The sequence below is a fragment of the Ursus arctos genome, unplaced genomic scaffold, assembly GCF_023065955.2.
Source record: "Ursus arctos isolate Adak ecotype North America unplaced genomic scaffold, UrsArc2.0 scaffold_28, whole genome shotgun sequence".
Taxonomy (NCBI): Eukaryota; Metazoa; Chordata; class Mammalia; order Carnivora; family Ursidae; genus Ursus; species Ursus arctos.
Genome location: NW_026622963.1, coordinates 34,406,746 through 34,468,313, shown reverse-complemented (window position 1 = coordinate 34,468,313; position 61,568 = coordinate 34,406,746). Strand labels below are relative to the sequence as shown.

Below are 61,568 nucleotides of genomic sequence, written 5' to 3'. Positions count from 1 at the left end.
ACCCGAAAAGTCAAGGGCCATCTCCAGGCTCTAAACCCTCTACCTGTCCGAACTCTCCTGCCTGCCCTCCACAACTTTCTACCCTTTCCTTGCTGTCCCCTCCCCACTGCCCACCTTGTCTGGCACACCCTTTCCCTGTTTGGAAATCACATTCCAGAACCAGCCTAAGGTAGAAATGCGAAGCCCCCATCTCAGGCAAAGAGCTTCTTAGGAAGCAAAATCTACCCGCCTTCTCAGATACAAAAAATATTCAGCCCTGTCTATGCACAATATGTCCTAGGGAGAAATTCCAAGCAAACTGGTCTGAGGACCAGAAGACCCCAGAGAAAAATAGGAATTGTATACAGTGTGCCCTGGCTATCACTGAAAAAGGGAGGCGAGAAACAGTGGATTCTCCCAGTTTAATGAATGAACACCCCATCAGAACGGAGCTTAACCACTCTTTGAACATCAAAGGCACGATCAACTCTCCCCATCTTCACAGAAAGTAGAGGCCAAAGCTGTGGGACTAAGTTGTAGAAGCAAGATCTCGTAGATTTTCGACTGTCACTATGTATGTACAAAGACCACCATGCCCACCCATGAGGCAAGATGGCGCTCCTGGTCCTGTCACTTGAGCGCTCGCTAGGATGGGGGTTTCTCCCAGCTTAGAACTGACTTAAATGGCTTTATCATATCCTTCCGCCCCATTTTCCATACAATCAGTTACATATAAATCGACTTTCTTTTCTAGTATTTATTCACTAAAAACTCAACTTTAATTTGCAATAATAATTACTATTAAAAATGAAAGCATTTGAAAAGGCCAGTGCATGACACAATGAACTAGCTCAAGAATTCATCTGGACCCAGGTCCCTAATGAAAAGATGGATCTGAAGATGCTTTAAATTATCAAGTAAACAGATAGTTCAAACTTGGAAAGGCCTGGCAAAAGCCAAAAGAAATAGGTACTTATCAAAGAGCCAGAACTCCACCAGCAAAAGCCTACACCTGAGGCCGATTACAATATAAATCAATGCAAATGAAAGTGATGCTGCCTTGGGGGGCGTGGGCGAGGGGTCGGTTCTATCTCTATCTATCTCTACGGCTAGACCAAAAGTCAATACATAAAACAAACGGGAGAAGAAATCCCATTAAGAGTTCTTGCTTTTAGGGAGGTCTCCTCTCTTTTGGCATAAACAGGAGGAGCAAGGAGATAAAATCTAGCCGGGCTCAGGATCTCCAGAGATTTAAGCCAACACCCCCACCCTCCACTTGACAGATGGGAGTACGGAGGCCAAGAAAGATCAAACAACTAGTTAACCAAGCTCGGACTGGAACCCAGGGCTTCTGTTTTCTAGTCACTGGCTTCCTTCATTCTATCACACTGCCAGGAAGTTTAGTCAAGAAAAATAGGGATAAGCCCCTGAGGAAATAATTCTGTGGAAGCAAGAAGCCGTATGCCCAGACTCTTCACGGCACTCATGAAGTGGGAAATTTAAACAGGAAATGAGTAAGTAAATGATGTTTATTTGAAAATGACTACAATGATTGAAAATGAGGATTTAGGGGCTTTGTAGAGACATGGAAAATGTCCAGATATAATGTTAAGTAGAAAAAAGCAGGGCACGGGGGCGCCTGGGTGGCTCAGTCGGTGAAGCGCCTGCCTTTGGCTCAGGTCATGATCCTGGGGTCCTGGGATCAAGTTCTGCATCAGGCTCCCAGCTCCTCCTTCTGCCTCTGCCTTTCTCTCTCTCTGTCTTTCATGAATAAATAAATAAAATCTTAAAAAAAAAAAAAAGTACTGTACAAGATCAGAGGCAGGGTAGTGCTAGTCACGCCTGAATGAATCCCAGCTTTGCCCCTTAGGAGCTCTGTGGCCTTAGGGAAATTACTCAACCACTCTGAACCTCCAAAAGAATAGCAGTATCCGCCTCATAGGATTGTTTCACGCCGACATAAGAGAATGAATGTGAGAATCACACCTGTCATGGAGAAATGTTCAATTTCTGTTATTGTCATAATCATATCATAGTTAGCTGTGGACTGAACAAGAGTCCAGTTGGAAAGCAGTTGGAAAGGACTGGAAACTGATAGAAAAAAATAAAAACTACCGCAAAAGTAGGATGGGATTATAAATATGCACATTTTTTATTTTCTCTAATAACGTAATGTCATTTTCCAATGAGAGAAAGGCATTTTAAATGCCTTTAAATAAAAAAAAAAAAATCCTATTCTTGGGATTCTATTCTCTCCTCCAGAGGGGCTCAAGGTTCCCAGCACCTCGTTTCCTAAGACTGCTGTGGCATCTGTTGGTGGAGAAGGTCAAGAACAGCCTGGATACCTTGGAAAAGACGGGGGTGGGGTGGAGGGGTGACGACCCAACACATTCTAGAATCTAGAACATTCTGCTTTGCTCAGAGCAGACCCTGAGAGAACTTTTTAGCTACCAGTTGAATCAGATTCTTTCATTCACGTGTGCATACGTGCATGCATTCACTCACTCATTCCAACACTCTTTGGACCACTACTGTATGCAAGGAACTGTGCTAGAAGTTTTTAAAGAATTAGACTGACCCACTGGATGAATTTGGAACAATCTCCATTACACAAGTGAAAAAAGCAAGCTTCAGAACACTGTGCATAGAATGCTACCATTTGTATTAAAAATAGATATATAAATATACATATTTATAAACTTGTAAATGCATAGAATTGCTCAGAAAGGGTACACAAGATCTAGGTTAACAGTGATTAATTCTGGAGGTGGGCTGGGGAGCTGAAGGCTGACCTCCAGTAGGAAGCTTACTTTGCACTGTATATTCTTTTGTTTGGACGTCTTACCGTAACGTCTATGTATTAATTAAAAAAAAAAAAAAAAACACAGCAACAAAAATCTTTTTAAACAAGTGAAAGAAAGTGCGCCCAGAGCTGAGTATACAGTGGTGACCAGGGCAGCCAGGGGGTTCCTTTGTCTCGGGGAAGGCAAAGTGTGTCGAACTTGCGAAGCCACACTGTGAAGTTTTCAAAACCAGACTGTTTACATAAGTTAAGGGAACAGTTCTTTCTACACCAATTATAGTCATTCAGCACATCGTTTTACAGAGATAAAGCAGTTGGAAAATAAATACTAGTCATTTGTCAAGCCTGAGAGTGTATTAAGTTGTAGTTTTTACAAGGGTGGGGAGCTTCTCTCTTTAACTTGATCAGCGGAGCATTCACTCCCGCCAACGGGTACACAGCACTTGCTACGAGCAAGCATTTGCTGATAACAAAAGCTAGGAGAGCACGCCCATTAAAAACATCTTGAGAAAAGAGCAGAAGATATTGGACCCTGAGGGAACCATGTTTTCTGGGATGGCCCCCCAAAAATGATGGTCTTCCAAGGCAAGATCAACCCCAAGGTAAATGAAAGGTCATGGGAAGCCCGCCTCTGCTTTAGAACGTCCCGCACAGATGTTTTGCATGGGGTCCTCCTTGGGGTGACGAGGCACAGCCGGACTCCAAGGAGAACCCGGCGCTCTGGGGGGCACCCCAACCACTGGGGAGGTAGGAAAGCAGGTGTCTGGATGGCTGCAAAGTGCTGACCCGCTGGGAGCCGGCCAAAGTAGCCGGGCCACGAAGGCAGCACAGGGGTTGCTGTTGTGGACTTTAGAACCAGCCGGGTCTGACTTTGCCCCAGCACGTGCAGGCGGCCCGGCAGGTTCTCTGACCTCTCTGAGCCTCTGTGTTCTTCTCTGTGAGACGGAGGAGGGTTAACTGGGAGATCCCTGTGATTATGAAAATCACGGCCAAGTCTTTAGCAAGATGCGGGGCATGCAAGCAGGCCTGACGTGCTTCGAGCGTCACTGCTGCCGCAGTGTAGACGGGCTCCATAGACAGCCCGGTGGCACCCACGGCTGCCGGCAGGGGAGGTGCACTCCACCCCCCAAGCCCTAAAGGCAAGAATCCCTCACGTGTCGCGCACCTCACAAACTGAAAACAAGCTTCCACGCTCCCCGTCTCACAAAGCCCAGGAAGCGAGCTGGATGGGAATTACCAGGACTATGGGGGGGGGGGGGGGCGTGAAGTGAGGGGGCTTGTTAAAAGCTGGTTAAGGGCAGAATCCAGGTTGTGCCCCAGGTCTCCTGGTGAGTGGCTTGGCATTCTCTCCACGCCGCGCCATTCCCAGGAAGGAGAGGCGGATCCGGGTCAGGCCAGGTGTCGAGCCTGCAAGTTCGCTACCCCCGCCCCCACTCCAGCTACCACCGCTTGTGAGCAGCAAGAGATCCAACAGTCCATTTCAAACCCTTCTCAGAGCTTCCCCAGTAACGTTCCTGTGAACAGACCATGGGGTGCAGGGTGGACACCTGCAGTGGAATTAGGGAAGGGACGAGAGCCAAGATGGGATGAGCTCAGGCCTTGCAGGCGGCATCACTGCCTGCTTGGGAAAGAGGGACACTGTGGCCTTGCCAAGTGTAGCAATCCTTAAACAGCAGACTCTCTCTGACACTGAGGTAAGCACTAACCGTTCCCAGTGCCATGAGCATTTCCACTAAAAATCTGGCATTGGAGAGAAAAACAAAATGTACTTTTTTTTTCTGTTGTGAAAAGGTCAGACGTATTTATCTGACTTAAGGAGTTACAATCGACATTCAATGCCTTCCTTGAAGGAGCACCTCTAAGAACTTGGCCTGCACCCACTTGCCTTTGCTGCACTAGAGCCTGTAGGGCCCAGCTGCACCCCCCCCCACCCCCATCCGGGCAGACCTGCCGCAGCAGCTTGGGTCAGAGGTCAGAGGACACCTCCACACGGCCTGCCCCTTGGGCTTGGTCAGGCCCGAACTCGGCCACCGGTGAAAAGGCAGCCCAGCCTCCCCTGCCTAAGCCCGATTCTGCCACAGCCGAGAGTTCCTAGGGCAGTGGCAACAGCAGGTCCTCTTGAACACTTTGAGATAATTCCTCCCCTCTATCCCTCCCCCCACCCTACCAGTAAAAGGGTCTCTTAGGAGGAAAATCCATTTGTAGGAAAGATGATGGGGGTGCCCAGAACATTTCAATAGGCCCTAAGGCCAATGCTGCTAGCCCCAGAAAGGCCTTGCAGGGGACCCTCGACCAGTATTAAGACCCTCCCCTCACACCCTTAGAAGTCTCTAGAGGACAAAGTACCGAGCTCCTGGTTTCCTAACCACAGCTCCAGAATCTAGAGCGGGCCTTCCTCAGACAGTAGGCACGCTGCTCTCCCTCAGAGATGGGACAGTGAGGGAAGTCTGGGAGAGACTGTGAAGTGGAGCAGGGTAGGGCCAGGCTCCCTTGAAGAGGAATACAAGAGCCTACCTGCATGGTAAGAAGATTTTTTATTTGCAATAGAGTCTGAGCAACATGAGTGTAGCCGAGAGGAGGAGGGGCTGGCCTGCCTGGGGCAGCAGCCTCTCTAATGGCACAGGAGCAAGAGTACAAATATTCCAATGTCTGTGTGCCCCCAACCCCATGTATCAGGAAGGCAGAACAGCAGCAGAACAAGGACGCACAGCTCCTTCTGAAGGGGGTCTGCCTCTCACGGCCTGCCTGCCTTGCTGCGTTTCCTGCTCTCCCGGTTCCAAACAGAGGTGTGCTGCAGAACTTTCTCCCACCCACACAGACAGGAGGCGCCAGTGTGACAATTCATTCTCCAGGACTATTTTTGGAGGGAAAAGAATCAGAGAAGACAGGAAGGAAGGGCAAGGTGATCAAGGGCCCTCACCAAGCCAGCCTGGGCAGGGCTCTCCAAGAGGGGGTGCGCCAGCACCCTCATCCCCCTGCCCCGGCTCTGCTGGCCGGACAGAGGGCTCCGAGGAGAGCCCTGGCTGAAGGCAGCACGCGGGAACCTCCCAGAAGAGCACAGCGCTGAGGGGTTTCAAGCTGAGTTGACAGCGTTGGGGCTGGGCCACTTAAGCAGCCTGGGGTTGGAAGGACACAGACAAGAGCTGGGGTACCAAGAAGCAGCACAAAGCCATAAATAACAGAAGCAGATTCAGAGCTGTGAGGGTCCTGGGTGACCGCACATTTCCCGGGGCTGGGGGACACCCAGCACCCCGCAGCTCAGGGCAGACACCGCTCCAGGGCACAGCCGGCCACACTCACACCGGGGCAGAGCCTTTTCTCTCCCACTGTCCACACGGCAGACGGGGGAGGCCGCGGCACGGCCCCAACCGCACGCACTGCAGAGCCTCCAGTCACACCTGAGGGGACGGTGCGTGGCTGTCCTGGTCCCGAGAGGCCTGTGGTTGACTCTGAGCTTCCTGGGCACCGTCCTCCTCAGAAGCCGGACCTAGAGATCTCGCCTCTGGGTCGCCCAACAAAGGCTCTCCGGCACATTCTTCCAGTCCGTTCTCCCTGGTCTCCATGGACACCTCCTCCCCGGAGCCCTCCTCTGGCTCTGCCGCCTCCACAGCCGCCTCGGCCGCCTCCTCCTCCTCCTGGTCTCTCACCTTGTGGACGATGAAGAGGTGACGGCTGAGGGAGCCGGCCGAGGTGTAGCACAGGCCGCAGAGCAGACACTGAGCCGTAGAGCTGTCCGCCTGGTGCTGAGGTATGTGGCTCTGAAACTCGAGCCCCGAGTCCGTGGCAAAGCTACATTTCGCACACTGGAACAGGGACTTGTGCCTTTTGGTGGAAGAGACGGCTGCGCCATTGCTGGTGCCCGGAGCGTCCCCGGCTCCGCTGCCTGGTCTTTTCAGATGGCTCACCTGCAAGGGGAGACGCTGTGAGCAGAGTCTGGCCGAGCCCCACACCTGACCGGGGCCGCCCACGGATTCGCAGAACCACCCAGGCCAGGCTCGCCCCGGCCCGGAACCGCGGGTTAGATTTGGTTGCTTTCAGGGTTTTCGGTTTGCTTTTGTTTTGTCTAATGGAACGTACGCACGTGGTGCCACATTCCAAAGATATGGGAAGGGCAGAAGGAAGATGAAGTCCTTCCCACCCCCCTCCCCAGGTCTGCTCTCCAGAGAAGGCCATGCCACGTAGGTTCGCACGCACAAAGAGACAAGTGTTGTCTTCTACAAAACAAGAGCATTACATTCACACTTTTCTTCGCCCTGCTTTTTCTACTTAACGACAGGTGCTGGCCGTTGTCTCCGTGAGGGCACATACGAGGCTTCGTTCCCCTAACGCGGCACCAACGCATCAAGTGAACAGTCCCCTCTGGCCGACATTAGTTGTGTTCCCTCATTGTTTACTGCACAGAGCCCTGCAGTGCTGTGCACCGACCGCTTCAGGCCCGAGGCCAAAGATACAGGACAGATAAATCCTCGGGACAGAACTGCTAGATCAAAGGGCATGTGCATTTGGAGGGTGGGGGTGTGCCTCTCAATCACAGATGTTGCCAAAATGTCAACAGACACCCCACCTGCTGTGTGAAAGGGCTTCTGCCGACCAACACCCTTTTCCGAGTAGCCAAGAACGAACGCCTTGGAACTCCCCGCTTGCACCCCTCCCCTCCCCCACCCAGGACTAGAGGGGCAGCAGCAGGATGGCATGCGTGGATCCACTCCAGTGTCCACACAGCAGGACACACACAGCGAAGGAAGGGATCACAGTGACAGGGAAGGCATGGGAACAAAAGGCTAATGGGCGGCCTCCCAGGTCTCTGCCCGTCCTTTACCTGTGTGCGGTCCCCAGGTGGGCTGTGCAGGCCTAGAGAACGAACACAGTGAGGGAAGCACCACCGCTGGTTGCTCTGTGGCCGCCGTTACAGACGGGCTCCCTGCAGCCCTCCCGCAGCCGCTCCAGGGCCTCACTGAGAGAGCCGCTCCAGGGGCAGGGGCCCCACACTCACCTGAGGGGAATGTCCACCCGGAGGTCTGACTTTGGACGTCTGGCTCAAATCAGGGTTTCTGATACCATGCATAAGGCTGATGTGGCTCTCCAGGAGGGAGGGCCGAGGGAAGCTCGGGCCGTCCTCTGTGCAGTACCTGCAGGAGTACAGCCCGAAGACGGGGTCTAAGACGACAGGCCCCAGGAAGCCCAGCGCGGCCGCACATGCCCGGCAGGGAGGGGAGGTGGATGCTGCTTCTGGCTCCGGGGGAGAGAGCCTGGAGCAGGCAGCGAGCTGGCTGGGTGTTCATCAGGCTGGCCGGTTAGTGCTGGGCACTCCCCAGAGAAACGGAGTTGGCAAGCCAGCCAAGGTGGCAGACAAGAGCAAGTCAGAATATCTGTCCTGGCCCTGAGCCATGATCTCACTCTCCACTCCCCGACGTCACTGCCCAGAGGCCCAAGTGCTGGGCTAGTGGTCAGCAAGGAAGAGGCCAGCATACGTCTGAGCACAGACACCATGTCAAAGCCTCTTGGCCAGACAGGGCGCACGGTGCCATCACCATCCCTCCTCCTAAACCTCAGGGCCGGTCGCACTGACCGGCAGTGCGGCTCAGGGCGAGGGAGGTAGGAAGAGGAGGCTCAGGAGCCACCAGGTGCTAGAAGCTGGTTCCCGACCGGCCCCGCCTTCTGACAGCCATGGCATCTTCCCACGAGAAACTCGCTTCTCTCTTGCTTCTGACCCCTGACCTCACAGAAGACAAAAGCCCCAGTGGTGCCAGCGACAGTCTTTTTTTGAATTTCAGGCCTCCTGGCTCCCAGCTCTGGGGACTCACCCACAGGTATAGACTTTCTTCACTGTGTCGTGGTTGTTGCGGATGTGTTTGCGCAGGCTGTTCGGGGTGTGGAAGGACTGCTCACACTGCCGACATGGGTACCGCTTCAACGTCTACGGGAGGCGACAGGACACAAAGCATCAGAACTATAAGACCGTCCCGGGTGGCTCTTTCTACTCGGGTGATGTAGGCAGAATGACCTCAAGATCGGTGGAACCCACCCTGCCCAAAGCACTGGGAACCCCAAGGGGTCAGCCACATAAGGGGCTCTGACCCCACAGGACAGAAGTCCAGAGACTCTGGCACTTCCCTGTGACCACGGGAGGACACTTACCCGACCGTGACTCTTTTTCATGTGGGACACATAGTTCTCCCGATCAGGAACCCACTCCTGGCACTCCTGGCAAGTCCAGCCAGTGTTCCTCAGCCGGGGCCTGGCCTCGGCCCTGCGATGGGCCTCAGGCCTGCCCCAGCGGCTAGAGGGCAGGGAGCTGCCCCGTGAAGCCACACTCGTGGCTGGGGGCTCAGTGGGAACTCGAGAGCCAGGGCGGCTTGAGGACGTGTCCGATGAAGACTGGAGGCTTGACAGCTCATCCACGTTTCGGGGAACACCGTGGGTGCTCTGGGGATGGGGAGAGCGATTACTGACTGGGCAAGGGGAAAGATGCACAGAGTCAGACCCCCGGCCTGAGGCGCGTGCCCTCCTCCCCAGCCTCCTTCCCCAGGGCACCCCACCTTGACATGCTGCATCAACTCCGGCTTCTGCAGGAACAAGAGTGGGCACTCGGGGCACTTGAAGACGCCCACCTGCGTCTTGCTGGCATTCTGGTAAAAATGCTGCTGAATGTGCCTCTTCTTGTTGAAGACCATTTCACAGGAGCACTTATAAATGAGCCTGACGAGACAAGGCCCAGGGAGTGAGGTGGCCAGGCCCTGAGCGCAGAACCCCCACCCCGTCTCCGCTCTCTCTGAACCAGGGTCAGGTCTGGGAAAGCACTACTCTGAGCCGGCGTGGCGACTCCCCTGCCTCGGGATGCCTTCAGTGAACCCCAGGCACCTGCACCCCCCGCCCCAGCTCCCTGGTCCATCCCAACACCCTCCCCATAGCACCCAGGCCACTCCGCTCCACCCCACAGGCCTGCGGCCCTGGAGCTGCACTCACTGGGAGGGTCTGTGAGGCTGGGTGGGGTGCTGAGTGGCGCTGTGGTCCGCAGTGCTGCTGGCAGTCTTGAAGGCCATGGGGCAGAATGCACATTTGTGGAAAACCTGGCAGTGTCGCTCCTGGATGTGGCTTTTCAGCAAGGCCAAGGTCAGGTGGACGACCCCGCAGTGGATGCACCTGGAGGACAGGAGTGGTGGGGTGTGGGAGGTGTGTCAGACCCAGAAGTAGTGCTGGAAAAGGAGGGATGGAGGGCAGGAACAGAGCCATCTCGGGGGCCCTCTCTCCCCTTCCCTTGAGCTCTCCATCCTCCATCCTCCACACGCCCATCCTGAGAGCCTGTCTGCTGCCATCTGGCACAGTGCGGTCACCCAGGGCCCCCCAAGCCCAAGGCTATGCCTTGGAGAGAAGGGGGAAGAAACCCACCCCCCCCCCACCAGCCAGAGAGAAGCTGGCGGGAATGGAGCAGGAGGGGACCAGTTCCAAGATGACATAAACAAAATCCTTTGAAGTGTGACACCACTGCAAGGGTCCAAGAGGAAATTTCAGGAGGAGGCCCGACAGCCCGTGCCTTCCCACAGGCTGGTACTGAGTGGGCAGGGACTGCCACTTCATACAAAGTGCGGTTGGGGCACACTGCGCTCGCCCGAGCCACAAGTACAGTAAAACACGCAGCCCTCAAAGCCCAAGTCCACGGGAACATGCGGTGACAGCGGGAATGTTCCACACTGTACTGGCCACGTGGCAAGCACTCAACAGCCAGACGTGGCCCGTACCGTCCTGGACCACGTAGCTCCTCAGTGTCGGAGCGTCTCCCTCGTGGCGCCGCGGATAACTTTTTACTTCTTTTTCTCCCAGGTGGTATTTCCGAGCTTTGTTTAGCAGATGTATCATTTGTATCATGTATGAACTCTCTTAAATCACTTTTTTCTGAAACCGAGGCATGTTGGACTCTTCTGTCAACTTCACGATCTCCCTCTATAAATCTGGCCTTCCCTTTCCTCGTTCGCATGAGCCCACGTGACCTCCACGCCATCCTCCATCCATTCCAGGACCTAGGCCCTCTCACGCATTCTTTCTTTCCTCCTGCCTACATGGCCCCCCGCCCCGTCTCCCCTCCCATGAGAAAACACCCTCCCTGAGCCCAGCCATTCCCCTCGAGGTAATTCTGAGCTCCCTTCTATTGCTGTATTGCCTGACCCCGTAACCCCGACATCCCAATAGGCATAAGAAGAGAGGCTGTGGCTTCACTGAAAGAAAGGACATGCCATCACTTAAAAATTCTTTGGCTCCCAAATACAGCCTTTCCACTCACTACATGAGCCCGTTTTCACAGTCCACGTACATCATCACAGCATCCTGCCTGGTCCCGTTTTTCCTCCTTCTCCTCCTTCTCTGTGTATTTGGGGGGTGGGGTGGGGGGCAGATGGAATCCTCTCTGCACATTTAATTAGCTATGACGAGCAGCCTGCAGAACCGGAAAGCTGTTTGCAATGACCTCTGATGTTCACTCGTTACCAAATTTGTACATGCTTTAAATTAGACTTTCTATGCAAGCTACTTATATTTTTTTTTCTCTCCCGCTAAACAAAATAGTGACCAACTTCTAGCTCACAGAAGTACTTCCATACCACAAGGTATTGTGAGGAGAAAATAAAATCCACGTATTTCCAAATTCATCCAAAGTGGCCAAGTACATCTGATATGTGTAAAGAACCTTAAGTGGCCTTACTTGTGCAGTTTGACCAAAACTCAGCGGGGTACTCCTCAAAAATGCAGCTAAAAATCCACTCTATGTACCGAAGAGACATTCTTCAAAGAAACCTCACGGAAGGAAGAACATAAAGGGGCAAAAGAACACACACACCGAGTCCGTGAAAGACTGAGTCAAGTATGGTTTACAAGTTGATGAAGAAGCACGCAGAGGAGAAATCTGACCCCATGACACAACTCTTCACCAATGTTTTAAAGAGAAAATATATAATTATAGACTCATATGCTGTGGAATGTGTAAAGTTTTAGAAAAGACAAAGAGTAGTAAAATACTTAATTGTCCTAATAATCACAAATAATAAAAAAATGACATATTAAGAACAGTCTACACTTGCTCCTTTATGACATCATTGGCCACTCTCCAAATTTTCAACAAAGAGCAGAATAATTTAAACAATTCTAAAATTTATATATAATGTATATACACATTTTACATGAAATACATATACATAAAACATATATAAGATGTACTTTGACAATGTCTTCAAAAAAAGCAAAAATAAAACGAGACTGTAAGCCTGTAGTAGAACTCCATGAGATGGAGCATAGGTACAATTTGAGAATTCACTAAAAAATATAATGCCCACAGAATGGGAGGAAATATTTGCACATCACCTATCTGACAAGGGACTTATATCCAGACTATATAAAGAACTCTTATAACTCAATAGTAAGACAATAAATAACCCAACTTAAAACTGGGCAAATAGACATTTCTCCAAAGAAGATACAGAAATACCCAACAGAAAAGATGCTCAACACCGTGAGCCGTTGGGAAAATGCAAATCAAAACCGGAACGAGACGCAGCTCCACACCCATAGGGACGGCCACCAGCAGAAGTCAGACAACAACCATGCCGGCAAGGATGGAGAGAAACCAAAAATCTCCTAGGTCTGCTGGTAGGAATGCAGAAATGCAGAAATACAACCACTTTTAAAACAGTCCGGCAGTTCCTCAAAAAGTTAAACAGAGTTACCAGTTGATCCAGCTCGTCTACTCCCAAGTGTCTACCCAAAAGAACGGAAAATACATGTCCACACAACTGACACCTGATGTTCATCAGGGGCATTATTCATAACGGCCAAAGGGTGGAACCCCAAGTGTCCGTCAACTGGTAAATGGGTGGACAAACTGCTGTCTACAGACAGTGGACTATCGTTCAGCCGTAAAAAAGGAGTGAAAGGCGACATATCACAGTACAGACAAATCCTGGCTAAGACTACAGATTCTATGATTCCATTTCTGTGAAATGTGCAAAAGCAGCAGATATACGAGGCAGAAACCAAATTCGTTACTGTATGGTGACTAACATAATGTAATAAAAAAACATTAAAATAAAAAAAATAAATTAAAAAAAAAGAAAGAAACCAAATTCGTGGTAGCTGACGGATGGGGGGAACGGAAGGGTTGTGAATACAGAGTGTCTTTTCGAATGATGAAAACATTCTATAATTGGTTGTGGTGACTGAACAACCCAGTAAATACACTAAAAACTGTTGAATTGTATACATTACGTGGGTGAACGTCTGCTGTGTGTCTAAATAAAGCTGATACAAAACCCACGTGAACAGCTGAAGATCTAAGTGCAGCCACTACTGTACTGGGGCGTAGGTCTTCTGAGTTCAACCCCCGCCACTGAAGATCCCGTGTCAAGATCTCCAGCAAGCCCTCGGCTGAATCACATCACACGTGCGACTGACATTCCTCACAGAAAGGCTTGACAGGGGCACCTGGGGGCTCAGTCAGCTACGTGTCTGACTTCAGCTCAGGTCATGATCTCAGGGTCCTGGGATCGAGCCCCGAATCTGGCTCCCCACTTAGGGGCAGTCTGCTTCTCTCCCTCTGCCCCTCCCCCTGCTCACTCACTCTCTCTCTCTCTCAAATAAATAAATCTTTAAAAAAAAAAAAAAGGCTTGACAAACTGAATTGCTTTTGAGACACTATGTTTCTTTTTATTCTTGCAGATGAAAGTAAAATAAAATATTGAATTAAAAGAACCAAAAAATGCTATGAATCTACCTGTGTCATTGGAAATTCCTTGGATTCAAAATTCAAAGATAAAGATTTAAGTTCTGCTTGCATTTTTAGGGGATTGGACTCAATCTTGGAACAAGCAGCACACGCTTAAGTCACAGTTGGAAAGGTATTTTCAAATGTTGCACAATACTGTAGAAACATACGTTCAGGTGTTTGGTTTTAAAAATGTGGCCTGGGGGGGGGGGGGCCAGATGGCTCAGTCGGAGGAGCATTCGACTCTTGATCTCGGGGTTGTGAGTTCGAGCCCCATGTTGGGGGCAGAGGTGACTGATATTAAAAAACAACAAACACAGTGGCCTGGGATGCTGCCAAGCACCGCTCCTCTGCAACACGGCGGCAAGGGCTTTGTGTAACCCACCTCTGGTTTGTTCCACTTCTCCCGCACTTTAGGGTCTCCATTTCCCGTCACACGCAGAAGCAGCCAGTCTACATTTGGAAATGCTTACACCGGGACAAGCCTGGGAGTCCCCACAGCCCCTCCCCACCCCTCCACCGTGTCTGCCAGCTACCATCAAGCTTTAATGCTTCTACTCCCTAAAGCTCTTCCAGGTCTACCTTCTCTCCATCCCCACAGCCCCCAGCCTCTCATGTGGACCACCACACCCGCCTCCCAACTAGTCTCTGGGCTCTCCCCTAACACACATCAGCTTCCCAGAGCGATCTTCCTGAAGCACTGGTCTAGCCAGACCACCCCCTCCTCCAGAACCATCTGAAGCCCCCCACTGTCCACTGGAGAAAGTCTAAGTGTCTGCCAAGGACTACAAGGTCTCGCCTGGTCCTGGCCCTACTCATGCCCTGGTCTCATGTCCCACCACGCCCCCATTCATCTTGCCCCCCACAAGATGTTCACCGTTCCTGTAACCTTTCGTGTGTACTGGCATCCCTGCGCATACCCTTGCCAGACATGCTCTCCCCCTTTCGCGTGCCAGAAAACCTACTAACTCCTCTGTGAGCTTCCCTGACCACTGCCTACTGTGGGCCTTACCGCTCTGCGTTACCATCACTTGTGCAGGTCTGCGACCTACCACACTGAGGCCCCTGACGGCAACTCTGTCTCAACCCCCTTGGTACCCTGAGTGTCTAGCACAGTGCTAACGACCACAATAAGTACTCGAAAAGAAAGTTATTCGATGAACTAAATATTTTTCTTAAATACCAAAGAGAAGGAAACCTTTCTAAATTTGGACAAAATTAATTTTCAGGTGTGCAAGTGATAACGTAAGAACATCAGAAGATGCAGAAAGTCCCGAAGATAGTACATCAGTAAAGGGGCCTCACCAAGAGGCTGTAAAAGCTAGAGATCAACATGTCTGGGAGGGCGTTTTCCTCCCCATTTTGATCTTTTTCCTGAAAATGACTTCTTGCCTACATTTATTTGACACGTGAAGGAGACTCAGTTTCAGGTTGTGCTTGTTTCTCACAAATGGACAGAAGCTCATCAACGTAAACGTCCGAGAGCCCCTCACACCTTGCAGTTCTGGTTGTTGATGCAAATTGAGAACATGTGAAAGTACTGCAATTAGTAAATGTGTTATTGTAACGGTACTTTAATATGCTGAACACAGTAACTCCGTAAGCAAACTGACCTTATATACTTTTAAAAACCAAACTAATCTCCCCAAACCGTCCCTTCAAAGCTCCTTTTTCATGTTTAATTTTTTTTATCTCTTTATTCTTGCCCCCCTGCTTCTTCTTGTTCTCTAAAAATAAAAACACCTATCCAAATACCAGCTAACATTACTGACTTACGAGGGCTGGGGCCCAGGCTCATCCTGAAATGAGTTCCGGCCCAAGAAGAGGACCGGCCCCTGGGCCTCCCCAGGACAGCACGCCAGGCAGCACCCACCTGTAGCCCACCTTGCGGGCATAGTGCAAGCAATTTTCCTTCACGTGGGTCTGGAAGTAGGCAGAGCGACAGAGGGCCCCGCACTCCGGGCAGCAGTAGGGGGACTTGTGGGCGTGGATCCGCTGGTGGGCGCAAAAGCTACACTGGTTGGGCAGCAGCATCTGGCACACCTGGCAAGTCTAGGAACAAACACCAAGAAAACAGGTCATGCAGGTGCCATAGGTGCTTCCAGCTCTCGGCTCCACAACCACAGTGGTCTGGCTCTCCTAGAACAGGGGTCAGAACAGCCATCCCCCGCCCCCCCAAACCACGCTCTCTTCCAACCCTCCCAGGATCCCTGACACCCCCAGGCTGCGTTAAAAGTGTTGATACACCCAAGCAAGCTTTGCCTCTCACCTTATTCATCAGAGACAGAACCGACGCTATGTTTCCAAAGATCAGTCCTGCTTCTAGGACTGTGAGCATTCCTTCCCTCAGGCTTAGCAGACCAGCTTTTCCTTTCCAGAGGCCAAAGGCACTGCTTCAAGTCTCAGACCCCACTACCCTGTCAGACCCACCAGGGCCTCTGCCCTCACGTGGCAGAGATGGTTCCCGCTTGACACCTCTAGTCTGGTGGCTTAGGGACTTCCAGAGCAGAACTGACTGGCCCTCAGAAGACCCCAGGGCAGGCGGACAGCACAGTCTTCCCAGCGTCCGTGCCCTCAGCCCTGTCTGCCCACTCAGGGGTGTCCAGAGCCACAGCTGACCACACAAGCCCACGGAAAAGGGCCGAGTGAGCAAGAGCACCTTCACTCCCAGACTCAGGAGAGAACTGGGGCGGGGAGAAGTCCTGCAGCCCCACTGCTCTAGTGGGCACAGCGCAGACGGCCTGGGGGGAAGCAGCAGACTGCGTGGGCGCCTGCGTCAGCAGAGGCCCTTCTGGGTCAAAAGGGGACCACTGTGCTCGCTCTGCACTGCGGGCCGCTGACCTGGGCCCAGAGGAGTTGCTCAGAGGGACGAGGTGTTAGGGAGGACAGGAAAAGCAAAGTCCAGAACATGGAGCCTCTACAGGACACAAAACCCAGTTTTTTCAACAGATTTCAAGGGAAAAACAGAGAGAAAAAGGAAACTTATACATTAAAAGAAGTTTAAGAGAAATTTTCACATTGCAATATATAGCACTTATTTAGACCCTGATTCAAGCAAGCCAACTGCAAAGAGAAGTGAAACAATCAGAGATATTTGAACACTAACTTGATAATGATATTGGGACATCTGACAAATGGTATTAAGGTTTGATAATAATAAGAAATTATCATTATTACTAGTTTTGAAATGTGATATTATATCCATGTTTTTTTGAAAGGAAAACCTCATATTTTATAGATCACACTGAACTATTACAGATGCGGTGATGTCGGGATTTGTTTAGAAATAATCCATGAGTGGGGAAGGATGGGTGACAAAATACATAAAACGAGATGGGCCAGGAGTTGTAATTGTTAAGGGAAGGTTTGTTATATTCTTCTGTCCACTTTTACACATGTTTGAGACATTCTGTAATAAAAAGCCTTTTTTAAAAAAAATATTACTTTGGGTACACAACAGTAAATAAGAAAGGGGGGAGGATGACCCCCCCCCCCATACACACAGGCACACCCATACATATTTGCAGAACAGGAGCCAGGCAGAGAGAAACCACAAGTGAACAGAAATGGTCACTTATGGGGCAGGAGCAAACAGAGTGAAAGCAACAGGGATTTCCAAGACTTCAGGGAGGACCCTGTCAATGTAGTTTTAAGCTTGGAATCACATAAACGTTTTACACAGGGGTTTTCGTTTTTGTTGTTTTTGCTTTTTAATTCCAACGCCTGTCACCGGGTCCTTTTTTTTTTTTTTAAGGTTTATTTATTTGAGAAGGAGGTGAAGGGGAAAGAAGCGGGGAGGGGAAGAGAGAGAAGGAGAGGGAGAGAGGAAGCAGAAGCCACACTCAGCGTGCAGCCCGATGTGGGGTTCAATCCCATGACCCTGAGGATCTTGACCTGAGCCGAAAACCAAGAGTCAGAGGCTTAACAGACTGAGCCGCCCAGGCACACCCTGGGCCCCACAGTTTTAAAATCATATAAAATTAAGGGTGCTGGGTGGCACAGTCAGTTAAGTGCCCAACTCTTGGTTTCAGCTCAGGTCATGATCTCAGGGTTGTAAGATCAAGCCCCACATCGGGCTCAGAGCTCAGCACAGAGTCTGTTAAAGATTCTCTCTTTCCCTCTCCCTCTCTCCCTCCCCACCAGCACACACGCAGGCACGCACATGCATGCACACTCTTGCTCGCTCGTTCTCTTAAATAAATCTTTATATGTATATAAAAACTAGAAAAACAGCATTCCCTAAAAATTGAAAAACAGAAACTAGATAACTTAACAATGTATCAAGTTGGTGACATAACCATATAGAAAAAAGACTTGTTCTCAGTGACCTTAAAAATGCAGTATTTTGACTTACACATCCTTACTGTGATCTACTCCAAGAGCAGAACAAACTACAAATACACCCTTGATTTTATGTAGTTGTCCTAATGTTAAAAATAATATTGATATTGATATTTCAAAATTTGCATGTATATATGTACGTGTGGTAGGAAAATCTTAGGAACCAAGATTTTCAGTATAAAATCAGTTACATAAAAACTCCATAATTTTACATTTGAATAACAGTATAAACTCATGATTTTTCTTCCCTTTTTTTTTTTAAAGTAGGCTCCATGCCTAATGTGGAGCTCAAACTCACAACCTCAAGATCAAGTGTCATGTGCTCCACCCCCAATTTCTCCTTCTTAAATACGTACACTTCTGGGGTGCCTGGGTGGCTCAGTTGGTTAAGTGTCTGCCTTTGGTTCAGGTCATGATCTCAGGGTCCTGGGATCGAGCCCTGTGTCGTCTCCCTGCTCAGCAAGGGAGTCTGCTTCTCCCTCTCCCCCCCCCCCCCGGCTTGTGCTCTCTCTTGCTCACTCATTTTCTCTCTCAAATAAATAAAATCTTTAAAAAAAATACATATACTTCTTGGGGTGCCTTGGCTGGCTCAGTGAGAAAAGCATGCAACTCTTGATCTCAGGGTCACAAGTCTGAGCCCCACACTGAGTGTAGAGATTAAATAAATAAAACTTTTTCAATAAATAAATAAATACAATAAAAACATCTACTTCTCAGCTCTGGCCACTGCAAAGGCCTAGTAGCAGACACGCCCAGCAAGCATCTCTGGTACCCAGAATGCAACGTCTAAATGCCACTCCTCACTGCAAGAAACCTGGCTCTTGGGAGGATGGCCGATCCCAAGTTAAGCACAAGAAATGTACCCAGGATATCTTGTTGGGACTGAAAGTAAGGAAGCTTCTCAGGCTTCATGAGTTCATGTCCACAGGACGTAGGGGCCAGCCTGACGGGGCTCCACGACCAAAGATGAAACAGCCTGACCGTGGAAAAGCAACTGACCACAACACACCAAACACATGAAAACCAATGAGTTCACTGTAAGGACAACAGAGGAGGCCACCTCACGCCCATTAGAGTGCCTATCATCGAAGGCAAGCAAACAAACAAACAGACAAAACAGAAAATGACAGGTGTTGGCAAGGATGTGGAGAAATTGGAACCCTCGTGCACTGTTGGCAGGAATGTGAAATGGTGCAGCCGCTGTGGAAAACAGCAAGGGGGGGGTTTCCTCAAAAGATTAAAAATAGATTTACCATATGATCTAGCCATTCCACTTCTGTGTACATGCCTGGAAGAATGGAAAGCAGATTCTCCAAAAGATATTCGTACACCATGTTCACAGCAGCACTATTCAAGCAATACCCAAGGGGTGGAAGCAACCCCAGTGTCCATCAATGGATGAGGGGATAAACAAAATGCGGTATAAACATGCAATGGAATACTATTCAGCCTTGAAAAGGAAGGAAATCCAGTCACATGCCACAATATAGGTGAGCCTGAGGACATTACGTCAAGGGCAATAAGCCAGTTCCAAAAAAACAAGCACTGTACGATTCCACTATGTGAGGTACATGGAATGAAATTCATAGACAGAAAGCAGAAGGCTGGTTGCCAGCGGCAGGAGGGAGGGGGGAATGGGGAGCTGTTTAATGGGTGTAGAGTTTCAGTTTTGCAAGATGACAAGAGTTCTGAAAACTGATTGCACAACAGTGTGAATGTACTTAACGCTACCGAACTGTACACTTAAAAATGGTGAAAATGGTAAACTAATGCTATGTGAATTTTACCACAATTTTTTTTTTAAACAATAGAGGACAGACTCTTGATACACTACTTGAGACTATTAGGACATCAACTCACTACTGTAAAAACTGTTAACTAAGGGAAACAAATTAAGTATATATCCCCTTTTCCAACATAAACCATATTTCAAGGTAACCACATTGTCCTCATCAAAGAAGGAAAGATAGTTTGCACAGAATTCCAACTAATAACTGAGAAAGAAATAATAAAATTACAAAACACCCTTCTTCAACTCCTAATAAAATTACTGACTCAAGGAGCAATTATTAATGAGCACTAAAATAATTAGGTGAAAGATAGGGAACTTTACAATGAAGGAACCAGAACATCCCCACCCAAACTCACTGATCATGTTTAGTATCATTAAAACTGAGACAATCAAGGACTCTGTGCCTCCCTGAAGTCATGAAATATGAAGAACATGATACTCCCCTCTGCAAAACTGCCTATTTCTAGTCTTTATTGCGAATTTCTGATCGACAGATAAAATATATGGGGTATTGAAGAATGAATTAATTGTATAAGGAAGCATCAGTCAAACCTATAATCATCCTGAAAAATTCTCAGGACACATGAACCAGTTTCCTCAACCAATCAATGATATGAAAAACAAAGTGGGGGGGGTCTGGCAGGGTAGAGTGGGAAGTGGTATAGTTCTAGACTAAGAAATTTAAAAGACAAGAACAAATGCTAACATGTGGTCCCTGTTTGGATCCTGATTCAAAACAAGCCCAACTACCATATGCACCCCAATGTTCATAGCAGCTCTGTCCACAATAGCTAAATCGTGGAAGGAGCCGAGATGCCCTTCAACAGATGACTGGATTAAGAAGATGTGGTCCATATATACAATGGAATATTACTCAGCTATCAAGAAGAACGATTTCTCAACATTTGCTGCAACATGGACGGCACTGGAGGAGATAATGCTTAGTGAAATAAGTCAAGCAGAGAAAGACAATTATATGGTTTCTCTCATCTATGGAACATAAGAACTAGGAAGATCGGTAGGAGAAGAAAGGGATAAAGAAGGGGGAGTAATCAGACGGGGGAGAGAAGCATGAGAGACTATGGACTCTGAGAAACAAACTGAGGCCTTTGGAGCGGAGGGGGTAGGGGAATGGGATAGGCTGGTGATGGGTAGTAAGGAGGACACGTATTGCATGGTGCACTGGGTGTTATACGCAACTAATGAATCATCGAACTTTACATCAAAAACCAGGGATGTACTGTATGGTGACTAACATAATAAAAAAATATTTAAAAAAACAAACAAGCCCAACTATAAAAAGATCATTTTGACATGAAAGGAAAACTTATATATGGACTTGTATTAGATAACATTAAGGAACTGTTCATTTTGTTGGTTGTGACAATGACATTATAGTTAAATAAAAGCTTAAGACCAAGAAGAAGCAGTCTGTCTATGCTGACATCCCAACAAGGTGGCTGGGAATGCAGGAAGCCCCCCCCGCCGCCCCTGCAGGGGGAGGCGTATCCAGTGCAGGGGAGAAGTCGGAAGGCCTGCGTGTGCTCCCCTACAGTCCCTACACCAACTAGAGTGAAGCCCAGACCCACTCCATCCATGTACCCCCTTCCCTGCATATGGCCTGAAGCCTGGGTACTGTCTCAGGAAACCACCAGCCAGCAAGGTTAGGTTTTGACCCCAGACCTCAAACCTTGCCCTTTCCCTGAGACTCTAAGACCACATTTACTGGCAGGAGATTTTGTGAGGGATCTGCGCTGGGCTGAGAGAAGCCTGACGGCCTTCCTGGGTCCCCTCTCCCTTTCTTGTCTGGGGCCCAGCTCCCACTAGAGGAGAAGATGCAGGATGGGAGGGGTGTCAGCCGGGGATCCTACACCCCAACCTCTGAGGGCTCAGATTTTAGAAGACAGGTAAGGAACAGTGTGGACAAACACCAAGCATCAGACCTCTGCTGACAACGGTTCTGATCACATGACCTAGAAGAAGTGGTCAGCTATGCGGGGACAGCTATGTGGGCACAGCCATGCGGGGAACAGCAAGAAGACCGAAGCCCCAAAGCAAAGGGCCGGGGTCGCCACACTCCATCTGACTCCTCAGAAGCACAATGCAAACTGAGGAGAGAAGGTGAAGATGGGAGGGGACAGAGAGCTTACAGCACCTCGCACAAGGGCCACAGGCCACCAAACTCCACCTCGTGTCTCCTCCCCAGCGCTCCCCAGGCTCCACAACTCTGCTCCTCAAGCACGCTCTGCTCTTTCCCGCACCTCTGTTCCCTAAACCTGGAACACCCTCCCCCCAACTCTTCTTGCAGGTCCAACTCAAATGTCCCGGCCACGCATCACCTGTCCTCTGCCCCGAGTCACCGTGAGCTAATCCGTCCACGGCACCCTGTGCAACCCTGTCTACAAGCCTTTTAGCCCCAGACTTTGTCTGCCTCACACTGCAGCAGGTGGGCGGTGAGCCCTGTCCCTGCTGAGCCATGCGAGCCCCTGGAGGATCAGTGCGACTCACTCCCACCAGCACCCCTGGGCCAGACAAGGGAGCCTCCCTCCACACCGTGCGTGCTCAGAACACCTGCACAAAGCTCCTCGCCCACCAGACAGGTGCACAGGCCCCTGCTGAACCACAGTAAAACGAGCTGCTTTGCTTTCCTCCCAGGCCTCTGCAGCCCTGGCTTCGGGCAGTTCAGGGAGGGGCGGGCTTGGCTGGATTGTGAAGAGTCACCTGGAGGAGGAGAAGGAGGAAGAGAACCTTCTAGAGGCCTACATCCACAGGACCTGGTGAGTACAGACAGCCACCAACATAGACAGTGCCAAAGGGTGTTTGCAGCAGAGACTGTCCTCAAAAAAACAAAAACCAATCTCATCGGCGTAACCAAGAATTGGAACAAGCAGAGAAACGTGGCTGTCTTCCTAGAGTGCCGGGGACGCAAATGAAAGAGGCCCCATAAGCCTCTGCCACAGCCTGCATGCCCAGCTACTCTCCTTCCTCAGCCCCGCCTCGGCCCTACTGCAGTCTCCCCACAGGGAACAACTCCATAAACACCCGGTTCTGAGAGTACAGACTCAGGTGCCGGGTGGTGATGCACCTACCTCGGCCCCCCAAGTTCTCTGGGCACGTGCAAAGCCCGTGCTGACACCTCCCAGAGACCAGGGGGCCGTCCAGCAGAGCCCAGCCCAGGCAGGACCGTGGGCCCCGCCCACCCGCCCAGTAGCGGGAGCTGATCAGAATGTGCGGCGTGCCCACAGACACAGATGGTCAATCTTCCGAGTCTCCCCTGAGTTGGGGGCAGGACCCTTTCCCCAGTAAACACCAAGCACTATGCATTCCGGAGGGTCACTAACCATCAAGCCAGACGTCTTCTTCTAAGACTCCTAGTGCCCCTGCATCAGGGAGCTTTTCTCCATGCCCAATCATGGAGCTCGTGAAAACCAGGGGTCTGACAGCCATCGCAGGAAGGGTCTGCTTACCAGCCCCTCGGTTTCCTCCGTCGTCCTCTGGAAATGTGCAGCCATAGCCATGTAGTCGCGTATCTGCCTGTGACACTCGAGACACTTGATTCCGTGCCGGATGAGCCTCACGGGGTCCGGGTAGAGCGGCAGAGCTGGGAGGGTTGGGCTGGCAGTGCCCGAAGTGAGGCCGGGTTTGGGGGAGGCCGGGGGCGCCGGGGCTGCTGGTGCCGGGGAGTTGGCAGGGGCTGCCACAAACATCTGGTCCACGGAGATGGGCTTCACGAGCAGCTGCGAGCACTGCATGACCAGCCCCTTGCTCTTGTGGTCGCGGGCGTGCCGGAGCAGGCTGCACTTGTTGAAGAAGAGCAGCGTCTGGGAGCACAGAGTGCACAGCACCTCGATGTGGACGCTCCGCCGGCCGTAGTGCTGGCTCAGGCTCTTCTCTAAGGCAAACGCGTCCCCACACTCCAGGCAGCAGTAGCCACTGGCCGGCACATGGATCCTGCTGTCCGCGGGTGGGCTGAGATTTGGCGCGTAGAGGGGCACGGGGTTGGAGCTGTGGAGGACCTTGTTGAAGACCTCCACAACCAGCGGGGCGGCCTTCTTCACCTGGTGGACCAGGGGCACCGACATCTGCGGGAGCTGAGGCTGGCTCCGCCGCTGCGCCGAGGACTTGGCCGTCACGGACGCGGCAACACTGTGGGGGACGAGGTTCAGGTTGGCCAGGTGCACGGCCTTGGGCAGGAGGTTGGCAGGGGCCAGGGCGGAGGCCTGCAGCGCCGCGCTCTGCTGTGGCTTCTTGCCTGTCTGTGAGCCGGGGGCAGCCCCCTTTGGGACCCGGGACCCGGAGCTGCCACAGGGAGATGCAGATTCGCTGGCCTTGGGCATGCTCTCGTCCCCTTTCTTGTCACCCTGGGGGCTCCCGGAATTTGAGCCCACCTCAGGAGAGTGCGCCACTGCCGGCAAGGCAGTGATCTCGTCCTCTGGCGCCTCGCTCGGGGCCTCGGCAACGGCACTCCCTAGGGGTGATCCAACGGGGGACTTACTGGGATCGTCGGGGTCTGGCAGGATCCTCGTGACAGTCCGTTTGATTTCCCCCGATGACGTCTTAATGGTTTTGATTCTAACTTTGGGAATTGCTGGTGGGGAGCTGGCAGCCACTGAAGGGGAGCCTTTGCTGCTGCTGTCACTGCAGATGCTCCGAGGGCTGTCTGATGGCTTGATATTCTTTCTAGTGGCCTCCAGAGGGCTCCGGGGACTCTTTGGTGACTTAGGCATTTTGGGGCTACCTTTGGAGCCCTCTTTAGTGGGCCCTGAGGGATCCTTTGCGTGGCCGGCCTGATCCTCTTTGGTGACACTGGCCACTCTTTTGGCCTGCAGGGCCACCAAGGCTGCAACACAAGAGGAAAGCTTGGAGTGAGCTGGCTTCAGACGCTGCCTAGGGGGGACTGACGAGCAAGTACCAAGTTCCAGGGCAAGCCCCTTCGGCTCTCCAATACTGTTGCTGGGGTGGCTGTTGAATTCCAAAGCTTCCCCAAAGAATCGACTGGCATCCAGCTCCTTGTGAGGCTCCCCCACCTTCTGCCCACCTCGCTCCTGCTCCTGTTGACTCCCCAAGGGCAGAGGTTCCGGCTTGGGCTCCTTCTTACAGAAGTGATCAAACATATGGAGCTCTGGGACTGGAAACTTAGCCAGAGCCTCCAGGACTGGGCCCCCCACAGGCCCACACCCAGGAGGGGGTGGAAAATAACCGTCAGAGTGCTTGGGCTTCATTCCAAACCCATTATCTTTGATGGCATCCTCAGGTTCTGGGCTAGAGATTGGACTGAACTGGTTAAAGGTCGGTAACGGCTCTGACTTGGAAGGTTCTAGCTTGCCAGGGAAACTCCTGGCACTGTCTCCGTTCATGAAAGTGGAATCAAACTTCCCACAGTTGTGACCCAGGTTGTGAGGATCTGGAGGCAGGTCCGAGCCCCGGAATCCATTGTGGAGGAGGCTGGGAGCAATGTGGTCTTTCTCCGCGTCAAACGACTCCTGGCGGCTGGTGTTCTTGACAATGACACTCACGGCCGGCACATCTGAGGATGATCCTGAGTGAGACAAGGACACACTCTCATCCATGCACATGCCTGGAGGTTTGAGGGGACTCTCATTCTCCTCACTGGGTGTCTGGATGGCCTCCTTGGCATCAAGGCTGGTGGGGTCTGGGATGTCAAACGCAGCCAGAAGGTCATCAAAATCTGGAGTTTTCATGTCCCCCATGGCTGGATGCTGGCAAGGGCTACAATAGAAACAGAACAGAATCGGTGATTCCCCAGGATCCCCCTGGACTCCGGCCAGCATCATCTTCATCACACTAACACGCACACAGCCAGGACGCACATACAGGAACCCCCAGACTCTGGGAAGCCACACACCTGACTTTTACCCCAACAGGTTTCCAAAATGCTGGACATCGGGGGAGGGGTGGAAAGAGGTTTATATGCAGTGACAAGCCCGTCAGGCCAGCCCTAAACATCAATACCTGGAAATTCCTGGCTGACTGCACAGCCAAGAAAGAGAGAGCACTCATACCACACTCCCTCAATCCCTCAGAGACTATCGACACTCCCTAATCATGGGCACTAGCAAAAAACCAATCACTGAGACCTTAAAAAACAAAAAAACAAGCATGGCTTAGCACCTCTTTTCTTTGGAAAACTTCTGATTCATAGATGAGATGTAGCTATAACTTCTGCTAATTTAACTCCTAGTATTTAATCATTAATTTTGTAATTTTGGATTTTTGCTGAATGAATCCAATCAAATCCAAGATGATTTGCTATTACCAAGATTTATGCTAACTGTCTCATAAATAAACTCCAGCAAATTATATCATCTTGTAGGCCTTTTTTTTCTCTAGTCAGTGTCTGCTTGAATCCTTCATTTTCACCTAAAACTGTTATTGGCTGGCAAATGGATCATGAAATGTGAGGGGCAGAGGGACTCTCAAAGCCTCACGTGGTTATCAAATGGGCCAGGGAACAGTGTCAGGGAAGTCCCAAATTTTATTTTAACTTAATAGACAAAGAGAAGACAATCCAGCTGTTTCCGTCACGCTCTGGAGCAGAACCACAGCACTGATGTGACAGAGGAAAGCCAAGGCCTAGGAAAGAGGCCTCCCGTCAGGAAATCCCTGTAACGCTCAGCTAGCTGGCTCCAACCTGCTGGAAAGAGGAAGAAAAACCCCACCATCTCCCTTGTTCGGCCACAAATCCTCCATCTGTTTCAACACCTCAGAGCCTTGCTTGTGTATTTCTTGCCCCATGCTTATACTGAAAACCTGTCTGGATGCAGAACGACAAGACTCCTTCAGAAAGCACTACAGTGGCTGCACAGAACCAGACAGGTGGCAAATCCTGAGGTCCAGGAACCCTAAGGCCAATGTTCTTAGCCTAAGAACAAAAATCCCCAAAAGCTATATACAAAAATATACAGCATTATTAAAACAACACAAAAGAGACAAACACACACACAGAATCTAAATGTCCAAGAACAGGGAATGATTAAATAATTGATAGACTATTATGCAGCCATTAAAAATCCTAATTATGACACTTGCACAGCAACATGGAAAATTACTTATAGTGCTAAGGCGCCTGGCTGGCTCTGTCAGTGGAGCGTGCAACTCTTGATCTCAGGGTTGTGGAGTTCTAGCCCCACGCTGGGGGTAGAGTTTACTTAAAAATAAAAAAATCTTTTTTTAATAATTTCTTTTAAGATTTTATTTACTTATTTGAGAAACAGAGAGAAAGCACGGCTGGGGGGAGTGGAAGGCAGAGGGAGAGGGAGAAGCAGACTCCCTGCTGAGCAGGGAGCTTGACATGGGGCTTGATCCCAGGACTCTGGGATCATGACCTGAGCCGAAGGCAGACGTTTAACCTACTGAGCCACCCATGTGTCCCCCAAAATTAAAAATCTTAAAAAAAAATCACTCATAGTGTTCAGTTAAAAAAAAAAAACAAAAACGACTAATACCAAAACACTGTCAGACTAGAACATATGTAAAACTAACTATGCATTTGAGCCAAGATTAAAAGAAAGAGAAAACTAATTATGCAGGGGGGTGGGATTACTGGTGGGTTATTTTTTCAAAACTCTTTTTGTGCTGATAGATTGCTTTTATAATTTAAAAAGGGGTAAATAAAAGGGGAAAAAAACATTTAAAACCACAGGGGAGAGGCACCTGGGTGGCTCAGTCAGTTGAGCATCTGCCTCTTGATTTCGGCTCCGGTCATGATCTTGGGGTCCTGGGATCCAGCCCTGCATGAGGCTCTGCACTCAGCAGAAAGTGCTTGAGGATTCTCTCTCCCTCTCCCTCTGCCCCTCCCCCACTCACAGTTTTTTTTTTTTTCTCTCTCTCTCTCAAATAAATAAATATTTAAAAAAAATTTTTTTAAAAAGAACCACAGGGGAGCAGATGGCATAGCAGAGGTATACCTGTTACCACCCCCTGGGATCAACAGGTTTGCAGGTTTGGTTTCTTGCCCCCCCAACCCCCAACAAAACACATCTGCCTGCTTCAGAGTTCTCACAGAAAATGAAAAATACCCACCTCTGGGAATATATCCAATTATGGTAGACAATAATAAAGTGAAATACCAATTATCTAAACTAAATATGATTGGCAAGATATCTCTTTGAAATGAGGTGTAAAGTTCCTTGACACAAATGACTGCCTCCTGGGAAGAGGAGCCCATAAGCAAGCAGAATATACTGGCTATCAGTGCGAGCACTAACATCCCCAAACCAAGTAAAACATTAGGCAGGTGGATCCTAACTGTACGGAAATGCCTCTGTGATATTTGCTGTGTAAGTTTATTTCTTTCCCTCTCCCCCCCCCTTTTTTTTTTTTACAGTCTAGGGGACAAAAAGATTGAGGGAGAAGGGCAGAGTGGATTGGTCTTTTTAAGGAGCTGAGAAAAGCTGGTGTGAAGTCACAGGAGCTTATAGCAGAGAGAGACGACATCAGAAGAAGTAAGGTTCTCCATACAGGGAAATCTCAGGGATTGGCTGAGAATGGTCAGAGAGAAGGCAAGGTATGTTTGGCTGGGAAAATCAGAGCAGGGAAATGGTCTGGCAGCTCAGCATCAGCAGCAGGAAAAACCTTTCTAACCTTTGGATCTTAAATACCAAAGCTGACATTTTAAAAAGCCAAAGATCAAGTCCTGTTTTCTATTTACTCACAGTAGGGAAAACCGAAAACAGCAGCAATCAATAGCAGTGAATAAGGGACTCATGGTGTACCTACCTATTTGTATTTCTTTAAACCTTGTCCTAAAGGAAGTGTCACATTGCTTATAAGTAGAGAAGAGAAATTAATCAAAATGTACCCTGTTATCAAAGCAAAGGAAGAAACTGTACAGAAAAAGACCACCAATAAAAAGTTCTAGTCATCAAAAATCTGCCAGCACTGGAGTATCTGTAACGTGACAGTAACTCCCATTCTTGTCTTTACTTATAGAGAAGGCCCTTACGAGGCAGTAAGTAAAAGATAAGCAGCCCACTAGGAAAATGAGCAAAAGTGGTGAGCACACAAGTAAAAAAAAGAAACACAAGTGGACAGTGAATACATAAAAAAAAAGCTGCTACCTCACAAGAAATTAGAGAAATACAGATTAAAATAATGAGAAGCCATTTGACCAATGTGGCTTACCAAATTGACCAAAGTTTTCAAAAATTCCTGGGGGCACTTGGGAGGCTCAGTCAGTTAAGCGCCTGCCTTTGGCTCAGGTCATGATCTCAGGGTCCTGGGATGATGCCCGGGTGTCGGGTTCCCTGCTCAGCGGGGAGTCTGTTTCTCCCTCTCCCTGCTGCTCCCTCTGCTTGTGTTCACGTGCTTGCTCTCTCTCTCTTTCTCTCTCTCTCTCGTGCCCTCTCTTAAATAAGTAAATAAAATTTTTAAAAAGTAATAATTCCTGGTATTGGCAGATATGGCAAAGTAAACATTCCATTTCTTTCTCTTTTTTTCTTTAAAGTAGGCTCCATGCCCAGCATGAAGCCCAAGGCAGGGCTCAAACTCACAACCGTGAGATCAAGACCTGAGCTGAGCTCAAGAGTCAGACACTTAACCACCTGAGCCCCCCAGGGACCCCTGCAATGTAAGCATTTTGAAGACAGTATAAACTGATAAACCCTGTCTTAAGGGCAATTTAGCAATGCATACATACGGCTCAATAATCCCACTTACAGAAATTTATCCTAAGGAAATACAGGTGCATGTGACAAAGATAATCACTGCAGAGTTATTTATAACAAAATTACTTCATAACAAAAAATGAGACACAAAGTTCCAACGATAGAAAATTGGCTCAACACGAGAGACTATGGACTCTGGGAAACAAACTGAGGGTGTTAGAGGGAAGGGGTGGGGGATGGGCCAGCCCAGTGACAGGTATTAAGTATTGCATGGAGCACTGGGTGTTCTATGCAAATAATGAATCATGGAACACTACATCAAAAACTGATGTACTGTATGGTGACAAACATACCATAATAATAAAAAAAAAGAAAATTTGTTCAATAAATTATAGTATATTAACACATTAAATACTAGACATCATTAGAGCACAGTAGTTTCAGCTATGAGAAATACTCCTGATACAAAGTAGGGGGAAAGGATACTGTAGTGTATAGACAGTACAATCTCTATTTAAAACAAAAGATTTTTATTATATACAGTGTTTATGAAAAGCGCTAGAGGAACACTAACATCTTAAAAGTATCTCAACAGATGATGAGATTATTTTCTTTCTTTTGTTTATCTGCTTTTTCAAATTATTTATTCCAACTATTTATTTCAAGTTGTACTGCTTATGTAATTTTATTAAATTATATTTTTAATACACACAAAGAAGAAGAAATTAGGAAGGCCAAGACATTTGAGAAGCTTTTTACTGAGGACTCCAAACATCACTAATATAAAATCCTTAAAGCACATCTGGCATGACTCAGCAGGAGAGCACCGGCTAGAAAATCAGTGAACTAAGAACTTAACTGACATGAAAAGTGTAGTCCAAATGGAAAGCCTCAGCATGCCAGTGTCTGCAACCTGCTGCAGGCTGGGAAGCACAAATCTCACGCCGCACTGCCCAGTTTGCCAGGGACAGCATCTGGGACCAGAGCCTGGGTCTGGCCTCCACCTAGAAAGCCTGCTCACCCTGCGGAGCACTCAGCAGGGAGTACCCCCGAAGCATCCGAACAGAGGAGGTCCAGGCATGGTAAGCTCAGCAAGTGATCTAGAGGGGCCCAGCTGCCGGGCACGGCAGGCCCCCCGTTCCTGTGGCCTGGGCTACCCTTGCTACCACGTATGCCGCCCCACGGGTGTGGAGAGCAGCACCAGGGCTGTCAGGAGGCACTGTGCCCTCTCCTGATGAGCTTCTCTGCAGGGAGATCTGGACACTGAAAATACACAGATAGACAGACAGACAGATCCCTATTGTTTATTACAGGATCTACTACTTGCCCAAGAAATGTTATCAAACACTTCCGTAAACATGTCAACAGATGAGGGAGAGGGAACACCTTAATTCTGGAAGGATCTCATCAGGCCTAATTAGTCTGTTAGAAGTCTTTGAGGGGGTAGGAACAATAGGATTATGGCAGAACTAGTAGGCAGAATCTCCACAGACTCAAAATGTCAAAACGTCACCAAAAAACAATTTTAGAACAACTGAATTCCATACAACTTGGGTGAATGTATGTTGCATGCATGTGTGTGTGAGAGAGAGTGTGATTGTCACTTATGGGGAACCACAAACAGTGGAGTTTTAAACTCATGGACCAGTTCTGGACTCGAGCTTAATACTTTCATAAATTACCTGGAATGGTAGTTCCCCCTCCCATAGGTGGACCCAATTGTAGCTACATATGTGGTCCCAATGACCAGCCATTAAATACACCACTATTGGGACACCCGGATGGCTCAGTCAGCTGAGCGTCCCGTTCTTGATTTCAGCTAGGGTCATGACCTCAGGGTTGTGGGATCGAGCCCCACATCGAGCTCTGAGCTGCGGAAGGAGCCTGTTTGGGATTCTCTCTCTCTCTCTCCCTCTGACCCTCGCCCACCTTCTCAAAAAACAAAACAAAACAGAAATAAAACCCATCACTACTGGGGCGCCTGGGTGGCTCGGTGGGTTAATATATACATATATAATACATAATAAATGCACACATACATATGTATCACATACATACCTACCACTACCAAATGAGGGCCTGAGAAAAAATTAATTTAAAAAGGAGGTCTCATATCCAAAATGCTTTGGGAACCAATGATCTAGCAGAATATTAGGCTATAAGCTTCATGAGGGAAGAAGCTTGTCTGTCTCATTCGCCACTGCATTCTCCATTAGGTACTCAATAAATACACCGCCAAGCAATGAAGCGACACCTTCAAGATTGCAAATGGTCTTAAACTGTTGCAGAAATCAAAATGCAAAATTAAAAGACAATGAGTTCTCAGGAGGCTGCATGAAGGGGTGAAATTATGGTAAAGGAGAATCAGCGGAGGCCAATGTGAAGGAACATTTAGGGAAAAGCAATCCTAATGGCACTTTTAGAATAATGGGTTCTCAGCTATGCTGTTCAATAAAGAGGGCTGGCCATCAGCCAACATTGCATGTTTCATCACAAAAGGCCCAGAAAACACTGGGCATTATCAGAAAGAATACTGGAAACAAAATACAACTTGGGATCCGGCCCTTACTCAAAACCACTCAGTGTCCACAGCCGGATACGCTGTTCAGTTTTGGTTCCCTGCACCTTAAGAAAGACATAGCCACGTAGGAAGAGGTCCTAAGAGGTAAGACTGAAGTTATAAAGTAGATGGAAGAGCTTTCTAATAAGAGCTTAAAAATTAGAACTCTTTTATTCTGGAGAGATGAAGGTTTAGAGGAGAGGGAGAGGATGACTGACACGCACATTTATCATACCTCACACCTCAAAATACTAGAGAGGAAAGGGAAGCATCCTGAAGTTTGTAATAAAGATGTAGACAAATAACAAGATAACTTTACCCATTAGTCAGAAAATACACTGAAGGGGCGCCTGGGTGGCTCAGTTGTTAAGCATCTGTCTTCGGCTCGGGTCATGATCTCAGGGTCCTGGGATGGCGTCCTGCATCAGGCTCCCTGCTCAGCGGGGAGTCCACTTCTCCCTCTCACTCTGCCCCTCCCCCCCAGGTCATGCTCTCTCTCTCTCTCTCAAATAAATAAAATCTTGGGAAAAAAAAGAAAAAATACACTGAAGTTGTTACACGTAAAATATATAAATGTAGTAACAGCCACACTTATTTGTATCCAGAAATTTAAAAAAAAAAAAAAAGGCTCTGAGGAACTAAGAACAAGGAATTGTCACAAAACCTATGAGCTTCCTTTCCCTCAGCATCGAAGGCTTTGAATTTCAAATAACATTAAACATGGTCATCTGTTTCCCTTAACAATATTAAGTTCAGTAATGGTAGATTAATAGAAGTTCAGAAACAGGACATCAAGGGGACAGAGGCACTCCAAAAACATAAAGAAAAATCTAATCTCTATTCAGTATATTGTTTAATAAGACAAGGAAGCAAACAACATGTTACAGATTTATACAATGAGAGTTAAAGGCAGGAAGATTCAAGGAACAATGGACTGGGAAACCGAAAAAATCAGTTTCCTTGAATTTGCCATTGCTTATTGGATAAAGGCTAGCAGGATGGATGTGTGTGTATTTTATAACCTGTGGGTACTCTTTACCCTGCTCCCCCACATGACTGAATACGGCTTACGTGCTGAGATAATCTGTTCATTATAATCTATTCATTCAATAACACATGTTCAATTATCGTTGTAACAGTTAAGAGTTTACAAAGGGGTAAGTGGAAGTTACCCTCAGCTTTCTCTTTTAGAAGGAGCATTCCAGGGGAAAACAGAGCAAAGAATAAGCCAAGCTGTATGGTGCACAGACAAAGCAAGCGAGCGAACTCGCATGCTTACTTAGAAGCAGTTGAGAGTGTGAGAAAATGCCTGGGTGGGTGGCCAGATGGGGGAACTTCTGTCCTAGGAATGGAAGCTAGGCAAGGGGAAAGACAGAACAAGCGAGCAAGCGTGAGAGTAAGCTGCTGTGCCGTTACTTGCAGGAGCTTTAGCTGGACTCTGGCTGAACAATGATGACAGCAAGACATCGAGCCCATGGGTGGTAGAGAAGGGAGCTCCGTGAAACCAAATGACATGGGAAAACCAGAATGAAGCCCCAGGCCAGGACCAGTAGAGCAAGAAGAGTAAGGAACGGTAAAGCCCAAGAACAGTTTTCGCCCCAATGCTGTCCACAATTACCTACGAGAAGATCTTGGGCACGCTTCATTTATCATGTACAATCAAACTAACATGAAGGATCTCTAAGTCCGTGAACAGGCCAGGCTACGATGGCCGGGCAAATTAACCTAAAACGATGGATTTCTACACAAAACTTCTGAAGTGGACAAGCAGACTCTTTCCCATAAACCTGGCCCTGCCCCCAAGTACACACCTGAGGCCTGCTTGTGGGTCTCAGGGGCCCCAGGGCACAGGTGTTGAGCTGGTCAGCAGCTGGGGCTTCATTTCCCGAAGCACCCGGTACTCAAATCGTCAGCAAAGGGCAGCCCAAAGAGATGCTCTACAGTACAAGAAAGCAGGTGCCCCAGTGGACAATGGACCCAGGCAAAACAGCAAAGCTTTTCGCTTGCCTTCTCTTCCATCTGGTCTTAGCCCCCTCCAGCACACACTCTGCCACAGAGATGTGCTCCTCAAGATACCTGCCCCTTCAGGAGATAGCTCCACGTCACCAGTCAGAGTGGAGAGCCTGTTCCCATCTGGTCTCTGCCCACCTCTCCAGCCACTTCCCAGGGTGCCTTTCATTCTCTGGTGGTTCTCACAGACTCCTCTGTGTCAGGGCCTGGGCTGTTTCTCCTGACTACAGAATACCTGATACCCCACCCCACTGGCCCCCAACACAGATCTGCCCGAGAACTCCTCCTCCACCTTCTCCATAGGCCTTCTCTGAGTGCTGCGACACCAGTCCCCTGCCCTCCTCCTCCCCCCACTTCCACTATGGCAGCGATTCCCACGGTGGGATGGGATCCTGAGGCTTCTCATCAGCCTATAAGCCTCTCCAAAGTTGGGGTCGTGTCCTTTACCTCTATTTCGGAGACCTAATACATGTGGTTCCCAGGGGGCAGGTAAACTGTCACTACTCATAGGTCCCTCCCAATGGTCCCTTTCAGGACGGTTCTTCAATGCCTCCCCAAACCCCACCTAACACACCTGCCCCTATTTGTCCTGCCCAAGGTGCCCTTCACCCCCAGAGGCAGCTTCTCCTCTCCTCCTCCAGGCCCTTCCACCCCAACCAAAAATCCCACTTTCCAGGAAGAGAATTATATTGCAAACATTCTAACAGGACTCACAGGATGTTAGAGCTGAAGGGGACCTCAGAAATGATCTGGTCCAGTGGCTTCCAAACACACGTCTGCAGACTGCTCCTGGTCTGACTGCAAAAGAACAACATGGGGAGTGACTTTCAAACACAGAACCCCAGGCTCCTACTACGGAATCGAGAGTCCACCAGTCTGGGATGGATCACTGCACTTTTTTTTAAAGCCTCCCCATTGATTCCAGTGCACTGGCCCAGTCCAACCTCTTCATTTTACACATGGAGAACTTGGGCTCAGAAAGGAGAGGGTCAGGAGGACCTGGCTGGCTCAGCTGGTGGAGCATATGATGCTTGATCTCAGTGTTGTGAGTTCGAGCCCACATTGGGTGTAGGGATTACTTAAAAATAAAACCTTAGGTGGGGCGCCTGGGTGGCACAGCGGTTAAGCGTCTGCCTTCAGCTCAGGGCGTGATCCCGGCGTTGTGGGATCGAGCCCCGCATCAGGCTCCTCTGCTATGAGCCTGCTTCTTCCTCTCCCACTCCCCCTGCTTGTGTTCCCTCTCTCGCTGGCTGTCTCTGTCTCTGTCAAATAAATAAAATCTAAATAAATAAATAAATAAATAAGACCTTAGGAAAAAAAAGATAGTGAAGGAAGAAAGAGAAGGAGGGAGAGAGAAAGGAAGACAGGTAGGCAGGTGGGTGGGTGGTTAGCTCAGCCATCAAACATTTACCAGATGCCAAGACATGCCTGGCACTGAGGACGTGAAGGGAAGGCCCAGCCCCTGCTCTCGAGTGCCCCCACACACGACCCACTGCAAACACCTGGCAGCCACACATCTGGGTGCCACAGAAGGCTCCTCGAGGGCACTGGCTTCCTATAGGCAAGGAAGGGAAAGGAACTTTCTGTGACTGGGGACACGTTAGTGTACTCCTTTATGCTCACTTTTGATTCCCTTACTCCTCTCAGAACATAACTTTTACTTTTGCTGTAGTTATTTCAGTAAATATTCTCTCTTCTGCTATTTCATAAGCCCCACTATAGGTACTCCCTAAATTACTGAACTGGTATCCCATCAATTCTAGATTTGGGTTTCTACTTGCATAGGCACCTCAAACTTAGTATGTCCAGAGTCTCTAGATTTCCCCCCTATAGCAGGTGACCACTCTGTCCTTCCAGTCGCTTAGGCCAGACTCGGCATACTTGAGTGCTCTCTTGCCTTCATACCCTGATTCCAATCCAAAGCAAATCCTGTCAAGAGCTCCTTCAAAATATCTCCAGATGCAACGATTTCCCACTGCCTCCAACCATCATCATCTCTCCTGGGTCCCCACAAAAGCCTGTCACCCTTGTCTCTGCTGCTCATTCTCAACACAGCAGCCAGAGTGCTGCTCTTAAAACACCCATCAGATCACACCCTTCCTCTCCTCGAACACAGTTCCATCTCCCGCAGGGTGAACTCCAGCCTTCACGCAGGGCAGCCTCCATGGCCTCTGTCCCCCACACCTCTCTGTCACCCAGTTGCCTCCAGGTGGACACAGGCCTCCACGCTTCCCTCAAGCATGCCCCTGCTCAGAGCCTTTGAGTCTACTGTTCCCTCTGCTTGGAATGTCCTTCCTCTCAGATCTCCAGGGGCTCAATCATCACTGCCACCAGCTCTTTACTCAAATATCCCTTCGTCAGGAGCCTTCCAGACCAGTGTACATAACATGCCAATCCCCACCCTCATCATCAATCTCACTCCTTTGCTTGCTTTCTCTTCAAAGCCCTTGCCACCACCTGACATGTTATATAATTGCTCATTCTCCACTGTCTCTGTATAACCTCCAGTGTGTTTATTGAAAGGTAATCCACCATCAGAAAGGGGGAATGAGTTGACAGGCTCACCTGTCCAGAAATAAGATTGCTTAAGGATAGTCACAGATTCCTGAGCAGGTTTATTACTAGTTAAGCAGTTGGCAGGTTTGCAACATAATTTATGTTTCACTTTTTAAAACTTTTTGTAAGCAGAGAGACCCTGAGTGGTGATGGGGCCTTGCCAGTGGGAAGGGGTCTGCCCAAAGTAGCACTTGTCTGTGAGTCCTGGACTCCTGCAGGGCGAAGTTCTATACGGGACTGGTGGAAAGTGCCTACTGGCCAACGTCCCCACGTCAACCGCCTTGAGGGTGGGATCAGTGTGACACCAGCAAAGAGGGAGGGCTATCTCCGAGAACCACAGGGAAGAGCAATGCAAAGAGGAGTCTTCAGTCTTAAGAAAAGGGGCTATAGGGGCACCTGGGTGGCACAGCGGTTAAGCGTCTGCCTTCGGCTCAGGGCGTGATCCCGGCGTTACGGGATCGAGCCCCACATCAGACTCTTCCGCTATGAGCCTGCTTCTTCCTCTCCCACTCCCCCTGCTTGTGTTCCCTCTCTCGCTGGCTGTCTCTATCTCTGTCGAATAAATAAATAAAATCTTAAAAAAAAAAAAAGAAAAAAAAAAGAAAGAAAGAAAGAAAGAAAGAAAGAAAAGGGGCTATAACTCTGAATATACTAAAAACCACTGAAGTGTGTGCTTAAATAGGTGAATTGCATGCCATATGAATTTTATATCAATAAAGCTGTTATTTTTAAAGATAAAAAGAAGAGGGGATAAAAGGGGAGGGAGTTGGGATTAGGCAGCACTGGTCAGCTGACTGAGATGATACACAGGGAAACTAGGTATAGGCAACAAAGTTTAAACAGAGCTGAGAACTGAGACAAAAACTGATACTCTGTAACCAGCACCCCCTTTCCCTTTCCTTACTTGCAAACAGATCTTTGTACTCACTGGGCACTAGATTTTGTTAGAAAGCAACAGAACCCAGAGGCTAAGAAGAAAGAGGGACAGGACTCCTCTTTGTTCACACAGCATCCTCAAGGAGTCCCTCCCATGGAGTTTTGTAAAAGCATCATCTCCTGGTAGTAGGGACGCCCAAATTTAAGCAAGAAGCTGGTAGCCTCAGACTTGCTGGGAACCAAGCCTCTACTCCCTGAACAAAAGGGCCCCTGAAAAGAAAAAGTAGCCATTCCACAGGATTACTTTTTCCCTCATCTCTGGTACCCATGTGTTTGATGGCTCTGTGTGTGTCACCGGTCTCATCTACCACAGGCAAACTACAGGCCCAAAGATTCCAAAATAGAAAGGTTTTCGGGGGGGGGGGGAGGGTAGGGACATGCTGCTATTACTCTTGGGGTATCTCTGTGGTTCCCTTACATCTCTCTCTCTCTCTCTCTCTCTCTCACACACACACACACACACACACACACACACGTTCTTCCTCATCCCTTCTTCCTCCCTCTTCTCTTTCCCCTCTCCACAGAGACTGGATGGGCTCTTTCACCTGGGCTCTCAGACCTAAAGGCAGTCAGCCTTCTTCAGGAGAGCAAGGCAACAGCCAAGGCAGCTTTTCACCAACCACAGGGTACAGCAACAGATCCCACACCTGGATGTGTCCACAAGTGTGCCCAAGGGAATGACAGGAAACAAGGAATCTAAAGAAACACCCCTGGGGTGCCTGGGAGGCTCAGTAGGTTAAGCGTCAGCCTTCAGCTCAGGTCCTGATCCCAGGGTCCTGGGACTGAGTCCTACATAGGGTTCCCTGCTCAGCAGCTGCTTCTCTCTCTCCCTCTGCCTCTGTTGTTCCCCTGCTTGTGCTCGTGCTTGTGCTCGTCAAATAAATGAACAAAACCTTTAGAAAAAAAAAAAAAAGAACCACCCCTATGTGCCCTACTACCATCAGACAAAATGAAATATTAAAATTCCTTATCTTTTTAAGACACAAGGTGAAATATTTACAGATAAAATGATATCAGGGTGTCTGGGTGGCTCAGTCGGTTAAGTGTCCAACTCTTGGTTTCAGCTCTGGTCAGGATCCCAGGATCATGAGATCGAGTCCAGTGTTGGGCTCCACGGTCAGCATGGAGTCTGCTTGAGATTCTCTCCCTCTCCCTCTGCCCCTCCCCCCACCTGCACTCACTCTCCCTTTCTCAAATAAAATCTTTAAAAATAAATAAATAATAAAAATGATGTGATGTCTGAGATTTGCCTCAAAATGACACAGAGCAGGAGGAAGAGATCAAGGAGGGTGTTCACAAATGAAGATTAGCCATGAATTAATAACTACTGGATGTGGGTAAGGAGCACACGGAGGCTTATCCCATTATTTTCTCTACGTGTGTATACTTTAGCACTGTCAGGACCAGATCCGTGGTTGGTGGACTCTGTGAGTCCAACTAGATAATCACCAAGCTCACACCCATTAGGATAGCTATTAGAAAAAAAAGTAACAGTAAAAAAACCCCAGAAAATAACAAGTGTTGGTGAAGATGTGGAGAAATCAGAATCCTGTGCACGGCTGGTGGGAACATAACAGGGTGCGGCCACTGTGGGAAACAGAGGGCAGTTCCTAATGAAAATTAACCCTACAACCACCACTAGCAGTGCCACCCCCGGGTACATACCCAAACGGACTGAAAGCAGGGTCTCAAAGAGTCCTCTTCATACACGTGTTCATAGTAGCATTATTCACAATACCCAAAAGGTGAAAGCAACCCAAGTGTCCATCAACAGATGAATGGATGAACAAAATGTGATATAAATAAACAATGGAATATTACTCGGCCTTAAAAAGGCACAAAGTTCCAATACACGCTACGGCATGGATAAGCCTTGAGGACATTATGCTGAGTGAAATACGCCAGGTGTCAAAGGACAAACACTGTAGATTCCACCTAGGAATCCAGGTACCTGGGGCGGTCAAATGCATAGAGACAGAAAGCGTTAACAGTGGTTACCGGGGGTTAAGGGGGAGAGAGGACAGGGAGTTAGTGTTTAATGGGTACAGAGTTTCAGTTTGGGGTGGTGAAAAGATTCTGGATGGTGGCGATGGCTGTACAACTGTGCATGTACTTAATGCCACTGAACAGTACACTTAAAAATGGTTAAAATGGTCAATTTTGTTATGTATATTTTGCCACAATTAAAAAAAAGGCATCAAGGAACATAAAGACATCACTTGTGTCTCTCCAAGGCCAGCTCAGGTCAGCCTAGACATCATAGCTCAGAGAGGTTCTCAAAACAAGGGTGTGGTGCAGAGCTACGGAGAAAGGGATAACATCTACCTAGGCCACGGTCTAGTTTCCAAACACCACCGAAGGAAAGAAGAAAAATAAAATGTTTTTTAATAGACCTGAAGGTAAATGTCTAAGTAAGCTGAGGTAATAAGCACAATGATAAAAGTATATGTCAGACCCTGAGAAAAATCTCCAAACATAAATTCAAAGTCCCAGATTCAAGGCCCCAGAACGTCTCCCCCTCCCCGTCATGGTGTGGTGGTTCCAAGCACAGGCTCTACGTGGGTTCAAATACCAGCTCTACTACTCGCTAGCCATTTGACCTTACGGAGGTTTCTTCACCTCTGTTTCCCCATATGTAAAATGGGACTGTTGTAGGGATTCAATGAGTTAGTATTTGTAAAGTCCTTACAACACTGACTTCAACATAGCAAACGCACATGTTAAGCATTAGGCCACCAAACTCGGTGGCCAGCGAGCTTTACCTCATAGCTCTCCAGCGTGCCCCAGCAGACTGCTGGATCCCTAATGTCAGGCTGGTGGGAAGCATGCACAGGGGACAGCTCGGGAGGCCTGCTGAAGCCAAGGAGGCAGAGGGGCAGGTAAGCTGGGGAAAGCCACAGGAGGGGAGATGCAGGAAAGGGACAAGCACTGAGCAGGGACAAGAATGGGAGAAGATACAGAAAAGCCGGCAGAACCCATTTTTTAAAACTAGGTGATCCTCACTGTAGCTGAGCACCAGCATCACCTCAGGAACTGTAGAAAACTACTCACTCTTGGTCACAGCGCCCCAAGATTCGGGTTTAATTGGCCAGCGTGGAGAAACTGGTTAATGGCCCATCAAGGTCTGTGTGCCCACAAATGACAGAATGAAAAGCTGCATTTCAAATTCTGCTCACGCTTAGTCTAATTCTGCATTTCCTCATTTGACTTCATTTTTGTCTTAACTTTGAGAGACCAGCATTTAGTTTGGATTCGAAATACAGATAGAGAATATGAATGGAAAAATTTTAAAGGGAAGGGAAGGAAACTCATTATCCCAATTCTACAGAAGAGAAACAGAAAAACTTTTTTCCCCTAACTTTTTCTTCTTACTGGACCATCACATTTCAAAACACAAAAGAAGCAGACACTATGCTGTCCCAATGAGGACAAAAATGAGAGACCCGGGTACCAGGCACGGGAGTGTTTTATATCTGATGTCCTAAGTGAGTTAGTTCTGAGGTGCTCCAGGACGTGCCTGGTTATTTATTCCAGGTTAACCTTAGTTTGTTCCTATAGCCACCGGATTCCTCAGGTTATTCAAACTGTCTCTTGTCCCCAATAACTCGGCTTGGCTGCAGAAAGGGGCTGGCAAACCTCAGTTCTGGGCTTCGATGACCCAAGCTGCCTGCCTCTCCCTGGCCACCGTACCATGCCTGGATTTATAGAAGCTTTACAGCTTATAAAACACGATTCCCGCTTCACAAGGAACTCACCCCAGTGAGGGGCAGAGCCAAGATGAATGCTCAGGCTCCCACCTGCCTCCAAGGACCAAGCTAGGAGTTCCATCAGGGACTCTGAACCGAGAGGTCCGATGGCACACATTTCAGTTTTCCAACACCCTCCTCTTCCCAGGGTGCTACTGGAGATGGCACACATCTTCCTTCAGTCTGCTATGGAGACATTCACTACAGCCCTTGCCATAATTATGATGCACTTAGGGCGTTCTAAGACCAACATCAGTAAACAGTGCCCTAGAACATTGTTCTGATTTAGAGGTTCTTCCAACATCAGAAAGATTAAGAACTGTCAGAGCCAAAGAGACTCTAGGAAACCATTAAATTTAAGCCACTGACTCCACAAGCAAGGAAACGGAGGCCCAGAGAAGTGAGGTAGTCAAATGAGCTAAAGCACATAAACATTACTGTGAAAGATGCCTGTTATTCCAGGCAAGGTGACCGGCCCTGCCTTAGGCTTCCCAGAGGGGCTGAATGAAGTCCTTTACTCACAGTTACCCATTCAAACGTCCCCATCAAATACCAGGTACGAGGCTTATTTAATCCTTAGATGAGTGATTCTAGTCCTGGATGTACATTAGGAACAGTCCGGGAGCAATGCTAATGCCTAACCCCTCCGCAGGCCAATTAAATCAGAATCTTTAGGGGTGGGCCCAGGCATTTTTTTAAACCATCACAGGTGACATTTAATTTGGGGCTGAGAACCATGGTCTATAGACCAAAGTGTGGTCCAGGGACCACTGGCCTCAAAAATCACCCAAAAACTTGTTAACAATGCAGACTTCTGGGCCTTCCTGGAAAATGACTACTTAGCAGTGGGGTAAACCTGGGCATCCGAAGCTCTGACAGTTACCTGGTGGTTATGGAACAATGGCACTGGCACTGAATGAGTCCCAGAAATGCACCTGTGCTCCAGGTGGCCCCAGAGGCCTGGATGGCCCAAGCAGCTGGCCCAAAAGAAGCTCCCAGATGATTCAGGCTCCCATGCCCCCTCTGACCCAAGAGCCACTGCAGAAGCCCCTTGGCATGGCCAGCCGCCAAGGCAACCCTTCCAGGAAGGAGACGGAGCTACCAGGGGCTTCCCAACTCATTCGGGTCCCCACCAGGGCTTACAAGCCCCATGGGACCACTCAGGCCTCCTCTCCCATACTTCCCCTGTCTCACTCCGGCACTGGCCACACTGACCTCTTTGCTGTTCCCAAAACTCCTCAAGCTTTTTCTGGCTTCAAGGACTTTGGTGCTTTTCTCTCCACCCTGATGCCTCTTCCCTCAGATATCTGCATGGCCCCCTCTCTCCTGCAGATCTCTGCTTAAATGTCTTTTTATCAATGAGACTTCCCTGACTTCCATATTTAAAATAGAAAATCTGTCTCCCCACCAAACCTCCCTATCCTCCATCTCTGCTTTGTTTTTCTCCATCATACTTTATATTTTGGTTGTTATCTCTAAGCCTACACACACCAGAATATGAGTTCCATGAAGGTAAGATTTTTATTTGATTCCTGTTATTTGATTCCAGGAAACTTCCCAGTGCCTAAAATAGTGCCCGGCACACAGCAAGCACTCAAATACTTATTCTAGGAATGAATACATCAGAAACACCAATCTCAACACATAGCTTATACCAAAAGATCACAAGAAAGAAGCTGATTATACCCAAATCATTGCTCCACTGATCTCATCTTGGTAAAAGTCTTTTTAAAAACAGGCCAGAAGCCTAATGAAACAGAAACCACTTAGAAATAAGTATTTCCAGTCAATTAACCCAATCCAAATGGGTTTGTGAGTCAAAGACAATTTGTTCTGAGAAACAGATAAAACTATGGAGACAGAAAATGAAGTTGAGAGAAGGTGATCGAACAAATGGATTTCAGATACTGTCCTGGTATGTGCATAGGTTCAAAAGAAAACCCAAGAGCACTGACAGCTACTCTCAGACAGGAAACAGTTTTCAGCAGACCAGAAAGAAGAGAAAGGCTCCGATCCTGGGTTACAGTCTGTGAGCACAGACCCAGTGCAGGATACGACCACATGCTTACCACCAGACCCACCAACCCAGTAAACCTAAGGAGGGCCCTTCCTTTCCCCCTTTCTCCTACTCACACCCCACCTGCCTCCAAAACTCATGGGAAGCCACAGACAATACTTGAGCTCTACAAAGTTGGGAATGCTAGAAGCCTCTGTCGAGGCAGCCACACGGAATCGGGGAGCATCCTGTCACGACCCGGTATCACCGATGTCATCCGTTCCACATCCTTACCCTTGTTGCCTCTCTCCTCCCCACCTCAGTCTCTCCGGGACCGTCATCCTGCGCGTCTCCTGGAGATCAGTCTTCCCCACACACCACTCCAATCAGGTCACTCACTTTTCTCAAAGCCCTAAGTGGTTTCCTATCACCTACCACAGCTCCTCCCACTCTCTGGCCAGGCTTTTGAGAACCTCTACCCTCTAGACCTAGACCAAGTCCACCGATTTTATATTTCCACAGGTGCTTCCTCACCTGCCTCAAAGGCCCAATCACTGCCTTCTTCAACTCGCCAGTAAGAGGTAAGATTGTAGCGACCGGGGGCGCCTGGGTGGCATAGGGGCGCCTGGGTGACACAGCGGTTAAGCGTCTGCCTTCGGCTCAGGGCGTGATCCCGGCGCTGCGGGATCGAGCCCCACATCAGGCTCCTCCGCTATGAGCCTGCTTCTCCCTCTCCCACTGCCCCTGCTGTGTTCCTGTCTCTCTGGCTGTCTCTATCTCTGTTGAATAAATAAATAAAATCTTTAATTAAAAAAAAAAAAAGATTGTAGCACCGAACACACTGGACCATGTCTCCAATCTCCATTCCTGCCAAGATCGTCCCTGCTCTCCACATCATCCACACCCGTTCTTTCCCCTCCAGCCTTTCCGGCTCCATTGCCACAATACACACACACTGCACTCACACATGCACGTGCGTTCATTCACTCAATGATGGTGAGTGAGCACCTACTATGTGCCAGGTCCCCACCCCCGCAGTGCTGACATTCCACAGGATGGAGAGACACAGTCACAAACAAGCAGATTCAGGACGAGTCACAGAGCTTTCCTCAACAGGAGCTCCTCAACCGAAATCAAAAATGGGAGTGACTATTTTTTTTCAATTCTGATGCAAGTGAGAGCAAGCCATGTGAACATGGGGGAAAAGAGGTTTCAAGCAGAGGGAAGAGCAAGTGAAAAGTGCTCGGTGCACTCAAGGAACACAAACTGGAGTAGAGGCGGTCAGAGGAGATGGGGTAGGAAGCAGATAACAAAGGGCCACCTCAAGACTGACGTTTACTCCTTGACAGAAGGTTTCAGGAGGACTTGAGGAAAGGGCTGACACCCTCTGACTTACACTGTCCAAGAATCACTCCCCTCTGCCTATGCATTCCAGCCCTCTATCATGAAGTATAAAATTAAAAGGAAGTTTTCTTCTTGAATGTTCTAAAATTTTCCAAAGTAAGCATATATTAGCTTTTAAATGAAGGGGGGGAAAAAAGCAATCTTCCCAGCCCTTTAAGACTCAGCCCAAATTCCACCTCTGCCTCAAAGCCCGCTGGGCCAGTGCTAGGACCATGCCCGTGCTGCACCCTAGGCCCCAGCAGCCGGACCACCCGGGCGACCCCACAGTCAGCAGGACGTGCCTGCAACAACTAATGTGCATCAAAGTTTCTTCTGCTGCCCTCACGTCTCTCCTGCCCTGCAGGAGTGTGTCCCTTCGGATACTCTTGCCCCCAAGTGCCTGCCTGGGCCCCAGTCTTTCTCTCAGTTGACTTAATTAATTCCTGGTAATTAAAGCTACTATTTGGTGATGAACCGCTAAGAGTCTGACCTCTCCCAGGGGGGTGTAAATATTTTAAAAGGGGAGTCTAAGTGGAAACACAAAAGCCTTAGACTCAGAGAACCGGAGCTAGAATGGTGGAATGATAGGCACTGGGTTCCTATTTTGTGGGTCGCCGGCTACCTTCTCCTAATGGGTTCAGGGGCTTGGAGAAACAGTGGCGCAGGGAGACAAGTGAAGAAATGAAAGATGAGATTACATCATTGCCACAACCTCCTTCCTCCCAAAGGGCTATTCAATCCATTTTGGGTACCAGAGAATGTTCCCCAGAGGTAACCCCAGCCATCTCAGAGGGGTGATCCGTGTGGAAGTAACCACCACCTCAGCAAGAAAAGCCCCCTTAAGACATGTCTGGTCTGGAAGCAAATCGTTCTTTAATTGCTTTCAGTGGGGGGAACTCCTTGAGGGCAAAGTTCATCTCACATGATTCTTTTATGCTCCACAGAGCACCCAGCTCTGGGCTGGGCCCAGGCTAGGCCTTTCATGAGCAACTGTAGATTCCCGATCAATGATGGCCCAGTTGCAAAAAGGCTCCACGGGATTTTAAATACAAGTAAACATTCTAATTAAGAATAACAGTAGAGGGGCGCCTGGGTGGCACAGCGGTTAAGCGTCTGCCTTCAGCTCAGGGAGTGATTCCAGCGTTATGGGATCGAGCCTCACATCAGGCTCCTCCGCTATGAGCCTGCTTCTTCCTCTCCCACTCTCCCTGCTTGTGTTCCCTCTCTCGCTGGCTGTCTCTCTCTCTGTCAAATAAATAAATAAAATCTTTAAAAAACAGAGTAACGGTAGAATTAGTCACACATCTAATATTTTTAAGGGCCTGATGATTTATAGCCTTAGTGAAGTCTCAGCCAGTTCAGCTCGGGTCTGGAGAGTCTGTCCAACAAGGCAAGGCAGCGAGCAGCCCCTGCCCATACAGACCAGAGCCGCGGCAGAGCCAAGCCCCAGAAGACTCTGAACAGCTGCTTGCTGCCCACCCCTGGGCTCCCCGCTCTTCTGAAAATGCCAAACCTCTGCCTCAGATGTGTTTTCAGGCCCTAGAAGAGCCCTGAAAGGCCTGCAGTTACAATGGACACCTGTCTTCAAAACCTCTCTTTCTGGTCGCACTCTGCCCTTTCTTTGGCTGGCTAAGGAACAACTTCAACTTGAGAAGCTGACTCGGCAGATAGGAGTAGGGTGCTGTATACCGCAGCAGACCAGAGCCCACTCCGCTGGCTCCGGCTCGGCTCCAGCTCGCCAAGGGCAGTGTGGGTAAGCTGTTCCTTTGCCCCAAGACTGGATGAAAATGAGGAAGAAGTAGCCACCCCCCTCCCACCTCACACCCAGAATGAGCTGAACTCCCAGGAGGGAAATCCTAGGAATGCATGTGAGGCTTACACACAGGAACCCCTTTCTTTACAGTCTCATGACTCCCAGGTTGTAACACTAAGGCCTCCAGCATCCCCCATGTGGACGGGCAGATGAAGGCCCAGGGCCACGCCCAGAGGAGTGATTTCTTTAAAAGCACTCCTCAAGAAAACACCCACCAATGAAGCGAGAAGCCAAGTCACACCCTTATCGCCCCTCCCAGATGGCGCAGCCCCGGACCTCTGAATTCAGGGACTCGCCCCGTCAGAGGTCCTAGCCTAATTCACCTCGCATCTAACAAAGGCATCTTCCCCTGAGTAACTAAGGAGGGGTGGCCAGCTCCGACATCATGCCTCTTCCATAAGGCCATTTTTCTGGGCAGTTTGAGATTTTGCCTCAGGGCATTCAAATTTATCTCCAAAATGAAAATAGACTAACTGGTTATTTGTTTTTGTAAATATGATACACAAACCTAGAGAAATTCAAGTGACAGGCAAACACGTAAACAAAAGTAAAAACCACCCAATCCCACCACTCAGAAGGAAGGAGATCTCACAGTAAACTCTGTTCTGCAGAAAGGAGGTGAGTCCATTCTGAATTAAACCTAGAGAGTAGTAGGTCATGATTCTCTGAATAAGCCTGGAGACCTCGTTTTGCAAAAGACCCTTAATGTCACCTCTGAACTAGCCAAAGCATTTTTCTAGGGGGCTCCAATAACTGTGGAACTTTCATCAAAGACACAACAAAGTTATACAGAACCCCTCATCCCCCTACACACACTCTGGTTGCAGGCCGGGAGTTAATTTGTTCAGTGGACACATTCTTTTTTTCACTCAACACTGTGGCAGTCTTTCCACAATCAATCACAAGGATAGATCTCATCAGCCTTTTCATCTCCTGGAGTATGTTAATGACAGAAAAGGGGCCACCATTAACTCTTGATCCAACACCTTCAGAATCTAAAATGGAGAAGGTAAAGGACTTACCCAAAGTCACACAGTGAACAGGACAGCCCAGAAGTGCTGAGAAGTTTGAGGAACAACTCTGTGGGTGACACCAACTTGAAAGGTGTTCATTAACTTTTCTTTGAGTCATAAAAAGGATCCATATGTCATTTCAACACACACATAACACACTTCCCACTTCAAATAAAAGTAAATGGTTGGCTGAAGTGGCACTCTGATCTCCTAAAACATTTCTCAAAATTAATTAGCTAATGGATATCACAATCCTACACTCCTAGAACACTGGACTGGATGCCCAGAAATGGAAACGAATGCAGCTTGTGAGTACATGCGAATTCTCTCCTACTCGGGATATTCCTATTTTTGTAGGAAAAGAAAAAGTTAAAACGAAGTTACATGTAAAGATAGAGCTAGAGATAAAGATCTAATACAAACACTAAATATTAAAATGTTGACAGTAGCTCTAGGTCAGAGGACTTATTGGTTACTTATATTTCCTTTGTATACCTATCTGTGCTCCCTACATTTTCTACATGAATATACTGCTGTAATTCTTTTTAGAGTTTTAAAGGAAAAATAATTAGTCCACGATCTAGGTTGGTCTATTTGGATTTTATTTTTCATTATAGAAAAACAGAGATTCAAAACTCTAGGAGATCCACCACTCTTCCCAGTTTTGCAGAAGCAGAAAGAAGTGTTAAGACAAAGCTCAAATGCCACGAAGATTTCAATCCAGTAGGAAAGCTCACCGTGGCCAGGCTGAGCAGAGGGCAGGAGTTACTACTTTCTTTTCTGTCTCCAATGTGTAGGGAAGATGAAAATTCTAAACCAATCTCTCCTTCCAGTGCAACCAAAAGCTCCCCGCCCCCTCCATGAGTTCACAGACCTCTGTTCCCTGAACAATTTCCAATACATCTGTCCACAACCACCCGTGAGCTACGAGACTACCCACACCACTTAGAATCTGGATACCAGTTCTGAGGAATCCCCTTTTCCAGTATTTTATTTCTAAAAAAAGGTACTCCTCCTCTTCCTTAAGATTCACAAACTTATGATCCAGCCCACACCATACAGAATCATGCATTTGATCAATTAATAATCGTGGTTGGCCACACTGTATAGAGCTTAAGTAAAGATTATGTTAACAAAAAAGATGAGTTTTCACGGGCCTGAGAAAAACAAACAGGAATTGAGGAGCAAGAGTTTAATATGTCCTAGCCCTGGCCAGAAGGGGGGGGGGGGGATGGCCAGAGGACAGAACATCTGTCATTCTGCAGTTTCATTTCTCATGGCCAGTTAATACCGAGTTTATGCATCAGTCGATTCCAAGTTTGGTTAGTGAGTCAGTCTGCCTGGATCCAATAAGCTCCGAGTGCCCCACAAAACTGAATTTTAGGACTATGAGAACCAGATCCTGAAACATAGTGATCCCGCCAAAAGAAAGCCACCCCCAGGATGACATCTGTCTCCACTAACTCCAAAATCAACCATGGTATGTATCTGATACTCTGATGTATCCAATACTCATCTAATAATACTCTCTGTGGCTTGTAGAATAAAATCCAAACTGACCTGCCTTTTACAGCTCCAACTCCAGCTCAGTTTTCCAGCCTCCTGCCCATACCAACCAAGCCTCTCATGGCTCCATGCTTTCGTACATAGCTCTCTCTACCTAGACTGTCCTTTGCCCAGTCTTACTGGCCTGTAAAACTCCTATTCTTCCTCCAAAGCCCAGTTCAAAAGTCACCTCTGCCCTGAAGTCTTCCCTACTCCCCCCAGCCATTTAGTTCCTACTGCTCCCAAAAGCTCTCTAGCTACAGGTGCGTTAGAGAACTTGTCAAGTACATTGTAGCTCACCCGTTTACACAACTGACCTCCCGTGGACACCCTGCCGTTCTGAAGGGAAGGAACTCACTTTATATTCAAAAGTCCTAGCACAGCGTCAAGAATGAAATGGGGGATCAATGTTGAATGACTGATCACATGGAACACTGGCATTACGTTATTTAGAGAAAAAGGGAGGGCAAAAAGAGTCTCACAAAATCCAAGAATTAAATTATCTATATATTTAATCTCATCCCGTGTGACCATAACATAGCTAAAAGACAGCACGAAAGTTTTAAAAATTTAATGATAGCAACTAACATGTGAGGTAAGTGCTACAATGTCTACGTGGCTTGGTTAATCTGATATGCACAACAGCCCCGTGAGGTAGGTACTTTTATCTGCATTTACCAACGCTATGAGATAGGTACTTTGATCTTTATTTAAGCTGGGAAAAGCTTGAGGCCTTTCCAAATAGGAAACTGAGGCACATAAGAAATAAACTCAAAATCATTCTGTTAGCAAGTGGCAGAAGCAAGATGCAAACTCCAGTAGTCTGGTCCTAGAGCCAGTGGGCTCTGGGATCGTGGAGACCTGGGTCTGAGTCCAGATTATGTTACAAACGTGGTTTTGGATAAGTCATCTATCCCCTCTGGGCTTGTATCTGTAAAAGGGGCAGGACAACTTTCTCTTAAGTTGCAGAGAGGATGAAGTTAAATCTGATGTTTGCAGAAGTCTCTCAAATTGATTCTCCCACCTAGCAGGCACTCCATAAATGCTAATTCATCTTCCTTTCCCTTCCTAAAAGCTGCACAAAATAGACTTTGAGGAAAAGGATCTCTGGAAAAGAGGAAGACTGAGGAAAAGACTGCTCTGAGGCTTTTCGAAGCAGATCAAGTAGTTAGGCCACTCAACACAGAAAGCCTCGCCTTACCTGCTTATCTCAAAGTCCATTCCCCACACAGAGGCCGGAGACCTTTTAAAATGTAAATGTCATCATGTCAATTGCTTGAAGCCCCTCAAAGGTTCCTAATTTCACTGGGGATACAAACCAAAGTTGAGGGAGGGGTAGGAGAGGGAGGCATTCTGTCCCCAAGGTCCCCTGTGATCTAACTCACCTCTCTCTCTACAAACTTATCTCCCCTCTTCCTTTCCCCCTCCAGCCACACAGGCCTCTTTCACTTCCTCCAACTTGCCAAGCTCCGTGCTGCTCCACACATGGTTAACTCTTAACCCTCCTTCAGGTCTCAGCCCAGACGTCACTTCCTCAGGGAAGCCTTTCTGAAGCCCCCAGATCAAATCATGGCCCATCACTCTCAGCACTCTGCCCATCTTTCCAAGCTCGAACTCAGCACAGTTTGAAATGATTAGTTTACCACTTCCTTCAAAGTTTTATTCAAAAGACACCTTCTTAGAAGGCCTTCCCAGGTCACTTGAATGTAAATTCAACCTCCGCCCAGTATCTCATATCCTCCTTCCCTATCTTCTTTTTCTCCCTAGCATTTAGCCCCTTTTAAGAGGCTACATTTTTCATTATATACTTTATTTTACTGTCTTCCGCCCGCCACACACACCAGATTGAAAGCTCAAGGGCAGTTATTTTTGCTTACTTTCTTCACAGCATCTAAAACAATGCCTGGCACATATTTGTTGACAAATATTTGGTGTGGAACGAAATTTCCAGATTATTTATTATTGGGCTTTCCCACTATGCTATGAGCTCAAGTTAAAACACGTCTTTCTGGTTTACCACCATCCTCCCAACACCTAGTCCAGGGTCCAGGACATAATAAGTGCTCAGTAAAAATTTACTGAGTGTATCAAAGCCATGACCATTGGAAAAATGGTCAAATTATGCGTGCTAGCACCACGCTTCCTCCTCTCTTTCAGTGTGCAAGGTACCTGTGAGTTTGAGGAAACAGACCCATGAAATCCCAGCAAGCACCCACCAGGCCAGGCATCTGTCTGTCCACATCCTGTATGCTCAGCCACACCGTACACACCAACAGATGCACCCTACAGGCCCTATATGAACAGAGACCTGAAGGCAGGGGGGCCAACCCTAGGCCTAATACCATCTTACCCCCAAGTCCCATTCTCCTACTGCCAGGCCTATTCTAGGCTAGTCCTGGGTGCCAGACATGCTTCCCTGGGGGGGCCTGTGGATTTATTCCAGTCCAGGACTTTTAATGCCCCCTCTGGCCTACTCAAAGAAACAGAAAGTTAAAAATCCCTGAGCAGCTCCCACAATCCTGGGGTTCTCAGGAACAGGCATACCTAAGGTCGTATGGACCCCTCCCCCTCACACACGCTGATCCAAGGCCAGGAGGCCATCTGTCCAGCAGACGCTACCCTGTCCTCTCTCGGGTCACATTGAACCTTCCCCCCCCACACACACCCAGGTTGGCAGGAAGAGCCCCTGCAGAGAGATAATTTCCACCCTAATCAACAGGCCTGGTCACCCCCTGAAGACCCCCAACTCTGGAGCAGGAATACCTGTCTGCTCCCGAAGAAACCTACCCCAGGGTCAGAACTTGGGCGGAGGTGGGGGGAGGGACCGAGGGGCCCCCAAGAGGGTCGATCCCCGAAGTGTCCGCCCCGGGACGGCGCCAGCTCTCGGCGCGGCGGGGGACGGAAGGGCTGACAGGGCGCCCCGGCGGGGTGAAGTGGCACCGTTATCCGCGCCCGAGCAGGGGGCCGCGGGCTGTGGCCGAGGGCGGCCGCCTGTCCCGCGCGGGGAGGACGGCGGCGGCGGGTCGCGGCGGCAGCGGCAGGCGGCCCGTCGGCCGGGGGCGGGGTGGGGTGGCGGCCGGGGCCCGCCAGGCGGCGGTCGGGGGAAGTGGCTGCCGCCTCGCCTCGGGCGGCGCGCAGGGTCCGCCCGGCTGCAGGGCCGCGGCGCGGGCGCAGGCTCGGCCCCGGCTCGGCACGGCCGCGGCTCCGGCCCGCGGACTGGGGCGGCCTCGGCGGCGGCGGCGGCGGCGGCGGCCCCGGCCCGCAGGCTCCCCGCCCCGGCCCGGCCCGCGGGGGGGCGCTTACCTGGCGGCGGCGGCGGCTGCAGGCCCCGGGCTCGGCCGCGCGCGTCCCCAGCGCCGGCTGCGGGAGCCACAACATGGCGACGGCGGTGGCGGGCGGGGCTGCGGCTCCGGGGGCGGAGCGGGGGCGGGAGCCGGCCTGGCGGCGGGACCCGGCTGGGGCCGCGGGCGGGGGGGTGAGGGGGGGCGGGCGGAAGGCGACTCGGACCTGGGCGCCGGCCCAGGGCGGCGCGGCGGAGGGGCTACCCCGGCCTGGGCCCGGCCTCCGGCCTCCAGCTCCCGCCTCCGGCCTCCCGCCTCCCGCCCCGAGGCGGGCTGCGCGGCGCGGGCCCGACGGCGGCGGCGGCGGCGGGGCGGGCGGGGCGGGGGCGGCGCCGCGCAGGGCTGGACCCCCGACCCCGCGCGCCCCGGCCGGGCCCCCGCCCCTGCCCCGCCCGCCCGCCCGCCGGGCCGGCCAAGTGCCCCGGCGCCGCGGCTCCGGCCCGGCGGCCGCTCCCAGAGCCCTGGGCCCCTCGTCCTCCGCCGCGCCTCCCGGGCGGGGGCCTTGGGCAGGGACCGCCGTCTCCCGCTAGAGGGACCCGAGCTGCCCCCGCGGCCGTCTCGCCCCAGCGGACGGCGAGCGCCTCCGGAGCCGGGACGGCGTCCTCGTCACTAGATCTGGCACGTAGTGGGGCCTAGCAAGAGGCTGCCAGGTGGAAGGAAGCAGAGGTGGCGCGGGCCCGGCACTTAGTGGGTGCGCCCTCAGTGTGTGGTCATTGCCGGCCTGGGAGACTTGCTCGCAGGCTTGGAGGCGGGGGGCACTCTGACGTGTCGCCTCTGGGAGAACCGTGAGACCCGCGGTGAGCAGAGTTGACGACCGGCACCCGGGGCCTCCCGGGGGTAGCCTGGGAGATCTCTTGAGTGGCGGGGGAAGCTCTGACTGCAAGGTGAGAACGCAGAGAGGCGGGCAGAAGGCCAGGAGGGTGACCCGCAGGACCTTCCAAGACCCCAGCGCACCTGGAAGCAGGCGGTCTTAAGGTGCTAGGTCAGGGTGCGGGAGCGCAGAGGTGAGGCCCTGGTGTCTGACAGGGGGCACCCACCGCTGACCGTGGAGAAATTCCTTCTGAAGAACCAGGAAAGAGATGCCAATTTGCAAGAGGGGTGGAACTAGCTTTCAGCCAGGGCCCGCTGTGCGCCTGGCAGTGAGCTGAGTTGAGCACTGGGATAAGAAGTGTGTGAAGCAATTAAAGCAGAAAGGGTGATCTTTTCAGAAGTGTGGCAGTGAGCCGGAGAATAAGAGCAAAGGAGAGAGGCGATTTCTTTATCCCCGCCCCCCGCACCCCAATATGAGGTGAAGTTCTCAAATAAAGGAGCTAAGAGGAGAGAATAAGAGACGAGAGATGGGATAATTAATGGTGCAAGATCCCAGAAAAGGAAAATGAGATAGATACGGCTGGTGGAGGGGGAGGAAGAGATCAGAGAAGAGGGACACCTCTTCCTACAAGATTTAAAGGATGCATAAAGATGGAAATATTTTGAGATGGGGAGGCATTGCTACTGAGTCCTTCATGTTTCCCTGGATCAGCTGCCTAGATGACCCCCAAAGTCATCCGTAAGCCTTCTGGGGTTACTGTCCTTTAAAACTTAAGTGCAGTTGGCTCAAACCCCTTTTCCTCTTGAAGTGGGAAAGCCAGCATACCCGCCAGTATTTCCAAAGATTCATAGGGAAACTTACATTTCTCCTAATTATCCTATTGGCCCCAATTTTCTATTATGCTATTTTAGGAAATTTGTTATCGTACCCTGGATACCACCCCATTTATACTCCCCCAAAATATAGCACCATATGTGAAAACAAAGTACCCAATGTTATATGATTGTTAAATAAATTATAGTTTATTTGTAACCATTAAAAATCATGTTGAAGGGAAAGATTAATGACATGGGAAATATTTGTAATTGAAAAGCACATCATAAGATGATATAATACTAGCTTGTAATATATAAATATACTATGCATATCACACATAGATATCATGCCTCGATAAATTGGATTTTTATTTTCTTCTGTGACTTCTTCATTTTCTTATTTTCACAGTACATTAATATTTCTCTTTAAATCAGGAAAAATGATATTTAAAAGTATCTTTAAGAAAGGTATTTTTTAAGAAATCTTTTTGGAGTCAAAAGAGATATTAGGAATTAAGAAAGGAGGGGGCGCCTGGATGGCTCAGTTGGTAGAGCATGGGACTCACAATCTCAGGGTCTTGAGTTGAAGCCCCACGTTGGGTATGGAGCCTCCTTTAAACAAAAATTTTTTTTTCTTTAAGGAATCAAGAAGAAAGGAAATTGCAAATGGATCTTTGAAGGATGGAAGGGACTTAAGTCAGCAGAGATGAGCTGACTGGGGAGGCTGCCCTCCACAGGAGGAACACTGCAATCAAGGACACAAAATAAGAAATGGATGGGGTGTTCAAGGAACACCAGAAGTTGGTTTGGTTGAAGCATAGGATTCAAGGTGGAGAAAAGTAGGAGACAAAGTCCAGAAAAATAAGATGGGGCCATGGTCTCGAATGCCAAGCTAAACCTTTTGTAATTTGCGGTTGAGAAGAACCCCTGGAGCTTGAACTGTGCAGGTGATAAATTTTAAAGTAGATTTTCCCGTAACCTCTTACTTAATGAGGTTCTGGATCTCAGCCCTTCTAACTTAATGATATTTCGATATTTGATTGACTCAGCAGTGAGGTAGGGGCAACAGTTTTTGCATTCCAACTCTTTACAGAATGAGAACTGGCCCTTGCTTCTCTGCCTGTTAATTACTACAACCTTTATTCAAAAGGCACCAGAGTTTCAGAGAGAACAGATTAGCAAAGAATGAGGACGAGAGGAATAAGAAATGTGCACCTTAAACCAGTGCTTTTTTTTTTTTTTACAACTTTCTATGAGTTTGGCTTTTTTTAGATTCCACAAATGAGTGAGGTCATACGGTATTTGTCTTTCTCTGACTTATTTCACATAGCATAACACCCTCAAGATTCATCCATGTTGTCAAAAATGGCAGGATTTCCTTTTTTTATTAGTGAATAATATTCTTGGCAAACATTTTTTTTTAAAGATTTTATTTATTTGACAGAGAGACAGCCAGCAAGAGAGGGAACACAAGCAGGGGGAGTGGGAGAGGAAGAAGCAGGCTCCCAGCAAAGAAGCCTGATGTGGGGCTCGATCCCAGAACGCTGGGATCACGCCCTGAGCCGAAGGCAGACGCTTAACGACTGAGCCACCCTACGCTTAACAACTGAGCCACCCAGGCACCCCCTTGGCAAACTTTTTTGATTGTGACCCTCTATACAAAATATATTGTTCATCTCAACCCAGAATATACACATGGATGTATATAAATTCACCTCTGAGCCGGAAGTTTCATGACATATTACTCATATGCACTGCTGGCTGATACTTTCAACTTTATTTTTATTTCTTTTCGAACAGTGGTCAGACCCTATTACATTGATTTTATGACCCACTATAGGGTTACAAAATGCCTCAAAGGACATTGAAAAGAGGCTAGAGTATCCCCTGCTATGTTTACAGTTCTCATTTAAATAGCCACATAGACTGTGACCTTCAGTTTGCCATGTTTACATGTCCCAGAAGTCAACAGGACAGTCAAGGCTCTCTCAGGATGTGGTGGGGGCGGGGATAGAAGGATTGGCACAAGCCCTGTTTGGGTTCCTCTTCCCTTCTTAGCAAATATTTCCTGATAGCAATATTTCTCAGAAGCCATAAATGTTCTCTTCTTTATTTGGCCTGAGATGCAGATTGAACTTCAGACAATGCTGGGCTACCACCTGTAAACCAGAGACAACTTTCCATTTGAATGAACAGAATCACAGACTAAAATAAAAGGGGAATAATGTATCTTGATTGTGACAGTACATAGAAGCTGTTGTATCCACCACTGTTGGAATATGATAGGGAAAGTAAGTACCATCCCTTTCTTCTAAGTCCAGAACCAATGAGAAAATGAAAATACAACTCCATCACCAATAGAACTGAACTCAAGTATGTGGCTTGACTGATGACTGTAGCCTTTTTAATATTCCCTGAATTAAAATGATCTCCCCCAAAACTCCAACCTCCCCCTTAAGGGGGCCTAACAACTTTCACTGTGTCTAATTAGAGAACATTGCACTCTCTCTGAGGGCAGGCAGATCCAAATTCACCAGTTAGGTAAGTCTGGGACGAATTCTCTCCCACCCGCCCTCTTATCAAAACCAAACAAAAAAGTTAGGGAATAAGGATCTATCTCTGCCCAAACAAATTGGGTCTGACCCAATAGTTAGGCAGCTGAACAGGAAAGTATATGAATGCAGTGAATTATAAAAAATGGCAAATCCATACCTTAACATCTCGTCACTTAAAACCTGTATGGAACACCCATTTGCCAGTCTTCGGATGTGAGGCCAAAATTTTTCTTTGAGCAAGAGTGCCGATTAGAGTGTTCTTGAGATCTTTCTTACAGAAATCCTATCCACGGTATATTTTCTGTGCTTTCCAATTTGTTTCTTTAAAGTTGACTAAGGACTTAAAACTTCTTGCAAAGCAATATAAGAGAAGCCTTCCTCTTAAAAAAAAAAAAAATCCTTTGTAATTGTCTCACCCTCATCTGGTTTGACAGTAATTTTCAAATGGTTGTTAGCTAATATTTCCAGAGCATTCAACTGACATTTCATAGAAACAACTGTTTCTTTTCATGCTTATGTTTCATCGGTTTGTGTAACTTAAATTAATTACACTCTGGCACACGGCTGTCACAGGGAGGGTTGGGACCAAACACAACAGACTCTTGTTAGGCATCTAACTCAATTGGTAGGAAGAAGTGTGTAGGAAATCCAGAGATGAAAGCATTCAGTAGGTCATGGGTAGTAGTCAATATGTTTAACTGGAGGGACTAGAAAGTGTTGATTCCAGAGAGTCAACTGAAAGAGAGCCATTAATGCTCATAGACTAGTATGACCAACTCTGTGTATATCTTAACCTTCTTCTTCCATCATTTGTCCATTTTATAGTCCACTCAAAATCACTGTCCCTCCATTCCCATTTAGCTAAACATGGCTTTGAATGGCTTAGGATTGGTATGGCTATCAAAGAAATTCAAATGGTAACATCACACACTGCATTAGCAAAATATACATACCTTATTCACTTTCCAGTGCTAGTAAGATGATGTAATTGGTACATTCAGAGAAAGCTGTGGCCATGTGAACGGGCATCATCCCTTTAAGAAGCAACTGACCTTACTTCTGAAGAGCCTTAAAAGAAATGTGGCCCTTTTGACTCATCAATACCGCTCTTGGAAACTTTTCCTGGGGAAATAACCCTCCCCCAAAGAGAATGGCCACATGTACAATATTTACTATAGCCTTATTTGTGGTAGGGAAAGTTGGAGTAACTTATGGTATGTAACATTGTGTAACTTACCACTGAGTAAGCAGAAAGGAGTAACTTGGAAAACATTTGATTACATATTATTCGGAGAAAGATACAGCTTGTTCCACTACACTAAAAACCTGAAACTGAATTGTATACTTTAAAAGGGTGAATTTTGTGAATCATAGCTCAACTTTTCAAAAAAGATACAATTCTGTATTTTTGCTTTTGTATCAGCCAAGATCAGCAGGAAACAGATGGCCTGCTCAAAATGTGTAACTGAAGAGAGTTAATGAAGGGACAGTGACAAAGAGGCAGGCAGGGTTGAGGGAAACCAACAAGGGATAGTGAAGCACCCCAGGGCTACATCTGCTGAGAAGCCATTATCAGCCACAGGCTAAGTGAGAACAAAAGCTTCAGGAAAGAGAGAGCCCATAGGAACTTACAGGAATACAGCACTACCTCTCTCTCTTGCCCTCAGGTCTCCTGTGGTACACCCCCCCCCCCCCCCCCCCCCCCGGTGGCTGAACCCGAGAGGAAGCCTAAGGACAAGTGAGCCCAGATGACAGTGTCCTTCAAGGCCAGCCTCTGGAAAAGGACAGAGGGTGGGTCCGGAAAGACAAAGGCAGAATATCTAGCAGGTATGTGATCATAGAACAATGCGAGAACTGTCTAAGCTGTGGCCAAGGATCTTCAGGGAATCCGAAAAACCAGGGTTTCCAGAGAGAAGAAGTGGAGGTAGCTGGAGAGCAGGTAGGGTAGGTGGAGGGAACGGGAAAGATCATTAACTCAGGCTGAGACAAGGGTGAGAGGCAGAAACAGGCACTTTTTATTTTTTGGTCAAATACTTAGCTGGAGACTGAGCTCTGGAAGAGATTAATAGGAGATACAGGAACTAAATTAGACTAGGGCATTGGAAATTCTTCCCCTATTGGCTATTACCCTATATTTCTCCTTCCTAGCTAAACTGCATGCGTTCAACAAATAATTGCTTAGTACCTATCATGTGCCAGGAACTGTTAGGCCCTGGGGATTGAGGAGGGAACAAAATTAACATCCTTGCTGTCCTGCAGTTTACATCCTGGTGGGGGGAGACAGACCATAGATAAGTAAATATGTCAAGGAATGATAAGCGTTCTAAAGAAAAAATGTGGGAGAGCAGGGAAATAAAATCCCGCCCATTCTATACCTTAAAAACCTCTTGATTTAGTCCACACAGCTCCCTCCTCCACACACACACACACACACACGCACACACACACACACACACACACACACACACCCCAGACCTCCAGAGTAAATTAGGCCGTGTGTATCTCTCACCTGGACAAATATCATATAATACCTTCCTCCCTCCAGCACCCTCCAGCCAGTCTGTGGGGAGGATCTCCCTGAGATAAATCACGTCAGTGCCCTGCTTAAAATCCTCCAAAGCTCTTGTTCGTCTGCAGTGTGGAATACTGTCTAACCTCCTTATCATAGACCTTTTCTTATCTTCTCTGTCCATCACGTGCCTCTACCTCCCCCACTCTCCTCTTCTGTCCACACTAATTGTCTGTAGTTTACTGGCCATGCCACACGGCATATATCCGTATGTTTGTTGATGCCGCTCTTTCCACTTGGAGGGCCCTCCCATGCCCTCCACCTTCGCCAGAATTTGCCAATCCCCTCTTTGTTCTTCTAAACCCCTCAGCTACCACCTCTTTGGTCAAGCTCCCCTGACCTTCCCAGGTGTGAAGGAGCATCTCCCAACTCCCTCTTTCGTGTCATCAGTGTATCTTACAGATACCTATGAATACATTTATCATACCATATAATCTTAGATCTTAAGATGTACAGAAGTGCGTTTGGGGCACCTGGGTGCTTAGTTGCTGGAGCGTCTGACTTCGGCTTGGGTCATAATCTTGGGGTCCTGGGATCGAGTCCCACATCCAACTCCGTGCTCAGTGGAGACTCGGCTTCTGTCTCTCCCTCTCCCTCCACCCCTCCCCCGTCATATAAATAAATAAAATCTTTAAATATAATCCATGGCTCAGAATCCTACGTTCATCGGTTCATGTGTGACCCTCTTTTGTTACTAATCATCCACCCTAAAAACTAGGATTGACAACTTCCACATATACCCCCCCCCACCCAATGCTTAATCTTGTGTTTATCATTTTCTTGCTTCTAAAAATATTTTTATCTAGAAAATCTTCTTTTTATTATTTTTTTAAAGATTTTATGTATTCATTTGACAGAGAGAGACAGCTAGCGAGAGAGGGAACACAAGCAGGGGAAGTGGGAGGGGAAGAAGCAGGCTCCCAGCGGAGGAGCCTGACGTGGGGCTCGATCCCAGAATGTCAGGATCACGCCCTGAGCCAAAGGCAGACGCTTAACGACTGAGCCACCCAGGCGCCCCCTAGAAAATATTTTTTAAATCAATTTTTAAAGTCTCCCTAGCTTTGATTCCATGGATCTGTGGAATCTAGGGAAAAAAAAAAAAAAAAGAACAAACAAAAAGCAGAAACAGACCCGTAAATACAGAGAACTGATAGTTGCCAGGAGGGAGGGGGAGGAGGACAAAATGGGTGAAAGGGAGAGGGAGATACAGGCTTCCGTAATGGAATGAATAAGTCACGAGGATGAAAGGTACAGCATAGGGAAGAGTCAACAGTATGGTAGCAGCCTTATGTGGTGACAGATAGTAGCCACACTTGTGGTGAACCCCACAGAAGGAGTAGAGTTGTCGAATCTGTGCAGAGTTGTACACCTGAAACCGAACGTAACATTGTGTCAACTATACTTCAATTTAAAAAAATTACCCTAGGTTTATAAAAATTTAAAAAGTCTTGCTTTTAAAAAAGTTGAGTTTGAATGTGCTTATATATCTTTACTAGCCATATATATATATATATATGTGTGTATATATATATATATGATTTTATTTATTTATTTGTCAGAGAGAAGGACAGGCAGGCAGAGGGAGAAGCAGGCTCCCCACCAAGCAAGGAGCCCGATGTGGGGCTCAATCCCAGGACCCCGGGATCATGACCTGAGCTGAAGGCAAACACTCAACCCACTGAGCCACACAGGTGTCCCTACTACCTATAAATATTTCCTCTTGTGAAATAGCTGTTCATGTCTTTTGCCCATTTTCTATTAGCTTTTTATCCTTTTCTCATTAATTTTCAGGATTTCCTTACATGTTCTTTTAATATTCCCTTAGAGTTTTTTTTCCCTTGGAATTCAAGTACACAGAAAAAGTTTAATTTCTATAAATTTATGTACGTCTATGTATTTATACATACACATAAGTACATATTTGTGTATGTGAACCTACATACATAATCCCAACACATGTATTTCAGTTGCTTTCTTTATTCAAGAGTATCATCCCCTACGTAATATCCTGGGACTTCTTTTTCATCTTCCACGTTATAGTGCTAAGATTTATCTCGGGCTTGCTGTAAGTAGCTGAGTTTATTTACTGTGGCTGCTGTAGATTATTCTAGAGTGTGAATACACTAAATTACTTTGCCCCTTGCAGCAGAGGCTCTTGGTACCCTGTGTTCTTCCCCTTGACTCACCTCTGATTTTAGCCAAATACATCGTGGCCAGTTTCATGGGACCTCCCAAACACTGGCAATTCCTACTGTTCCTGTTAGGCCTTGGGTTTCTCTGATTTCTGCTTCAGGCCCTTCTCTGCCACAAGGGGAGTTAACCCTCAACTAATGGGGGACATGAGCCAAGGGATAAAAGCCCCAGGCTCCCATCCCTCAGATGGACAATTCTGGAAGGCATTCTGTATGCTTCTCAGAGGCGTCAGTCCACAGAATCACATGCCCCGAGTCTGCTTTTCTTCCTCCCCTGCCTCATCCTTCAGTCCTTCACTCCCGCTGCCTGAGATCACTTCCCAAATAAATAACCTGCAACCAAGTCCTTGACCCCGTCTCTGCTTTTGAGGAACTCAAACACATACAGCCAACGTGCTGATAATGAGCATGCAAACTGTTGCAGGTTTTTGCTGTTGCA

The 61,568-nt window shown here is 48.5% G+C and overlaps 1 protein-coding gene and 1 long non-coding RNA gene across 7 annotated transcripts; one reads left to right on the top strand and one right to left on the bottom strand.

Annotated features, from left to right (window-relative positions):
- Positions 1-5,299: 5,299 nt before the first annotated feature.
- Positions 5,300-52,252, bottom strand: ZNF592 (zinc finger protein 592). Of its 6 annotated transcripts, none has more exons than XM_048220589.2 (11): positions 52,150-52,246; positions 50,048-50,151; positions 34,573-34,656; positions 23,130-25,392; positions 15,403-15,581; positions 9,749-9,925; positions 9,322-9,481; positions 8,921-9,208; positions 8,587-8,699; positions 7,776-7,911; positions 5,300-6,687 (listed from the first exon to the last, which is right to left on the bottom strand). In XM_048220589.2, the coding sequence occupies exons 2-11, from the start codon at positions 50,065-50,067 to the stop codon at positions 6,175-6,177; spliced, it is 3,933 nt and encodes a 1,310-aa protein (XP_048076546.2). In that variant the 5' UTR covers positions 50,068-50,151; positions 52,150-52,246; the 3' UTR covers positions 5,300-6,174. The 6 variants fall into 6 exon arrangements, with proteins under 6 accessions (XP_048076546.2, XP_048076548.2, XP_048076551.2 ...); XM_048220591.2 differs by having other exon boundaries at positions 50,048-50,089; positions 52,150-52,222; XM_048220594.2 differs by lacking the exon at positions 50,048-50,151 and having other exon boundaries at positions 52,150-52,252.
- Positions 52,253-52,586: 334 nt separating this feature from the next.
- LOC130541937 (uncharacterized) lies at positions 52,587-59,575 on the top strand. Its single transcript, XR_008956070.1, has 2 exons — positions 52,587-53,071; positions 54,455-59,575. It is a non-coding gene; the product is annotated as an uncharacterized LOC130541937 (long non-coding RNA).
- The last annotated feature ends 1,993 nt before the right edge of the window (positions 59,576-61,568 follow it).

Bases quoted from the DNA above. Each gene is read 5' to 3' on its own strand.
- ZNF592 (XM_048220589.2), bottom strand. From the start codon at position 50,067: ATGGACTTTGAGATAAGCAG. The intron at 25,393-34,572 runs GTGAGTCCTGTT...TTTCTATTGTAG, and splicing joins CCCTTCAGCTCTAACATCCT to CCCTTGCCAGCATCCAGCCA. The intron at 7,912-8,586 runs GTGAGTCCCCAG...GTACTCCTGCAG, and splicing joins AAGAAAGTCTATACCTGTGG to GTACTGCACAGAGGACGGCC.